Genomic DNA, 72,089 nt, shown 5'->3' on the forward strand with positions numbered 1-72,089 from the left:
CTGTGGGAACACAAGGCTTGCATTGCTTGCATTGCAAACAAAAGGTAGTGAGGGGAGGGGGAAAAGGGTGAAGGGGGAAACTTGTCCCACGTGCCCCACGCACCTGGCCTGGCCACCGGGCTGCTTCTTTCCGCTTCTTTCTTTCTTCTGCTTTTGGCTGCATGCAAGAAAAGCAACAAAAGTCTTTCTTTCTCTCCCCCAAACTCTGCCAGAAAGGAGTCTTTGGGACCCTGCAAGGCATCCTGCTCCAAGAGGCTGCACTGGTGTGACAAGTCTCACAAAGGCTCAATTCTGGCAGAGTTTGGGGGAGAGAAAGAAAGACTTCTGCTGCTTCTGCTGCTTTCCTTGCGTGAAGCCAAAAGTCTCTCTGTCTCTCCCCTGAGAACGGAACTGGAGACAGTATCCTGCAATCCCAAATAAAGAATGATCGATAGGTAGGAAAACGGGGTGGGGAATTTTCCTGCAGATTTTTTGGGGGGATTTTCCCAGGGTCTCTGGTCCACGGGATTTAAAATGTGTTTGGTGGTCCCTGAGGTCCAAAAGCTTCGCAACTCCTGGCATAGAGAACACACAGTACTGGTGGGGCCAACCAGGAGTGGGATTTGGGGGTTCTCCAAACTGCACAGAATCTTAGCTAGGGGCTCTCCCGAACCCCCACAAACCCCCAGCAGCCCATGCTTGGTTGCATCTCATTGCCCTGTCTCCCAAGTTCATTCCCACATGCTATTACCTCTGCTTTAACTGAGAATGCCCCAAACTGCAGGTTGGATCTTCTGCATTCAAAGCATGTTCTCAGTGCTCACTCATATTCCTCCATATATTACTACAAATCCCAGCATTCTTCAGGATTAGCCATGTTTGGATCTGTTGGGAATTGCAGTTCATCAATATCTAGAGAATCTGCATCCTACTTACCTGTTAATGTTATTACCTTCTACAAACTGTAAGGCTATAATTGGGGACTTTTTTTCTTTCTCAACATAGTGTTACCATAAAAGAGGACTTGACCTGGGGTGCTCACATTGCAGCAGTGGTCAAAAGGGTCCAGCAGAGATTATACTACCTGAGACTTCTCAGAAAACAGCAACAGAATGAAAAACTGCTGGTGGCTTTCTACTGCTGCACCATAGAGAGTATCTTAACTTACTGCACCTCTGTATGGTTTGCCAATTGCACAGTGGCAGATAGGAAAGCATTCCAGAAGGTTACTGTCATTGCCCAGAAGATCATTGGTTGCCCTCTCCCCTCTTTGGAAGAGCTTTATAGCAGGGATCCCCAACCTTTCGACGCCGCGGCCCGGTTCCGACATCAGCTGGGCGCCTGACCGGTACAGCGTCAACTGGGCGCCGCCATCTTTTATGAGCGAAAGGCGCTTCGGTGGCGTCACGGAAGCGCTGTTCGTCATAAAAAATGGCGCTCAGCGCTCTGGTGAGCTTTTTGGGTAGAAATGGCTTTCTACCGGAAAAGCTCACCAGCTGGCGCCGCTCATCTTTTTATGTGAAACAGCGCTCCGGTGAGCTCTACCGGAAAAGCTCACCAGAAGCGCTTTTACCAAAAAAGATGGCGGCGCCCAGCAACCAGCGGCCGGTAAGGTTGTTCAGCGTTCGTACCGGTCCGCGGACCGGCGGTTGGGGACCCCTGCTTTATAGCTCCCGCTGCCTTAAGAAAGTTCAAAACATTCTCAAAGATCCATCTCATCCTGGGAACCCTTTTTTTGAACTATTACCATCTGGCAGGTAAGGACAAATAGGCTGAAAAACAACTTCTATCCCAGGGCAGTAACTCTGTTGAATTCTACCATATAGTGCAATATTAATGCAATATCAGGGGTTTTCAATTCAATGTATAGAATGTGAAGGATGTATGTTTGTGTTTATTTTCAATCATAATGTACATTGAAGATGGTAATTTCATTGTACCAGGTGCAATGACATTAAAGTAAAGTAAAGTAAACTAAAATAGAATGTTGATTTAGGTTTGATTCTTCTTAAACTTGGCAGCTGAAAATGCAAAGGCAAATATAAAACGAAACTACTGGCAAATATTTAATTTCTTTTATCAGGCATGGGTTTCTAAAGAATGAAAAAGTCCCTCTCCATGGGATAATCTCTTAAGTAAACAGCGTGACTTACCGGAAATTGCAAATAGCAAGGGCTGTTTTCATCAAAATTTACAAGAAAGCAAAACTCTAGCTTTATCACGAAGTACTATTTTGCAGCTTTTATACAGCCTGCAATATAGAAAATAAAATTAGATGATCCAAAAAGCTTATTGAGCAGCTGCTCACTTTATAGGGGGAAAAATGTTCTTATTAAATCTTGAATTATGTAGAAGCTGTCTATTCATGATTTTTGTATCACATTGTTTCCATTAAATTTAATTAAATATTGAATTATGGATTGCTCCAGTTTGGAATCTAGGATAGGACAGTGAGAAACAAAATTTGCAAATATCCTCAGTTTAATAAAAGAGATCCTGAAGATAGACAAGCTTAAGGGCCTTGCATAAGTGCACCATCATGCCTACCGTCCTATTGTCCCCATTTATCCGTACCTATTTCCTGTATTCATACTCATGTTTATTCTTATACCTATCATATTGTAAGCGATTGACAAATAAAATAAAATAAACTTATTTAAAATGTGCGCGCACACACACACACACACATACCCATTTTGCTAAGTGTCAAAGCCATGATCAGATGCCTAGACAATTGGCTCTTTTGGATGCAGAGACAATATACGTACCAGTAAATAAAGGATTTAAATCTTTATTAAACCTTTATTATTAGCTCAAGCAAACAAGATTTTGAAGCACAATATAAAAAGCATATGTACCAAGCAAAATGATACCCCAATCTCTTTTAAGTTGCCAGGAGCTCCTTAAGAGCAGAAATAATTTAAGAGTGATCAGTTTCCACACTACCCAATGCCAGGTTCTGTGCAGAAGCTGCCCACAAACAACCCCAACATTTTTTATCGAAACCTCACATCATGACTTCATGACTCTGCTATGGTCATGAAATGGCAAGACCTGACCTTGATTGGGTAGAACATGGCTCTGGAATGGGAATTAGAAGTTTGAGGTTTTTCACAATAAAGAACGTTTTTTTAGATACATAAAGATGCCCACTTCACCTTTATGCTCCTTGAAACAAGAACTTTTTTTTAAAAGCAGGTTAGCCCAGAATATGATCTAAACCAGGGCTGTCCAACCTTGGCCCCTTGAAGCCTGGCGGACTTCAACTCCCAGAATTCCCCAGCCAGCAAAGCTGGGAGTTGAATTCTGGGAGTTCAAGTCCGCCAGGCTTCAGGGGCCAAGGTGGACAGCCCTGATCTAAACCTCTAAACCAGGGGTGTTAAACTCTGGTCCACTGGGTGCTTAGATCTGGCCCATGTGGCCACCCTGGAAACAGTAAAGGCAGAGGTCTCCAAACTTGCCAACTTTAAGACTTGTGGACTTCAATTCCCAGAAGGCTGGAGAAATCTTGGAGTTGAAGTCCACAAATCTTAAAGTTGCTACGTTTGGGGACCTCCTGAGCAAAAGAGTGGCCCGGGGTGCCTCTGCCAATGAAAATGGAGCTCATGAGGGCTGCGTGCAGCCCTACTGAGCTCCATTTTTGCTGGCAGAAGGTTTCAGGAGGCTATCCCATCTGAAAACAGAACTCTTGAGGGCCGCACGTTCATCCCCCCACCCCAAACTCCATTTTCGCTGGCAGAGCACTCAGGTCACCCAGGCACAAGTGATATCATGCTGTCCACACCCACCCTGGCCACACACACACACCCCCAAGATCAAACACAACCCTGATGCTGCCCTCAATGAAATCGAATTTGACACCCCTGCTCTAGACTGTTCTTAATATGACGGCTAAATCAAAACATGTCACTAAAACACTTGAAAGAACAATGATCTTTTACAATGCAGCTATAGAAATGTGGAAAATATTTTCAGTGAAAAAAAATATATTTCTCCCAGTTATGATCTGAAAGGAAAAGGCCCATTCGTGCATTACCTAGACAATAACCTAGATCAGTGGTCACCAACTGGTGGTCCACGAGAAAAATTATGGTGGTCCGCAGAGAAATGTCCCTCCCAAGCACTCCCCCCAAAGCAATTAATCCAGGCTGCGCGGGAACACAAGGCTGCGTCACCCACATGGTCCACCCACCCTCTAGCCCCCATCCTTTGGTCAAGCGCAAATCTTGCCTTGAGTAGAGCCATGCAAGCTGGAACTGGAAGGTAAGACCAATGGCAAATCTGCCCTGGGGTGGCTTGCTGACGTTGGTGGGAAAATCAGTCCCATATTCCAGAGCTGCAGTAGTCACAGGACTGGCCCTTTGGTCATCCCGGAGCAGCTCCTCCAGTCCATGGCAGGCTGGTGCACCCAGGTGAAGGAGCAGCTCCTCTGGGATGACCAAAGGGCCAGTCCTGTGACTACTGCAGCTCTGGAATATGGGACCAACTTTCCCACCAACGTCAGTAAGCCACTGTCAGTCAAAATTCATATTAGTGGTCCCTGGGATTTAACATTATGAGTTTAGTGGTCCCTGAGGTCCAAAAGGTTGGCGACCCCTGACCTAGATCACAGTTCCTGCCTATCACAAGTTCTTTTTTGGCCATAGAAACACAGAATATCCTTTACCTCCCTCATGGTTGCAGATTGCAGATGCCTGCAAAGAAAAACTTCCCATCTCCTGGCTGAAACTTTACTATTTCATCATTAGGAACTTTCTTTTAAAACAGTCGCTTCTTTGCAGTTTCTACCTACTTGAGTTTACAAATATCCTCTGGAGCAAGGGTCTTCAAACTTGGCAAGTTTAAGACTTGTGGACTTCAACTCCCAGAATTCCTGAGCTAACATGACTGGAGGAGGAATTCTGGGAGTTGAAGTCCACAAATCTTAAAGCTGTCAAGTTTGAAGACCCCTGCTCTGGAGTAACAGAAGACAAATCTACTATCTGGACAGTCACCCCAAAAGGGTGATCAATGAACAATCTTCCTAGTGACGGGACCCGTCCTCTTAGAAGATAAAGTCCCTTGAACATTATAACATTTAAGACTTTGAATGCCAGTAGAGAGCTGGCAATGAGTGAACTTAGAACCCATTTTGAGAGGAGGGTTTAGGAGATTTTGAGAGTTTAAGCGCATTGCCTTCCAAGCAGCTAATCCGTGTATTAAGTTCTTCTCGGTAATGAGCTGCTGCTTCCTTGTTTGAAGAAATTTGAAGACTTCGTTTCAGCCACTACCTTCCTTAGGAATTGGTAGCACTAAATGTGAGTTAACTTGCTTTTCCACTTTTTAACCAATAAGATCAGCCCTATTTGGGGGGGGGGAGGAGAGAGAGAGAGAAACTGTCTACTCAGACAGCAGGTGAGAAGCAATGATAGGCTGAAGAGTAGAATTTAATGGGCCATGAGCACTACACACTACCATCTAGGATAGTTTTGCTGTCTTTAATTGTATAACTTATTTCCATCAGTTCCTATATATTGAACAATACTGCTTCTGGCACAAAAATGTCATATACCAACCCCATTTCTACCATCCTTTATTCTGCAAAGGAAATAGTGAGGTATCAGTGCTCACCGCTTACTGAATGAGTTCAAAAGCTTGGTTTCCCCATCTGCCCTTCACCTCTATTTGTACAAATAGACTTGCCAAATTGAGTACAGGTATAATTAGGCCCAGGGCTCTTCTCGGTAGTCAGAATGATCATTGACCTTCATTTGCCATCGTTTTGTTTATTGTCCTTTTAATATTTAACAAAAATGAACAGGATAAAAGACTTGATTCTGGGTCTGATTTCTTTTTAGTAGACCTACCACCATGTCTACTTCTTTGCTTCTTATAGGAGTTCTCTGCATTTTAGGAGCAAATAGTTTTGCCTCAGTAGGGAAAGCAAGGTAAGTTCATTGTACAAGATAGAGATAACATTTGGTAGCATTTGTGCGTGATCATCTCCAAATTTCCTGGTACTCAATTTTTAGTTTCTGGAAGAGAGAAGGTAAGAGAATGACCTGCTTTCTGCCATTTTCCAGATGTGTCTGAACAATCCTATTGAATGCAATAGAAATTATTTCCATGCATAAAAGTATCAAACTGTTAAATCAGCATTATTTTATTAATAACAGATTGTTAAAATTTATGTATTTCTGAACTGGTTTGTGAAATGGGAATTTCAAACCAAAAATCAAATATTTTTTACATTAGAAATATTCATAGAAGTATAATTTAGTCAAATTCTGACACTACTTTATATAATCTATTTGTTCTTTTCCAACTTGCCCAAATTGCATCTCACAAATGTAACTTATATTTGTCCACACATTTTATTCTTACTAAAAGAATAAAATAAAATAAAATAAAAGGGAAGGGAAGGGAAGAGAAGGAAGGAAGGACTTTGAAGTTACATCTCTCTAATTTGAGTGAAAGGGATTTATACTTAGCAAATGTACAAACTGGAACACAATATCTGATACTCAATACTTGGTAGGATTTTGCTGTTAAGTGTTGACATTCTAAAACTTGGATGGATGAGGCCAACCTCAACCTCATCTAAGGTTAATTTCAAGGATAAATAGCCAATTTACTGCCTCTTTCCATGGTGTGCTGACAATAAACACAGGACAAAGGCAACTGTTTGCCTCTTACCTTGGGTCCTACTTATTTTTCCTACATCCGTAGTACAAAGAAAGTGTCTGAGAATTCTTTAGAAATATGAATGTACAAACCCATCAAATCATTTTTAAAAGCTTCTTCAGGTAATATCTTTCTTGTTTGAATTCTGTTTTTTAAAAAAGAATTGCGCTTAAAAACTGTAAATCATTTGCAGAAATCAAACCCCTTTTTCCCTATGATTATGGAGTTTTCAATATTCCAAAATGCAGCTTCTGTAGAATCTTGAAATCAAGTGTTCTCATGCAAAGTTATGTACCAAATGATCACAATGAGATGGCATGCAACTAAATGAGTAGGCAAACAAAGTCATATTGTTCCCTCTCAATATGTAGATACAAACATTGTACATATAAAGAGTGTTAAACCAGAAAGATTTCAATTTACTTTATTTTACTCTAAGGGTGACCCGAGAACCTAATGCTCCAGAGCCCATTGATTGCTCGCTGACTGCCTGGACTGATTGGGGGCCATGTAATCCATGCTCAGAAGAAAGTGTAAGTAGTTTTTCCATAATTTATCTTGCGTTAAAAGGGCCTCATAAAGAAAATTTATTTATGAAGTATAGGCTCCTTGGTGGAGTTTAGTTTCAAATAGTAAAAGAAAAAGGGCTTTCTTGTTTGGAATCACTGGTTGTCCACTAATTATAGTGTTAAATTTGAATGGATGGTAAGAGATCACCCTTTAAATCCTTTTCACAGTGTAAATGTGTACATTTTTGGTAGCTATGAAGATGCTCAGTCATCCAGGTCATGGTTGTCCCAAAGGTGCTTTTTCAAGAAGCAACTGGACTTTCTGGTTTTTCTTTGAGGATGTTTCACTTCTTATCCAAGAAGCGAAACCTGAAGAAGCTTCTTGGATGAGAAGCAAAACATCTCAAAGAAAAACCAAAAACACCTTTGGGACATTTTCAGTAGCTGTATATTGGCTTTCTCAACAGCAACAACTCTAAGATGTATGGACTTCCTTCCGAATTGGATATCCACACATCTTAAAATTTGCTAGGGTTGAGAAACATAGGTGTAGATGGTCATCCAATGATTGAGTGATAGTCTGTCCTCCTAATGGCAATAGCAACAGCACTTAGACTTATATACCACTTCACAGAGATTTTGCAGCCCTCTCTAAGTAGTTTACAGAGTCAGCCTATTGCCCCTAACAATCTGGGTCCTCATTTTACCCACCTCGGAAAGATGGAAGGCTGAGTCAACCTTGAGCCTGGTGAGATTTGAATTGCCAAATTGCAGTCAGCCAGTGTCAGCACTGCACCACAGTGTTGAACCTTGAATTTTCCAACCTTTCTATTTTGGGATAATAAAATATGTTTCCACTTCTTTCAGCTTGCATATTTTTTTTATTTATTTATCATCTTTTGAAACAGCCCATCTCCCTCACAGAGGGATGTTGGGTGGTGCACAAATAAAACATTAAAACATAAAAGTATATCAAATCTAAAATTTATACAGCGGCAAGGATGATTAAACTTCAATGTTAATCATTAATTAAAAGGCAGAGCGAATGAACATGCTAACAAGCCAGGGAGTTAGTTAGCCCATAAATTAAAAATAGAAAGGGAGAAAAAGCTGATACAGGAGTTGAAAGATGATAATGGAAATTTACAATATGAAATGGTAAAGAAGAAAAGAATAGTGCAGAATTATTTTGAAGGATTGTACAAAGAGGAAAAGGTAAATAAAGATAATATAGAACAATACCTGAAAGAGAATGGTCTACCGGAAATAAGAGAGGAACAGAGAGATATGTTAAATAAAGAAATAACAGCTATTGAATTGGGTATGGCAGTGAAAAAACAGAAAAATAACAAAACTCCGGGGCCTGATGGACTTCCTGCAGAAATTTACAAATGTTTATATGAGTGTTTCAAACCAGTGATGTTAGATCTGTATAATGATGTATTGGATCATGCTAAATTACCCTAATCATGGAACAAAGCATATATTTCATTCATCCCCAAAGAAGATATGGATCACAAACAAATTAAAAATTATAGGCCAATCTCATTATTGAACGTAGATTGTAAAATCTTTACTACAATAATGTCTGAAAGGTTGAAAATAGTATTGAATGAAATTATAGACCAGAATGGTTTTCTACCTTCCAGGCAGATAAAAAATAATACGAGAATAGTGTTAAATGTACTAGAATATTATGAGACCCACCCAGAAAAGCAGGCAGCACTGATCTTCTTGGGTGCTCAGAAAGCATTTGACAATCTTAATTGGCAGTTTTTAATTCAACAGGTAAAGGATATGGGTTTGAACAAAATTTAGAAAAATGATAGGTACAATATACTCAAACCAAAAAGCCAGATTGATCATAAATGGAGAGAGCACTGAAGAGTTTTAAAATAATGAAAGGAGTGTGGCAGAGATGTCCAATGTCACCTCTACTTTTTATCTTAATGCTAGAGGTGCTTTTAACCCAGATCAGACAAAATATGGAAATAGGAGGATTGGGGATTAAGAGAAAAGAATATAAGGTACAGACATTTGCGGATGACTTGGTGTTCTTTATTGAAGAACCAATTGAGACAGGAGATAATTTGTTACAAGAATTAGAGAGATATGGGGTGGTAGCAGGATTAAAAATTAACGAAGAAAAAACAAAAATACTAGCCAAAACTTTGACAGAAAAAAAAAAGAGCTAGAAGGAAAGATGGGATTGCAAATTGTAAAAAAGATCAAATATTAGGGGATCTGGCTAATGGGGAGGTGTTCTTCTATAAAAGAGGACAATTATAAGAAATTAATCCAACAGATAAAGATTTAACAAATTACAATTATATTTATTAGGAAGCATAGCAATGATAAAAATGAATGTCTTACCAAAACTATTGTATTACTTCCAGACAATTCCTATAAAATTATACAAGACATTTTTTTGAGGAACTGAATTTATATGGCTGGGTAAAAAGCACGAATAAGTTTAAAGATGCTACAGGATAGTATAAGTAGAGGTGGCCTTGGACTCCCAAAATGGGAATTGTATTATCAGGTGGCAGTTCTAATGTGAGTAAAGGAGCAGATAAATTTAAAAAGTAAAAGAATTTTAGCAATCGAGGGCCACGATCTACAAGCAGGATGGCATGCCTTTCTATGGGACAAAAAAAAAATAAGACTCATTCATACTTTCACAGACATTTGATAATGCAAACATGGGAAACAGTAAAAAGAAAACATATGAAATTACCGAGCTGGGTTTCACCTATGGAAGCAATATTATATCCAAACACAAGGGATAAAAAGAAAAATGATTAGATATGAAGAAGTATTAGATAACCAGGGAAACCTAAAAACAATTGAAGAATTAAAAGAACAGGATATAATTATAGATTGGTAGTCATATCTACAAATTCAGACAACATTCAGAAAGGATTTAGAAGAACATGGGATTGAAAAAGATCTACAACTAGACCAAATGTTAACAGGCAAGGAGGAAAAAAATCATAACAAGAATGTATAGTTATTTATTGGAAGTGGAACTAGAAGAAGAGATTGTGAAGGGACCAATGATTACCTGGGCAAGAAACGTAGGTCATAATATAAAATTAGAAGACTGGGAAAGAATGTGGATTAATAATTGTAAATTAACATTGTCAACAGCATTTAAAGAAAATCAGTACAAAATGTTTTACAGATGGCATTTAGCCCCAGCAAGACTGGCTAAAATATATCCAAATATAAAATCAGATTGTTGGAAATGCAAACAAAACGAGGGAATTTTTTCATATGTGGTGGCAATGCCCAGAAGTAAAAAAAAAAATTGGATGAGGATACAAAGATGGCTACTAGAAATGATAGAACACCAATTAGAACTTAAACCGGAAATATTTTTATTAGGAATAATTAAGGGAAAATTTAGCAAGTCTATCCAATACATCATTATACATATTATAACGGCGGCGAGGATAGCTTTTGCACAGGGCTGAAAAACAAAAAAGATACCATCCAAAGAGAATCTGATACAAAAAAGAATGGACTGTGCAGAAATGGGTAAATTCACAATGGAATTAAAAGGCAAGGATGAATCGTACTATTAGGCGGTTTGGGATAGGTGGTATAAATGAGTAGAATATAGAAATAAGAATTGATGTATAAGTATAAAAACAAATATATATAATATATATATATATATAAAAGGCAGAGCGAGGGCTTTCAAGACCAGCCTCATTTTCCCCAGCCGTTCATCCCCTCCACAGCTGACTGAGTCTGAGCCTGTTTTAATGTAGTTTTTAATATCTCCCACAAGCACCGCTCAAGGAGTATTGAGAAGTTTGGACAGTTTGGAGGAAAGCCATGCATTGTGTCTCTGAGTGATAGACAGCACTGTGAGCCAAAAAGTCCCTGTCCAGATGAGAGAGGTCAATGTAAGGATCAAGAGTTTGAATGTGAAAATGGTAAGTATGGAGAATCTGACATCATTTCTCTACTGCCATCACTGACTGTAGTGGTCTGATGATAAGATGAAGATTCAGAGCCACATCATGATGGTTTAAATCTCTAGGACAGGGGTGTCAAACTCTCAGCACGCAGGCTGGATGCGTCATGTGCTTGCCCCACCCCTGCCTAGTTTAGTGAAGGGGAAAAAAAGTCCCAATATGTCATGTGACGACACTGTGATGACGCGAGTTTGACACTCCTGCTCTAGGACAATGGGCCTCTTTGCAAGGAAAGACTCCAGAATCACCTTCCAGAAAATTACAGATACGTTCTTGCTTGCTTTTAAGCTGCAAAAAAGTAGCTTTCTCCCATTCTACATTTTTCCTCAGCTTGCATTGCACAGTATGACATTGAATATTCTGTTTGCTAATATTATTTTTGTAACCATATTTTCTTTATGCATGCTTTTTATAAGCCACGTTTTGATGGGAGAACCACACTGCAATGTTCAGAGAAATGTTAAATATCAAAGTGTTATGATGTTTCCTGTTTAAAAAGCTGAAGATCTTGCTCAGTTTCAGTATACTTTAATCAACAATATGTATTATTTTCACTGCATGATTATATTATGATGATTGTTGTTTTTCCCCAAATAAAACATTTGAAAAATATGTTACATTACATATAGGTGTAACTAGATTTGCACTGAAATGCACCATATCATTCAAACAAGCATTCTAGTATTTTTCCCCCCAAGGCAAATTAACACTAAATCAATCATTCTGATATAAATGGCACTTTGTTTTATTTGGGCTGCAAATTTGGGGAGTTGAAGTCCAATACACAACCGGGAAAGGCAGAGTTGATTTATGAAAGTATTCTACATACCCAATTACCTATAATTATAGATGATTCATTCTTTGTTCTACACTAAGGATATTGTCTAAAGAATAGGCTGGTATGTAACACAGAAAATGACTGTGGTGACTTCTCTGATGAAGATAATTGTGACGAAACCAAACGCCCACCTTGTGGGGATCGTGACATTGACGTATCAGAACTTGGAAGAACAGCTGGACAAGGGTAAGTTTTAGAAAATGTTCACGAGAAGAATACAAATTGCATGTTGTGCTACCTGATAAGGCTGGAATCCTCAAAATGGTTTTTAAGAATGCAAAAGTTCTGCACATTTTTTTTCGTTCCACTAAGATCACATTCCTATCTGATTTACACACACACACACACACACACACACACACACACACCCTTAGAAGTTAATTGATTTCCTTGATTTTGCTCTGGCCTGTCATGTACCTTCTGCTAAGCATCATAAGACATTTCTATGATGTGAACATTTTAAAAAAAATTGAACATATAATAGTGATCAGCTGGTGTGTAGTGCCACAGACCTTTTATGGTGTGTAGTGCCACAGACCTTTTTTTTTTTTAAACAAATTTTATTAATTTTAAAAACAAACAAATCATCATTAACCATTACATACTTAAACCTTTTTCCATTATAAACTTTACAAGTCAAATAAAACCTTATTTTATACAATATAATTCTATTTTAAACCATTTCCATATGAGCATACAAATACCTCTTATCCAATTTCTCTTTACTTCTCTTTACTCTTATTCAATTTCACTATTATTATTTCATCTATTTCTTTCTGACTTGGTTGCCATTATTCTCATTCTGTATTTCTGCAAGGTTTTATTAATTCTCCCAGAAACATAAACACACAACACACAAACATATAAAAAATCTTTTAGGAAAGTAACTTGGCCCCAGGTACCTCTCTCTTCATGGACTTCAATTATATTCATGCTCATCTTACATGTCATTACTTATTTTATTTACCATTCTGTCTTCTATATTAGCTTCTCCACACATTTCACTCTTCTTAATTCTATCTTATTTAATCCATCTTAATTTGAGTCATTATATTTGTATCTTTTGTCTATTCTTTATTATCCCTCTGTGTCATTCCTTATAATAATAAAAAAGAATTTCTCCTGAAATCACTAATCAGAGTATGATGCCTTTCTATCTTCCCCCTAAATTAATTAGATTAACATTTAAAATAACACCTAATACCCAATCTGATTCTGCTTGGTACATTCTATCTACTAATTTTTTTTTTTTAATAAAAGAAAAATAATAAATCCAAAATGATTAAATACATAGTTAAATAATAGATCTAAATATTGAATCTTATAACATTCCCATTGCCTTTTCCAAAAACAAATGCTACTATAATAATTTTATAATAACATCAATACCATAGTCATATTAAACTCTTTAATTAAAACTCAATATTCTAAACATTCCCTTTAATATTTTATTAAATTTTAAAATCAATCATTACTAAACATTTCAACATTTTAATCTCTTATTAACTCTTAAACCATTCTAATTTTCTATTTCTAATACAAATGCTACAATACCATCTTATGTACCTTGCAAAATCTTTTTTAAAGAAATTGTACTTTACCCCTTGTCCCTAAAAAAGATTCCTCTTTTCCCATCTAATTTCAAAACTTTGTGGCTTTTCTCCACCTTTTCCCTTTCTTTCTTCCCCACCAGACCTTCCTACCCCAACTTCTCCTAGCCTCTGCCTTGCTGGCTTCCCTTCTCTGTTGTGTTCCTTTTTCTTTTGTTTACTATCATTATATTGATTTTGCACCTTATTTTTCTCTTTCTTGAGTGTTTTTTTAAATCTTAAGTCCTTCATTTTCCTTCCTTTCTTCCTTCCTTCTTTCTTAGTTAAATTTTGAAATTCATTAAAGATGGCTTCTTCTTCTTCTTCTTCTTCTTCTTCTTCTTCTTCTTCTTCTTCTTCTTCTTCTTCTTCTTCTTCTTCTTCTTCTTCCTCCATCTGTTGTAGTGTTTGTTGATAGTTAGCAAGCGCCATTTCTAAAAAAAGGAAGGCTTCTTTCACACCATCTTTGCCATCTGTTTTTGTTTGCTCATATTCTTTTCTCAGTTCCTCAGCAAAAAAAGCCATTATAAATCTTTTCTTTTCTTTTTTTCCCCCTCTTTCTTCTTGCACCAACCAAGATATTTCAAAAAAAATAGAACAATCCCAAAGTCCTCAATCAATCCAAGCCAAGACAAAGTTCTCACTTTCTCTTCCTGGGGTAGTATCAATAAAAAAAAAAGAAAGTCCAAATCTGTATCTTAAAGCCTTATTGGAATTATATTTCAGTCTTCAAATCCTTAAGGCATCTCCTCCAACAAAATCTTAACATATGAATATATTTTTTGTCCTCTCCCTTCCCGCTTATCACATAAAGCTAGTTTTTACCTGAAAAAGACAGGTTTCTCAGTATCCACATTGATTCCGTAGGGAAGGAGAGTAAACTTTCCTTTCAGCACCTCAAAATTGCCGCTTATTTTCTCTTGTGGAAAGAATCATTCAAAAAGCCATAATTTCCAGGAATTGTGTTAAATGTGTCTTAGAGTCCTGGGTCAACCAAGAAAACTTTCACTCTCAGAAGGCTTTCTCCTCTTCCTCCTGCGCATTCTTACCCAGCTGCCGGCTTCTTTGTGGTGGCCATTACAGACCGCCGCTGCACCGTCTTGGGGAAAGGGGGTTCTGCCAGCCGGGGAGGGGGTCTGCAACACCCCCAAACCCCTCTCCGGATCCCCCCTATCTTCAGCTACCCCTGCAGGGCAGCCTTAGCTCCGAACCCGTCCGGATCGGAGCACCAAAAACGGCTAGCGCAGCAGGGATCGCGCAGTATCGCGAATCCCTGCCGCTCGCGAAGCCGACAAACCGGAAGTCCCATAGTGCCACAGACCTTTTATGGTGTGTAGTGCCACAGACCTTTTATGGTGTGTAGTGCCACAGACCTTTTATGGTGGGTATTGCCACAGACCTTTTATTGTGGGTAGTGCCACAGACCTCTTATCAATTATATTTGCTTTCTGATCCCATGTTTCAACTTCATGATGATGTGAGGTCTTCATTATTTTCAGCTGCTTCTACATTGGGAAGACCAGACTTGCCCGTCAATGATTAGAATTTTCTATCTGCTAACATTGGCATCTTATGCAAAGCCAATTTTATTTCTTCTGTTTTGTACTGCTGCCAGCATGCCAGATTAGAACAAATCAATCCAGCCTAGATCTTAACAGAAATGGATCGGATTCAGCCACTCTTTTCTAGCTAAATGAAAACCTGTTCCAAATTATCTTGATCTGCTTTAGAAAGGGGCTTCAGATTAATCCAATGTAGCCCATTAATGGATAAACATGCAGTGGTGGGATTCAAATTTTTTTTACTACTGGTTCTGTGGGTGTGGCTTGGTGGGTGTGGCTTGGTGGGCGTGGCAGGGGAAGGATACTGCAAAATCTCCATTCCCTCCCCGCTCCACTAACCTGCTTTCCAGCTCCATTCTCCTGTGAAGGGCAACAAAAGAAGACCCAGGAAATCAGCTGGGACTTGGGGGGCAGATAATAGATGGGGGTGGGGCCAGTCAGAGGTGGGATTTGCTGGTTCTCCGAACTACTCAAAATCTCTGCTACCGGTTCTCCAGAACTGGTCAGAACCTGCTAAATACCACCTCTGATGTAAACCCATATGATAATTTGGATTGTGATCCTTGAAACAATGTGATCTTATGGGTTCCAGGAACTATACTTTCCTTCTGGCACTTACCCTCTGGAATGATATCCCTACACACACACACACACACACACACACACACACACTTTTGAACAGGTCTCACCATAAGTACATTCTGAAAATCATTAGAAACTTGCCAGGCTATGGAAAAGGGTCACTGTATAATCCTCATAACTTTGACTTTTTACTGGTTTTCACTGGCCAGCTAAGGATTCTTTTGTAAGTCTTCTTCTCTATTCTATTATTTGTAAGCTACCTAGAAATATTAAGGAGTCAGAGAGGCTCAAAACTGAGTTAAATAATTGCTAAAGTCTACCAGGCAATGTATGCTAATATGTAAGTCAAGATAATACTCTTTGTTTGTGTGAATTTAGTGGTTACGTTACCTGGCTAGAAACCAGGAGTGAGTTCTAGTCCCACTTTAGGCATGTATGTTGCATGGATGACTTGGCACCAGTCACTTTTAAGCCCACAATATTATTATTTTTTGAAAATTTTATTTGGGTTTTCACAAAAACAAAATACAAATAAAACATCTTTTTTGAAAATAGCATGGTCCCAGGTTATCACTTCTTCATACAGACACAAAACTCAATTTCATGCTCATTTTTATATTCTATTCCATATCTTATTACCATTTTATATTTTCTACATAGTTTTTCCCCTCTTCTAATTTTCTCAACTTTGTTTTGATTATCTCAATTCAAATCATTATATTTATACTTTTGTCTGTCCTGTTACAATTTCACATTATCTTTTTTTATTAAACAAATTTTTCCCTGTAGTTATCAATTAGAGTATGACACCTTTATATCCTTTAATTTTATCCATTCAAGCTCTTATTTAAGCTTCAATGTATAGCTTTAAGATTATAGCATTCAATACATAACTTCCAATCGAATTCTGCTTGGTACATTCTTAAAATAGACACTATATTCTTAAAAAGAAAAATTATACATATATATACATATATATATATGTATGTAAATAAAACACATTCCATTCCAATTCAATTTTATCATTAATATGCATTAAAATCTTAACATCTTTAACATTTCTTTTCAATTGAATATCATACTTCCTTGGGAGCACTTATAAACTTTCCATAGTTAATTTTTTTCCATATTTCTCACTTATATTTTTATAAATCATTACTAATAATTTAAAATGTTCCCTTTTAATTCTCTCAATCATTTTAATTCATTTATTTATTAACAAACATCCCACTGCATTACAATAAATATTTTATCCATCATCATATTTTCTAAAGTTATTTCTATTTGTAATATAACAAAGCTATCTTATGTACCTTTGCAGAATCCCTTTTACAATTAAATTTTCACCCATTATCTCTAAACAAACTTATGGTTACAATCCTTATATCTTTTCCCTGTTTCTCCATTTCTTGTTTCTGTCTTTTACAACTTATTTTCCTTGCCTTCTTCCTCCTCTTCTTCTCCCTCCCCTTTTTACCCCCTCGTCTCTCTACTTCTAACTCTCTCATCTGTAATCCCCTCTTCTGTTGCTTTCTAATATTATACTTATCTTTCAAATTGTTCTTCTTCTTTTTGGTTGTTTTTTCTAATCTTAAACCTTTCACTCTCTTTCCCCACTTTTCTTTTTTTCCCCCACTTAAAATTATTTGATCATTAAAGATGGCTTCTTCTTTGTCCCAATCTTCTTGTTCTGCAAGTGTTTCTTGTTGCTTCTCATAGTTTCAGATCTCCATTTCTAAGAATTGAAACACAAAGCCAAAAGAATTTCTCCCTTCTTGTGCGTCTTCTTTCCATTTTTAAGTTCCGTTTTCAGTTCTTCTAAGAGTGATACCATTTTAAAAACTTTTAAACAACCACCCAGTTAATTTTAGTCATCTAGATGCAAAAACCAAAAATCACCAAGTAATCCAAATAATCCAAGGCTGTTTCTACTTGCTTCTTTTTTCCACTTTCTCTTCCTGGGGTTCTTTTATTTTGTTACCAAATTTCCATTAAAATGTATCTTTGAGGAATCTTGTTAAAATTTCACTGTAAGTTCCTTTTAATTACAGTTCCATTCCTTAATTCCAGGCAGTCTCCTCCATTTTTCCAGATCCTGCCCTTCTATTCTTTTTTTTTCTCCTTTCCAGTTTTTAAAAACTTTTAAATGTCCAGAAATCTTTATTTATCCCTTTGACTTTTATTTTCAGCTTAGATGCCTATTAATGTCAAAGTGGAATTTTTTTTTCAGTTTCTTGCTTAAGTCTCCTAGCTGTCAGTATAAGGAAGGGAAGAAAAAAACCCTAATCCTTTCCCTTCTCTCTCTCCTTCGCAGCTTCAAAATCTTCTTTGGGAACAATGTTGTTAAGTTTAAATTCCAGGGTACCTTATTTGTTGCTTTTGCTGTTTGACCCGGTCAACCAAAACTTTCTCTTCTTATCTTCCTCCTGCACATTCTTTTCCGGTCGAGTTCTTCTTTGTGGTGGCCATTTCTTACCACCGCTACAACCGCCTTCGGGAAAGGGAGTAATGGCCAGCTGGGGAGGAGAGATGCGGCTCTCCTCAACCCTGAAGGCAGTCTCCCCCCTCTTCACCACCTCTATGGGGTGGCTTAGCCCCAAAACCAGCCGGCTCGGGGCGCTCCAGTGGCGAGCACGGATTGAAGCCTCGGAGAGATGAGGTTTCGGTTTGTCACCGAAGAAGCTCAAACTGGAAGTCCCACTTTTAAGTCCACAATATTATGCGTGGGTAACAAACCAGTTCATCAGGGGTTTTTTGTTGTTGTTGTTTTTTGTTTTTGCAACCAATGGATCAACATGGATGTGATAAAAATGAATATTTGGGAAAATGCTAGGAGAAAAAAAGCAAATCTTTGTTATTTTTATATATATTGCTGATTTGTCTGTTATATATCTACCGATTTGTTGTATTGGCTTGATATTTCTGATAGTATATGACATTTAATAGTGCAATGGGGATGATTAATCTTCCTTCCTTCCTTCCTTCCTTCCTTCCTTCCTTCCTTCCTTCCTTCCTTCCTTCCAGTGTGAATGTGCTGGGAATGACACCAGCTCAAACTGCATTTCAAAATGAATTCTACAACGGCATTTGCGACAGAGTCCGTGATGGGAACTCAGCCACTTATTACCGCAAGCCATGGAATCTGGCTGTCCTCAATTATGATGTAAGCTTCATTGTGTAAAGCAGAGTTTTGTTTTTTTTATCAAAAGGCAAAATCCACTTTGCCTCAGCCTCAACTTCTAAAATTTCAAGGGTGTGTCCAAAGTTGTTTCTTGGCAACTTTACATAAATGTTTTGCCATTGCCTTAGGATCTTTTCTTTAAATTCCTTTGTCTATAGGAATTTCTAATGTTCCATCCAAATAGTCCTAAATTCTGATTCTACTTAGCCTTTTGAGATTATTCAAACTCAATCAGGTGCTTTTGTTGCAGCAAAACAAATCTGGCAAAACCAAAATGCAGTGCTGTCTAACTTTGGGTGGAAAATTAAAATAATAGTAAAGTTTCCCTATCCATGTTTACTAATTTAGACTTCCCATCACAGTGTTGGCCATAGGCATCATGATTACAATATTCAGAAATTCCCATCAGCTGTAACCCCTATATGGCTGAAAGGCATGAGTTATAAATATGCTGTTAAAACCAAAGCAATTATAAACCACTTTCTATGTTGGAAAGATATAGTTGGTATTCTGTGTATATATATATAACAATAAAAGCAAGCATTTTAGTTCTTTAACAAAAGAATGGAATTTTATCTTTCTTCAGACATTCACCTGCAGACATGAGGGATCACCACTTCTCTTCCAAATTTTATTTGTTATTGTTCAGTCAGAAGTCTGTAGAAGAAATAGCCTCACATTGGCCTTAACCTCCCTTCATGAATAGGTGTAGGTTAGACCAGTTCACCACATACTTTTCACTGCTCACAAGCTTATATGATTTTGTTGGTCACAGATTTACAGAACAATCTGAAGGACCCCTAATTTGGGAATGGAGATGGGAGCATAGGATGAATCTGAAAGTGATTATCCAAAAGAGTCCAGGGATAGGGAAGGAGATGTGTCCATCCTAACAGCTCCTGTTATTTCTGCTGAAAGTTCAGTGGTAAATAGATCCACCACTGGACATAACCTCCTTCCCTCCCCATGGTCTGTTATACAAAAAGCCTTCATTTCCCCAGAAGACATAGTTTTAGTTGATTACTTACACCAGTGTTTCTCAAACTTAGCCACTTTTAGATGTATGGATTTTAACTCCCTTGCTAGTTGGGAAATTCTGGGAGTTGAAGTCCATACATCTGAAAGTGGCTAAAGTTGAGACACACTGATTGACTTACACTAAGAAGGAAACTAAGAGGAGTGATTCAGGGGTGGGATTCTACCAGTTTGCACCTATTCGGGAGAACCGGTTGTTAACATTCTAAGCAGTTCAGAGAACCGGTTGTTAGAAGAAATTACTGGCCTAATCCTGTAAGGAAGGCAGGAAGGAAACATTCTGGTGTTGCTTACAGAAACTGCCTCTCCGTTAACCCTTATTACACTCTTGGCAGGACTAGACTTCCTGTCTCAGGAACGTCTCTGGAATTTTTTTCCCCTTCTTTGCTGGTACTTTGCTTGTGTGGAGTGACCATTCAAAGTTACAGTGGCACTGAAAAAAGTGACTTATTACCATTTTTCACACTTACGACTGATGCAGCATCCCCACAGTCATGAGAGGCCAGGCGAGGAGATGCGTGTCTCGATGTGAGTGATATTGAGTTGGCCATGCCCAGCCAAAAACATGACCACCAGGCCACGTCCACCCAGTCACATGACCACCAAACCACGCCCATCAACTAAGCCACACCTACAGAACCGGTTGTTAAAAATTTGAATCCCACCCCTGGAGTGATTCAAACAGAGAGAAACATTCTACACCCTGGATGGTTGCCAGTGGGGCTAATTCAAAATCCGGTTTGCTAATTAATACTTAGTGCAGTGTTGGAGAACCTTTTTGGCACCAAACGCTGAAACGAAAGTGCGTGTGGGGGAGTACCGGAAACTGGAAAAGCAGCTTCCTGGTGCATGTGTGTAGGAGCACTGGAAACCAGAAGAGTAGCTCCCTGGCACACATGCGCATGTTGGGAAGATGAGCTTCCAGTTTCTGGCACTCCCATGCACGCAAAGACCAGCTGGCATGTGCGGGCCGGAGCTGGAAGAGCAACGGGCGATGGCTGGCATATCTGGAGAGATGGCTTCATGTGCCACTTCCGAAAGGTTCGCCATCACAGGCTTAGTATATTGTCTGAACTAAGCATACTTTGGGGTATCAAAGGATGTCAACACAGCTTATGTTGTTTCTCATTACCTGTCTGTTAGTCAGCCATTTAATTGTACATTTTCTGTCTTTCAAGACAAGAGGAGACAAACACTTTACAAGTGAATTCTACAGTGACCAAACATCAACTGTGAAAGAAATATTCAGTACAAAATCACTGTCTTTTGGTGTGAACCTTTCTGTTAAACTGAAACCAACTGAGTCCAATGTATCAGCTACTATTGGGGGAGGCTTCAATTTTGGCAAATCATCCAACATGAGCGAATTCTTGAAAAAAGCCAAAGGAACGGTAAGTTTTTAAATATATATATATCATTGATAAATAGACATTATTCCAGAGGAATGATAATTTACGAGCCCTAAGGAATACTGAACCATTGGCTGCATTAATGCTGAATTGGGTTATTGAAATACCAAAAAGTATCAACCTTGTTTAGGTTTTCAGTGTCTTAGCATGAGGTGAGAATCCATTTATTAGTTTATGGGTTAATGTACTATGCAAAATCCTACAATGGATTATCTTGATAACCAAATAAAGATGCTGCATGAATACAGAGACATGAAACCTACAGTCCTCTGCCTACTTTCTTTGAGTAAGGTGCACAGGATGATACCAATGAACTACAAAACCCTAACTTAACCCAGATACTGATACGTTCGGGAACCCCACTTTTAGCCAACAATGTAATGATCAGAAGTTGGGTCTTTTCAGTGTCACAGTGGGATTGGGTATTTTAGGATGGAGGTGTAACATTGGAAGCTTTTGCGCTTCTTCTTTACCATATATGGTGGAAGTATTTACAATAGATATCTACAACAAGATCTTGGCTGCTACCCAGTGTCATGTTTCTTCTTAAGAAGAAATCTCCCTCCCAAAGACTATTTCCTTCTAACTCTCCTCATAAATGCTTAACTTCCTCCCCTTCCTTATCTCCCTCTTCCTCCTTCTAGGTCAGGGGTCTTCAAATTTGACAGCTTTAATTTGGACTTCAACTCCAGGAATTCCTCCTCCAGTCATGTTAGCTCAGGAATTCTGGGAGTTGAAGTCCACACCTCTTAAACTTGCCAAGTTTGAAGAGCCTTGTTCTAGGGTTATCAGGAGTGAGTTAATAAAAAGAATGTTCAGGATTTATTAATGAGTATGCTTGACACCATTCATGCCCTGTCCTTGAGTCTCCTCAGCCAAGGCTCATTTGCATCTCATCCAGTTTCTCTCCACAGACTGGGGCCTTACCCTCTGTCCATAGCCAGCTATCTGCCTCCTACCTATCTTGGGTGAAGATACCATTTCTCTGGGACTTGTCTTTCTCCAAGGAAGCTACCTGTTGACTTTTCTTCTCTGTTTTTGGCTAGGAAATGACACCTGGTGTGCATATTCACACCAACTTAACTCCCCAGGTTTTCTCTACAGTCATGCCCTTCTAATAATAGTTTTGTCATTTTCAATATTTCTCTTCATTCTTCCTCTCTTTTTCTCTTCTCTCGATCTTCATTGTTGGGTTAAACTGGCAGAAAGTCCCCCATCAACTGAGGAGGTTAATATCCCCCAGGGCTACAATCTCCAGCATGTATATACAAAGCTAGACTGATGGGAATACTGTTTATGAGCAGGGTTGGGCTTCAAAAATTTTAGCAAAGCGTTCTCTGGGTGGGTGTGGCGTACTCAGCCTCTTGTACCATGGTGAGGGGAGGGATTTTGCAGGGGTGTGATTCTACCAGTTCGTACCTATTCTCTAGAACCGGTTGTTACCATTCTAAGAAGTTCAGAGAACCGGTTGTTAGAAGAAATTACTGGCCTAATCCTGTAACGAAGGCAGGAAGGAAACATTCTGGTGTTGCTTACAGAAACTGCCTCTCCGATAACCCTTATTACATTCTTGGCAGGACTAGACTTCCTGTCTCAGGAACGTCTCTGGAGTTTTTTTTTTTCCTCCTTTGCTGGTTACTTTGCTTGTGTGGAGTGACCATTCAAAGTTACAGTGGCACTGAAAAAAGTGACTTATAACCATTTTTCACACTTACGACTGTTGCAGCATCCCCACAGCCTGGAGAGGCCAGGCGAGGAGATGCGTGCCTCGATGTGAGTGATATTGAGTTGGCCACACCCAGCCAGTAACATAACCACCAAGCCATGTCCACCCAGTCACATGACCACCAAGCCACGCCCACCACCTAAGCCATGCCTACAGAACCGGTTATTAAAATGTTTGAATCCCACCCCTGGATTTTTGCCCCCCTGGGTTCCGGAGGCTCTCTGGAAGCCAGAAACAGGCCTATTTCCGGCCTTTCTGAACTTCCAGGAGGCCCGTTTTTTGCCCTCCCTGAGCCTCTGCGTGTGCCCTGCCCTGCACTTCCTGCATCCAAAACAGACCACACGGGGATTCCTGGGAGGGGAGGGGAGGGGAGGGGAGTGAGTGAGCAGGGCCAGCCAGGAGTGAGATTTGGAGGTTCTCCGAACTGTGCAGAATCTTAGCTAGGGGATCTCCCGAACCCCTGCGAACCCCCAGGGGTCCCCCGAACTCCTGTCTATGAGAATTGGTTAGCCGCCAGTTCAGCTCATCCACCCACATGAAGTACACCTGCACTTCAAGGCTAGAACTGAGCTGCTTGGCTCCTTTTCTCTTTTCATTTGCTGACTCATACCAGCACAGCAGCAACCATACTAAGAACCATATGCCATCTCTGTGATGGTTTTCTCTCGTGGGGGAAGTAATCGTGATTTCCAAGTACTTTTTCACTTAGGCGTTTTCAGAATAACAGCTGTGTCTAATGACCAAACCACCTGAACATTAATTCTACATTAACAACATTCATTAACATTAGTTAATTCCAAGTTTTATTTTATAAAGTAGTATGGGCTTCTTCAAGAGGAACAAGAGTTCCTCTTATCTGTACTACGACAATTAAAAATAATAATACATCGTTTGGTAAACTTTCCCAGATCACTCCAGGGGTGGGCTGCTGGGGGCTTGCAGGAGTTCAGGAGAGCCCGTAGCTAAGATTCTGTGTAGTTCGGACAACCCCCAAATCCCACTCCTGGCTGGCCCTGCCCCTCCCATCCTGCCCCTCCCCATGCACGCAGAGGCTCGGGTAGGGTGAAAAATGGGCCTCCCTGAAGTTTAGAAAGGCTGGAAATGGGCCTCATTTCTGGCTTCCAGAGAGCCTCCAGAGCTCAGGGAAGCCGTTTTTGCCCTCCCGGAGTTCGATAAAAGCTTCCAGAACCCAGGGAGGGCAAAAATGCCCCCTCACCACCATCCTGGTGCAGGAGGCTGACTAGGCCATGCCCACCATGGCCACGCCCACCCAAGCAACCCGGCAGAGAACCTGTTGCTAAAATCTTTGAAGCCCACCTCTGGTAAAACTGGGTGTTTTGTCTGGAAAAAAGCCTGCTCTGTTCAGGGCCCAACTTATCCAATAAAAATGATTATGGGCATCAGAACTGGACAGCACTTAGACTATCACTGCCATGGATGGAGGAGAGCCATTAGAATGGTCACCTGAAATGAATGAAAGTTTAAAAAATTAAGGGTTGTGATTTCTTAAAATTTTTTCATATTTTCACATGTACATGCTTTTAATGACTCATTATGTATGATTTTCCTGAAAAATATAGCTGCCTTGAACACCAGGCACAGAGTCATGTAGAAAAGAGAGCATGCCCAGAACCCTTTGCTGAAAACACAGTCTAATACACTAAATTAAATTTGAAAAACAGGCAATCCCCCGTGTACCTAAATCTGACTTTACAAGAACTTCAACTCCCATGTTTGCACAAGCGTATCATGTTGTCTGTTAGGGGCAAGAACTGTCTATGAGCTGTGGTGGCGCAGCGGTTAGGATGCAATATTGCAGGCTAACTGCCCACATTCTGGAGTTCAATCTCGATGGGTTCAAGGTTGACTCAGTTTTCCATCCTTCCAAGGCTGGAAAGTGAGCACCCAGACTGTTTGGGGCAATATGCTGACCTTTGTAAATTGCTCAGAGAGTGCTGTAAAAAACACTGTGGAGTGATATATCAGTCTAAGTGCTATTGCTAAGTGCTTTTGTCTATGAATTGCAGCATGACCTAAGAATTGCCCATATAAATAAATGTACAATAATCAGAGGACAATGTAAAAAAGTACCACAATCTCATTCTCTACCTCTATAGCTGTAGATAGAATAACTTATATATTTTATATCTATTTATATCTATTTATATATATTATATTTATTCTCTCATTATAGAGTACCATCTATTTACATGTCAAATCTAATATACAACTAGGAACTTTCCAAATGCGAAAACGTGATTTGCGCTTGAGTGATACATTCCTGGAAGAAATAAAGGTTTTGCCAAGTACCTATGAGAAGGGAGAGTATTTTAAATTTCTTGAAACATATGGAACTCATTATTCACAGAGAGGGATCGTTGGAGGAAAATATGAGCTAATGTATGTATTGGACAACCAAACTCTTTCATCACAAGGTAAGGACAGAATGAAAGTGGTCTCTTATACACAAGAGTAAATTCTAAAATAATGGAATAGCTCAGTGGTGGTATTCAAATCTTTTTACTACTGGTTCTGTGGGCATAGCTTGGTGGGCATGACAGGAGAAGGTTAGTGCAAAATCCCATTCCCTCCCCACCCCAGTGACCTGCTTTCCAGCTCCGTTCTCCTGTGCAGGGCAACAAAAGAAGACCCAGCCAATCAGCTGGGACTCGGGAGGAAGAGAATAGATGGGGGTGGGGCCAGTCAGAGGTAGTATTTGCCGGTTCTCCAAACTATTCAAAATTTCCGCTACCGGTTTTCAAAAATTCCTCTGGAATAGCTGGAAATCAGAGCAACTGATTTCTGACCTTAACCCTGTTTTCTTTAAAGCTGGGTTCTTCAAAAACCTCAGCTTGGATTGGTTCAGGGTACCAATTACACCTTAGGGTGTTTATATTGAGTCGCTGTTAATTTTATTGTTGAATTCTTCACCTCAAAGACAAGGGTTGGATCCCCCTTAAAAGCTTGGTGCTTGCTTTAACCTTTTTGGATTCTTTTAGTTACAATAAATACATGTATTGGAATTGTTGTGAATCAATAAAAAGTAACTAAGACCAAATGCAAAGCGGGTTTTGGAAGCCTGCACACCTGATTGGACCTTAAACAACGAACAAGGATTGGTCCATAACAAGTCCCTGATTGGCCAATATTAGGACACTTCTTATTGGGTATTAGTTGAACTTGTTGCACATATTATTGGTTAATAGGGTAGCAGCCAACCCTATAAAAGGGTTACTGCTTCCCATAGCCTTGCTCTGTTCTGTTCTATCTACTGTTATTAAAGAGTTTGAAGTCACTGGTCAGATGTCGGGTCTCCATTATTCTCCAAACTTAATACTGGCGACGAGGATGGGATGCGGAGACCGAAGAGCTGACTGATCGACAGAGCAACCAACAGAGCACGTGGTCGAACACGCACTATCAACAGCAACATGGCCAGCGGTGCCGTACCACCCGCTCCACTCAACCCAGAAACCGAAGACTGGGAGTCGTAAATGGATAGGTTCCAGATGTTTCTGGAGACCAACAACTTGAAAGATGCAACAGCCAGCAAAAAAAGAGCTGTATTTCTAACCCACTGTGGGCCTACCGTGTTTAAAATGGCAAAATCACTTGCCAAGCCAGCCGAAGTAAACGCGATGGACTGGGACGTCCTCGAGCCTTTGCTACGGGCCCACTACGCGCCCACCGTGCCAACCTTAGTCAGAAGGCACGCATTTTACCAGAGGGTCCAGCGGAAAGGAGAAAGCCTTGCCAACTATGTCGCAGATCTCCGAAACCTTGGAGGCCTCTGCGGATTCTCTAACTTAGAAGAAGCCCTCCGAGACCGCCTAGTTCTGGGCCTAGAAGACTGCACGATCCAGAGCAAAATCATGGCTAAGGGGGACATCAGCCTCACCGATGCCCTAAAGAAGCCACTGCGGCAGAATCAACCAAGAAGTCGGCAGCCCGAATACGCCGCACCAGCGCACCGCCACGTCAACTCGCCAATGATACCTCGCCCGCTCAGAGAGACACCGGTATCGACTCACCACGAAGACCTAGAATCCCCGTCAGAAAGTGATGAGGAAGAGGTCAACCGACTCCGAACTGAACGAGACCAGTTCACACAACGCTCACTTCGACCTTGTGCAGGATGTGGAGCGAATCACCCATGATCCAGCTGCAAATTCCTCGACGCACTCTGCCGCTTTGCGGAAAAGAGGTCACATCGCAAAGGTTTGCAGAAGCAAACAAAACTCCAACTCCAAACCCCGACAGGCGAATGCCAGTCTTCAGGATTCATCGGCACACCCCGAGACAAACTGAATCACCAATGGGGAAGCCACTCCTACAGAAACAAACCGTCCACCACTTCCACCAGGCGGGAAGAAACCAGGCGGGAAGAGACCCACCAGACAATTACCATAGGCCACGCCACATCCCTAGATGCCGGGAAAATCAGAGTGAAGGTCGCTATCGAAAACAAACCTTGTGTGATGGAGGTGGACTCAGGATCATCCCTCTCGATGGTGTCCTGGAAGACGCTCCAACAGCTCGTTCTGACGATTCGCCGCCAAGACCTCAACCCTCAAAGGGTTATACTCAAAGATTACCAGGGTAACCGAATTCCCGTTGTCGGGTCCCGCCGATTCCAGGTCTCTTTCAAGGACCGCACCGTTGCACTGCCACTGACTGTCGTTGACCGTGACCGGCCTAGTCTTTTAGGCCTGCAATGGTTCAGACCGCTCGGAATCACTGTAGCCGGAGTCCACCGTGCCGAGAGCAACGATTGGGAGGAAGCCCTCGTGCAAGAATTCCAAGACGTTTTCGCGAACGGACTAGACAAGTACAAGGGGACCCCGATCTCATTTAACTTGAACCCTGAGGTAGCACCCATCCGCCTTAAGCCACGTCGGGTGCCGTTCGCCCTGAAACCTAAAATCGACAAACAACTCGATAAGCTAATAGCACAGGGCGTGCTGGAACCCACCGACCATGCCCGGTGGGAAACCCCAATAGTGACGCCTATCAAGCCTGATGGGTCACTGAGAATTTGCGGAGACTACCGGGCCACCCTAAACCACGCACTTCAGCAAAGTGCATATCCAGTGCCGGTAGTGCAACACCTGCTCCATTCCCTGGGCGGCGGGAAAGTTTTCGCTAAATTAGACCTAGCGCAGGCGTATCAACAATTGCCTGTAGACCCGGCCACCGCGGAGGCGCAAACTATCGTCACGCATAGGGGCGTATTTAAATGCAACCGGCTCCAGTTTGGGGTGAGCGTCGCTCCAGGAATCTTTCAGAGCTTAATGGAAAGGCTGTTACAAGGAATATGAGGGGTCGTACCATATTTCGACGATGTACTCATCGCCGCCCCTAATAGAGACATTTTAGAAAAATGACTCCGAATGGTCTTACAAAGGTTCCAAGACGCCGGCCTCAAAGTCAAAAAAAATAAATGCCAGTTATGTACCGAAAGGGTGGAGTTTTTGGGATACCTCCTGGACAGTCAAGGAATCCATCCCACTGAGGACAAATTAAAGGCAATTAAGAAGGCCCCCACTCCAAGGAACAAGGCAGATCTACAGGCGTTCCTTGGACTTATCAATTTTATAACGTCTTTTTACCCAATAAAGCAATGGTAGCTGAACCATTACATCGACTCTTAGACAAAAAAGCAACATGGGTTTGGGGACAACGTGAACAATACGCTTTCCAACAAGTAAAGAAATTGCTAACTTCTGATTCTGTACTTATGCAGTACAACGAGACTCTGCCGTTAACTATTACTTGTGACGCCTCACCTTTTTGGGGTTGGAGCAATCCTGGCCCACGTATTACCGAACGGAGCAGAAGCTCCCGTCGTGTTTTTTTCGCGAACTTTAGCTAAAGCTGAAAGAAATTATAGTCAGCTAGATAAAGAAGCTTTAGCTATTGTGGCTGCAGTTAAACGATTTCATGAATATGTGTATGGGCGTACGTTTACAATAATTACTGATCATAAACCACTACTGGGGATTATTGCGGGTAATAAACCAACCCCGTATATATTGTCCCCAGAATGACCCGCTGGTCTGAATTCTTGGCGGCGTACAACTACACCTTGCAACACCGCCCGGGGAAATCAATTCTCCACGCTGATGCATTGAGCAGAACACCACTCCCAGAATCGGTTGAAGATCCAGCCCCAACCATCACAACGCTGCAAATTGAGGCTCTACACGCGCCGCCATTGACGGCGAGAGACATTGCCCTCGAAACAAAACGAGATCCGGTCCTGAAACACATCCTACGCTGGGTTGAACGTGGTTGGCCAACAGAACAACTATCACCTGAATGGGCGCCTTTCAAAGCCCGCCAAACCGAACTGTTTTCCCAAAAGGGCTGCATCTTGTGGGGCGATAGAGTCGTAATTCCGGGCAAACTGCAACGAACTGTTTTAGCGGTATTGCACGACGGACATCCGGGCATCGTGCGGATGAAAGCACTCGCACGGAGCTATGCCTGGTGGCCGGGAATCGACAAAAGAATCGAGGCCTGGGTCGCTACTTGTCAACGTTGCCAGGACGTCAGCAATGCCCCACCTAAAGCAAGCCCAACCGAATGGGAAACTCCGAGGGGACCATGGTCCCGTATTCATATTGACTTTGCGGGGCCTACAAAAGGGCACACTTTCCTTATTACAGTCGACACCTATTCAAATTGGCTCAAGATCCATCGAATGAACACAACTACAACGGACTCAGTTATCAACAAATTAAACAGGCTATTTGCCACACATGGTTTTCCGGACGTTCTGGTCTCGGATAACGGCCCACAGTTCACAGCATTACCATTTGAACAATATCTTGCTGACCGGGGCATCCGCCATGCGCTAACCTCGGCCGTACACCCTGCGGCGAACGGACGTGCAGAACGCATGGTACAGTTTGTAAAAAAGACCCTCCACAAAATGGAATTCGGCGACATCGATGAAAAAATCAATCGAATTTTATTGTTGCAGCACATCACGCCCCACAGCATTACCAACAAAACGCCCGCCGAACTTCTCATGGGGCGGAAACTATGATCGCACCTTGACCGGCTCCACCCCACATACGCACCCGAAAAGCCTTTCGGCTCCAGCAGCAAATGCCGGGAATTTAAGGTAGGCGATTTAATCTTTGCCAAAAACTTCTCCGGCGACCCTTTATGGATACCCGCAACCGTCCCCCAACTCACAGGGCCTAGATCTTACCGCCTGCTAACAGACGATGGGAGGGTGTGGAAACGCCACATAGACCAACTCCGTTCGAGATTACCACCCAGCGCCCATGGCTCCCCGGGTTCACCAACTGAGGGGGGAGGAAATATCGAGGAAATTGACTTCGATATGACAGATAGCAGGCCAACGGAAACCCTACGGCCCAGCGAAGTACCGGGAATTGAAGCAGGGAGGGAGTTGACTTTCCCATGGGACGTGAACACAGGGGAAACCGAACTGCGAAACCCCGAAGAAACACTGATTGGCGGGGACAACCACAACGAAAGCAGCACGGAATTTCCGTGCAGCGAAACGGAGCTTAACAGAGATCATCCTAACGCTCCACCGGAACCGGACTTTAGGCCAAACCCAGTGGAACCACGGAAATCATCCAGACAGACCAAAAGGCCTGTCTACCTTGAGGATTTTGTTACAGCTCCCCTCAAACGGAGCCCAAGGGGGAGGGGTGTTGTGAATCAATAAAAAGTAACTAAGACCAAATGCAAAGCGGGTTTTGGAAGCCTGCACACCTGATTGGACCTTAAACAACGAACAAGGATTGGTCCATAACAAGTCCCTGATTGGCCAATATTAGGACACTTCTTATTGGCTATTAGTTGAACTTGTTGCACATATTATTGGTTAATAGGGTAGCAGCCAACCCTATAAAAGGGTTACTGCTGCCCATAGCCTTGCTCTGTTCTGTTCTATCTACTGTTATTAAAGAGTTTGAAGTCACTGGTCAGATGTCGGGTCTCCATTATTCTCCAAACTTAACAGTAATCAGACTGGCTAAAATGATAAGCGCCAGCATCCATCATTAAGATTTCCGCCAAATTATATTTATCAGTTTATTTCTTTATCAAGTTTATATACCACCCATCTTACTTAAGTGACTCTAGTATTAACAAGCAAAAGCAATAGAGACATTGCTAAAAATGACATTAAAAACAGAGTTTAAAAGTTAAAATGTTAAAAATTACAAAAAAATTTAAAGGGCTGAGAGCACACTCTCAGGTCATCCACCACTCCCTAGAGTTGCATGCTACTCTGAATTTCTCTCAGTTTCGTGTATCTTCCTAGAAAATATTCTAAGTGGATGAAGCTCAGTGCTTCGGTTGGAAATCCCCTCCCCCGCATCTGTCCTGGGAAAATAAATAATTGCATAGGCAATTGGTAGTGTAGAACCTGTAATGGAAAGCTGGAAAGAGTTGCAGGGGGCATTGTAGTAAGTCTTTTTTTCTACAAATGGATGCTGAATTAATTTCCATGTGCATCATGGCAGCCATTTTGTGACCTGGCAAACTGCTTGAGACAACCATTTTGTGAGAGCACCCATAGGCTGAGAAGTGGTACCTGGCCTGGCATTTGCTTCTGAATTTCACACCTCACCATAATGGTAAGGTGATTAGAACCAAGCCTCAGCACTGCCCCACATGGAGCATCTTTTGTTAAGCCTATGGTTTGTCTTTCTTTCTTTCTTTCTTTCTTTCTTTCTTTCTTTCTTTCTTTCTTTCTTTCTTTCTTTCTTTCTTTCTTTCTTTCTTTCTTTCTTTCTTTCTTTCTTTCTTTCTTTCTTTCCATTTTCTGAATTAAGCACTCACCAGCCTTTAAATAACACTTAGGAGCTTTATAATATAAGGAGGACTCAGTGATGGGCAGCTAGAGGTTCACCGGGGTTCGGGAGAGGCCCTCGCTAAGATTCTGTGCAGTTCAGACAACCCCCAAATCCCACTCCTGCTGGCCCCACCCACCCCGTCCCTCCCAGGAGTCCCCACACGGCCTGTTTTGGATGCAGGCAAGTGCAGGACATGTGTGGAGGCTCAGGGAAGGTGAAAAATGGGCCACCCAGAAGTTCAGGAAGGCCAGAAATGCACCCCACCCCCACCCCCATGGTGCAGGAGGCCGACTAGGCCATGCCCACCATGGCCACGGCTACCCAGCAACTAGGCAGAAAACCCTTTTCACAGCTTGTCATGGGGGAAGTTCCTTTACAGGTGAGTTCAAATCTGGCCAATTCTAGAGATGAGCCAGACTGAAGTTAGTCCATGATCTCCTCTTAAGCAATCTTTCTCTACATGCATTTTATTTTTATTGGTGCCCTGATGTCTCAGCCCTTAATCTGTGTCACATTAAATTACACACGTTCATCAGCCTTTCCCCAAATCGATGCCTTCCAAATGGCTATAATTCCCAGAGTTCAAAATTGTATTCTAACTTATATGGAGAGTTTCTGATTAGAATAAAAGGATGGAGCAAGCTACACACTAGAAACAGTCAGTCTGCATTTCTGATTTGAGAACTCTTATATTAGAGCAGGGGTTTCCGAACCTGGCAACTTTAAGACTTGTGGACTTCAACTCCCAGAATTCCTCAGGCAGCTTGTTGCCAAGTTTGGAGACCTCTGTATTAGAGCTACTATTGTTTCCCTGAAAGCAACCATTAGGAAAGCAATGACATCTGAAAAAAAAATAGCGATGAGAGGGAGGGGGAATAAAAAGAAAGGGGCACAAAGTAAAAAAAATTCCGATACTTCCCACCTTGCAACTTTTTCCAATGGTTATAAAATCAGGAGTTTCGTACCATATTTTCTGTGTACACCTCTAATCATTTTTATTGACTCTATTTTCAGGGCTCACTGCAGAGGATGTAAACTCATGCCTAGGCTTTAATTTAGGAGCTACCATCACCGTAAAAGACCTTGCAGAAGCTACAGCCGATTTTAAAGCTCAACAATGTAAAACCAGTGGATTTAAAAATGGTGAGTACATCAGTCCCTACCTTCTTCTGACATTTTGAGGCCGAAGTTTGCATATTGATTGGCACATTATTTATATCCCTGTGATGTGTTGTTGGAACACATCAATCACATGCTGTATAATCACTTTAAGTAATGAACAATACTGATGTATACATTAATGCCAATATAATATAATATATAATGAGTGGCGTGGTGGCCTAGTGGTGAAGATGGTTGCCTTGCCTGCCACTAGGAAGGTTCAAAGTTGAATCCCAGGTAGTGGCACAGCGAAGGAAATGTCTGCTGCAAACTCTCAGTGGCATCCGGAAGGGCCTCTGCCCAGTAAATGTTCTACTCCAAGCCTACAAACTTGAAATTTAGCACATATATTCCTCTTGGCTTCTAGGTGATCAACTAAAAAGATTTTTCAAAATGACCATCAGAGCATTGGCATTTTGTATATTATTATTAACATGCTCTGATGCTAAGGAGTTCTACTCCCCCTCACCACCTGAAAAGAAATATGTTCCAAATGCAAAACACAAGCAGAGGAAAGGAGTTTCAGTTTCACAGCAGCAAGCAGCTTTAGTACAGAACAGTTGAGCTAAGCCACGCCCAGGCTCCTTGCTGTCTCCTTCTTGCTCACACAGCAAATACTGCTTCAGTTTCCAAACAGCCCTCAACTCTCTCACACACTGACAGGATGCTACCCAGATGAATAGCGATGGATGTTGGTAGGCAGAATTTTTTTCCTTTATTTTTCTCCCCAAAAACTAAGCCCAATCACATAGTTTCATAGGTCGGCTGTATCCTTTCCTTTAGAATGAAAGGGATGGAGAAGATAGTTGTATGGTAGCTCCAGAGAACTCACCAAGTGAATCATCTAGACCAGGGATCCCCAACCTTTTCGACGCCGCTGCCCGGTTCCGACATCAGCTGGGCGCCGCGGCCCGGCACCGGCGTCAACTGGGCGCCGCCATCTTTTATGACAAAGGCGCTTCGGTGGCGTCACCGGAGCGCTGTTTCATAAAAAGATGGCGGCGCCAGGCTTCTGGTGAGCTTTTTCGGGTAGAAATGGCTTTCTACCCGGAAAAGCTCACGAGTGGCGCTGGCGCCGCCATCTTTTATGACGAAACAGCGCTTCCGTGAGCTCTACCCGGAAAAGCTCACCAGAAGCGCTTTTTACCAAAAAAGATGGCGCGCCCAGCAACCAGCGGCCCGGTAAGGGTTGTTCATGACCCGGTACGGTCCGCGGACCGGCGGTTGGGGACCCCTGATCTAGACCCTTCTCAGTCAGGATTCATACCTGGATAAGGGACTGAGATGTCATTGATCATGCTTCTAGTTTGTCTCCGGCAGGAGCGGGATCTCTAAATCACCGGCCCCCAATATTTTGGGCACCAGGGACCAGTTCTGTGGAGAGAATAGTTTCCATGGACCAAGGCAGCATAGTTTCATGTTTTGCCTGTGGATGGGGCTTTAGTTGTTTGTGAAGACTGATTTCTGGCATGCTGCGGACCAGTACCAACCCATGGGTTGGGTACCCTTGCTCTAAATCATGAAATAATTGAAGAGTGACCAAGCAAGATCCCTATTCTAAAAGATTGCCTGGTCATTTAGGCACCATGGATTTCTAGCAGAAATTCCTGAATAATACACTGGTTCTCTGGATCTCTGGTGTGAAGATGGAATAGGTAAGACCATGCCATCGGGAAGATGAACCCAGAAAATCACTTGATACCAATCAATATAGAAAGATTGAATTTCCTCAATCTGGGCAAATATAGTTGGCAGAAACTCTTAGGTAATCCATTTCCAACTATAATCCATCATCCAAGTGAATGTGAAAAAATCAAATCAAATGAATGTTCAGTTGCTCCAGCACCACCACCACCATCTTAAAGCCACTCTTTCTATTATTTCACCTCCATTTTTTTTCTCTTCCAGCTGTTGAAATGAGACAGAGTGGGGTTGTCCGAGATGTAGTCTCTATGGTTCAAGGTGGGACAACAGCTACCTTAACAAAGTTGAATGAATTGCTTTCATCAAATGTCAATCTAATTGATGCAGAACACTATTTCGAATGGGCTGCTACACTACCTCAAGCTCCTGGAGTGATAAGACAAGAGGTGAGAGGATTTTCTTCTATATCAATAAGTTGAAGTTTTCAATAAATGTGAACCCAAATATGAAAGAGTTTTCCTCTTTCCTGAAGAAATATTTTAAAGTTGCAGATATTTTCAGAGTCAAAGATTCTTATCAAGTAAAGCTAAAGCCGCACTCAAGTGAAGTTTGACATCTGTGGTTTCTATGATGTTTTCTAGGAATGATTCACCATAGCTTTCTTCCAAGATGTTTTTTCACTTTACATTCTGGTCAAAAATCCTGGGATTTCCTAATAATCCTCCCTCCCTTTTTTCCTTCCTTCCTTCTTACCTTGGCCTGGATAACAAAGCAATTCTTTCTTCTGGAGACCTTCTACTTCACAAGGATGTAACTTTTTAGGGCTAAGGACCATGATCAGCCTTTCTTTGGGTTGCATAATTCCAAAGCATTAGGCAGAACCTGAAGAAAGAAGTATGCGGAGTTAAGAGAAAAATATCATTAACTTTAATTTATGGTAAAGTTAATCACATAAAATTGGACAGAATGAATGAATAGAATGTCCTATTCTATTCCTTTTATAATTATATAAATTTATATAATTTATAATTATAATTAGGTGACAATCTTTCAATGGGGACTTCATGTAAGAGTTTTGAAACCTATAGACTCCTATTTTAGTTTTCCAAGCAAACTTTATTTCTACAACTAGCCTCAGCAAGAGTTTTGCATTCATATCATTTGCATTGGAATCCCTGGTTGAATAGTCTCAGCTATCCTAATTTCATGATCCAAACCGTATGCATCCTGTAGACAAGATTTCATCCCAACAAGTTATGTCTCAAAGTGCTTAAAGTTTTCAAACAATATTTTTCTGATTTTAAATGGTAATGTATAATAAAATAAAATTGTGCTAAGTGAAGATGCTAGATCTCTTTCCCTATCTTGATGGTGCTACTACTTTAAAAGGCCTACTTTTAAAGCCCCTCACAGACATCTCTAATATCATGAAAGAATAACTGGGAATTAGATAGAAAGATTAACACTTTACACCTATTAATGAGGGAGCTGTAGTAAAATGAATAACTAAAATCTGTATTTGAAAGAATCAATTACTGAGGAGAGGTAAGCATAACTGCAGGAGAACATGGATCTTCTCAGGATGAAGTGCTGTAGACAGTATTTTCTTTATGTACAGAACCTCATAATAATGATAAATTATTATTTAAACTGAAAAAGTGCACACATGCATGTGGTTAAATATTTCTGCAGCTAACCCCGATTTCGGAACTTGTACCACTGAAAATCCCAGACTCCCGAATAAAGAAAGTAAATCTGGACAGAGCTGTAGAGGATTATGTGGCTGAATACAGCGCATGCAAATGCAAACCTTGTCTACATGGTGGGACGGCGATGCTGATAGAAGGGAAGTGTGAATGTGCCTGCAATCCATTTTACAAGGGAGATGCCTGTGAAATACCCAAGTCACGTTTCATACCAGGTTAGAAGTTGTTCAGTGACTTACCATATGTTTTAATGGCTCTCTTGGTTCTACAGTGTTATTTAAAAATATACCAAACCTATACAACATGTACAAAGCTTAATTATGTCGAGTTAACCCATCCTGTTGTCTGAAATGAAAAGAGTTATGCAGTTCTCAACTTATGACCCCAACTGGGAGAAGAATTTATATTGTTAAGCAAGCTAGTTGCTTAAATCCCAACAGATTTTATGATGCAGTTGTTAAAGAAATTCACCTTCTTCCGTTGACTTTGTTCATCGAGTGCTGGCTGGGAAGGTTGCAAACAGTATCACAGGGAAGTTAGGATTGGAAGGCAGAGATAAAAATTAAGAATTAATGAATAAGATGAAGGGGACCAATAGGAATTTATGAGCACTCTGGAGGCCCAGACTCAAGGGGGAGATTCAAATAGATGCTTCACATATTGGCCTGACCCATAATGTTTGCTTATGGTTTCTTCAAGAGGGAGTATACCACCTCTTCCTCCAAGGTTGATGGAAATACCCTGTCCATTAGGGATGATTTCACCATAGCTCAGGTCCAAGCATATGTGACTTCTTGGGAGATCTTAACTAATCTAGAGGGACATGAATCTAATATACAGGTGCTTGGATTTATAGCCCTGAGAACCCTGTCTACGCTCAAAAGAATTACAGGATCAGATTCTTCCAAGAAATTAGGGCAAGACCATGTCTCAGTCAATTTAACTGCCACTGCCCGTTTTAAGTCAAACTTGGAGCAACTGACCGGTGCCTAGAAAATTCTTCACAATAGTTCTTACATGTTGTTGAGATTCTTTCTTTCTCAGCATGGGGCAAGTCATTTTGAAAAGGATTACTGGTTGACTAACTATAGACACAATAAGAGCAGAAAGATAATAGTAATTTTCCACTGCAAGTAACGGCCCCTAGAAAAGTATATTATTAACAAATAAAACATAATAGAGGCTATTACACTAAATAAAACCCATAACCCAATAAGTAAAAGTAAAACCAAAATCATCCATTCCAAATCAGAAAATATTACCAATTATTTTTAACTGAGTAGGATTTGCAACTGTGACTACAGGTCTATACAACAGTTCGAATGTAATTAGACAGTGCATTGTTAATGTTTATTTTAAAAAACAGGATTGGTTGATTTGGATTTTTGCAATATAGTTAGCCCAAATACCCAATAATGTACAATAAAGATATAGCCATAGCAATAGCACTTAGACTTATATATCACTTCACAGTGCTTTACAGCCCTCTCTAAGTGGTTTTACGGAATCAGCCTATTGCCCCCAACAATCTGGGTCCTCATTTTAACAACCTTGGAAGGATGAAAGGCTGAGTCAAACTTGAGCCTGATGAGATTCGAACTGCCAAATTGCAGATAGCCGGCAGTCAAGTAGCCCACAGTACTGCATTCTAACCATTGCGCCACCATGGCTCTTTTATGCTATATGATGATTGTGAGATTCTGAAGGAAGACAAAGTTATTTCTAAAATTCTGAATGTTCTGAAGTTAGACAAATTATTTCTTGTTCCTGATCCAGTTCAAACTGTCATTGATGGGAACTGGAACTGCTGGTCTAGCTGGTCCATGTGTCAGAATAGAGAACGTCAGCGGACAAGACAGTGTAATAACCCTGCACCTGGATCTGATGGCAAATCATGTCCTGGAACAAGTGTAGAACAGGGCCATTGTTGATTACAGAAGACTACCAACAGGTTTGTAACTTCTCAGTGTGTATAATGAATATGGTACTATTTTAATATAAGACTATGGGATATCCTGGATTTAATATTTCTGGAAGCAGAATATCCACATGGAGAGTTGAAACTGTGAAGATTTTGCTGGTTATGTCAGGAGGGAGGGAGGGAGGGAGGGAGGGAGGGAGGGAGGGAGGGAGGGAGGAAGGAAGGAAGGAAGGAAGGAAGGAAGGAAGGAAGGAAGGAAGGAAGGAAGGACTATTTGGTAATTTAGAATTTCCTGTAACAGGAGGGAATGGAGAATGTCTTCTCCGAATTCAGCTGACTGACTCAGAGAAAGGCAGAACTTGCTTGCTTTCAGTTGCTATTCCATCACTAGTTGTGTGAGCATATGGGTGGTGGTGGTCATAGATTGGATTTAAAATATGTTGGGAATGATTTCCAAATAGGACAGATGATGGCTTGATTTGAAAAGTATTTTAGTCAGTTCCAACTATTCTTACTATTACAAGCATGTATTGTTTATTTGTCAGAGCTGTATCCAAACTTTCCCTCAGAACTTCAAGATAACAAAGATAATGCTCCCCCCCTCCATTTATTCCCCCCAAGAGCAACCCTTTGAAGTAGATTGGGCTCAAGAACCCCAAAGTCATCCAGGGAATATCGGTAGCCCAGGGTCAACTAGAATCTGATTCCATTCAGCCCTAGCCCAACACCTGAACTATTAGACCAGTGTTTCTCAATCTGGGCAACTTTAAGATGTATGTTCAACTCCCAGAATTCCTCAGCCAGTACAGAAGTTGACATCCACACTACTTATAGCTCCTGAAGTTGAGAAAGACTGCATTAGATCATGCTGGTTCTTCCATAATAGGACTTGATACAAAATGTTGCAGGATATTGTCCTACTAAAATAGGGCAGTTCAGCCCTGAGCTATATGCTGTATATTCTCTTCTATAGGAGAAGTCTATATAAGAAAAGAAATCAAATAGTTAGGCCCCATGTCTTTCTGTCTTTAAAAGTCAGAACTTCTATCCAAGCTTTGAGCAGTATACAATCACTATTACTTTGTATAATAATTTTTGGAATCTAAAAATCCCAACTAAATTATGTAACAGAATCTTGCAAGTCTGAAAGCCCTCTCTTCTGCTTTAATTTTGCAGAGGACTAGGGAGGGGCAGGGGTGGGATTCAACCAGTGTAACAACTGGTTTGGTGAGTGTGTGTGTGTGTGTGTGCAGCATTTGAAAACCACCCATTTTCAGCTCTAATACTTACTTTCTACTGCCGCCCAGGTGAGTAAAACAGCTGAGGCGCGGCAATCCGCATGAATCTGCTGAGCTGCAAAGCACAGAAATAAAAGATAGACTAGGGCAGGGGTAAGTGGGAGGGGCCAAATGATCACTGGAAGTACCGATTCACCTGAACCGGTCTGAACTGGTAGAATCCCACCCCTGGGGAGCGGCCCTTCATACACTTTTATCCTTCCTTTAGGCTCAGATGTCTCTTCTCAGATCATAGCCTAGGTCCCAGTGATTCCTCCTGTCTCCCAAGATTATTCCCAGATCCCATTACAGAAGAGCCTAGTCTTCCAGTTAAGGGAAAAGAGGAGCAGAGAAAAAGAGTCCCTGGACTGACAGGAACTTGAAGCCATGCATTCAAAATGTTTTGTGATTAGATACAATGAAAGTAAAATTCAGCGTCCCATCACCTGTACACCATTCGTTGGAAAGATGGAGAGGTGGGATTCAAAAATTTTAGCAACTGGTTCTCTGCCTGGTTGTTGAGTGGGGCATGGACTAGTTGGCCTCCTGCACCATGGTGGGGGGGCTGTTTTCACCCTCCCCAGGCTCTGGAGGCTTTCCTTGAGCTCCAGGAGGGTGAAAACGGCCTCCCCTGCTCCAGAGGCCCTCTGGAGGCTGGAAATGGGCCTGTTTCTGGCTTCCAGAGCCACCAGGTGGCCTGTTTTTCACCCTCCCCGAGCCTCCGTGTGGGCCCTGCACCTACCTGGGATCCAGAACAGGCCACATGGAGACTCCTGGGAGGGGGGCTGGGCGGGGCCAGCCAGTGGTGGGATTTGTTGGTTCACTGAACCGGCCATAAAATTAGCTACTGGTTAGCTATGGGTTCATCCAAACTGGGGAGAACCGGTGGCAGCCCACCCCTGGAAAGAAGTGTTGAAAGCCTACCCCACTAGTCACCTTCTGAAAGGAAAAGTGATTGTAATGAGATTTAACTGCAATCATTTCTGCAGTGTTTTAGTTAAGGAATTTAACTAAAGTTTAGTAACAGTAAACTAAAGCTTTAAGCTTAATTTCCTCTCTCTCTTTTTTAGTACAGAAAACAAACACATTTATGGATATTAAGGGCGAGTCTGTTCCAAACAGTAGGAGCCAGGTTGGAAAAAGTTGTAGTCCAAGTCAGAAGATGCCAATTTTGCATAACATCATTTTCTATTGTGTCTTTCAGCAACCTGAACGTCCCTGTCAGATAGATCTACGGATCAAGAGTCTTGTCACCAGATTGAATTAAAAGCTATTGATCTCTGGATTTCAGAGCACCACTTTGTATTACCCAATAAATTTGATGGCTTGCAAAATGCACATCTGTGTTGTTTGTTCTATCAACTTCATATTTAATCCTTTAAAACTAGTGCCCTCAATATAATGGCACTTCATTTTATTTTATGTTACTGTACTGGATACTTTACTGTTCCCCCACAAAAAGAATGTAGAATAAGAAACATGGCCAACTGTTCTTACTTTTTGGAAAATCTTGAAGATTTCTGGTTTAATACATTGTAAGTTCCTGTTTGTATGTATATTGGTTGTATATTGCAAGGATGCAATATAGGAACAATACAACTTTGTTTCTCTGGCTATTTAGCAATAGCACTTAGACTTATATACCACTTCACAATGCTTTTACAGCCCTCTCTAAGCAGTTTACAGAGTCAGCATATGGCCCCCAACAATCTGGGTCCTCAATTTACTGACCTCGGAACAATGGAAGGCTGTGTCAACCTTGAGCCTGGTGAGATTTGAACTGCCAAATTGCAGGCAGCCAGCAGTCAGCAGAAGTAGCCTGCAGTACTGCACTCTAACCACTGTGCCATCATGGCTTTAGCAGGTGAAATTGATCCCTTTAAGTAGACATTGAACAACATATCTTGTTTCCCACCCATGGAGGTTTTCACATTTCCTGCAATAATGTATTTGAATTTACTTTGCATTTTTAGAGGTAAAAACAGATGTCTTGTTTATACATTCCCACTAATGGGTAAATAAGTCACATATGCCAATGTCTACAAGTATTTTTAAGTATGCAAATGTAAGAGTGGCTAGAACCTTCTTTTTCTGAGATAAATGGGTTTCTTCTCTGAAGCCACATAAGGAATGATTGTAGGGATAAAAACAGTGCAAGAAGTCTACAATGTACAGACATAAATTTATCAACCTTTCAAAGTTACAGTGGTATTGAAAAAAGTGAGTTACAACTTACACCTATGAATGTAGCAGCATCCCCATGGTCACATGATCAAAATTTGGATAGGTGTTACTGGCATGTATTTAATGATGGTTGCAGAATCCTGGAGTCATTTGATTGTCATTTGCAACATTCCAGACCAAGTTCTGACAAGCAACCTCAATGGGGGAAGTCGGAATCACTTAACAATGGTGTGATTCACATAACAACAATAGTGATTTGCTTAATAACTATGACAAAAGTAATAAAATCAGATATGATTCATTTAACAACTGTCTTATTTAGCACTGAAAAATCTGGTCCTATTTGTGATTGTATTGTGAAAGATGTTCCTATGAATTTGTTTTCATGGTGAATATAGGACAGTATTTTTCAAGCTTGGCAACGTTAAGATGAGTAGACTTCAATTCAACGTTGCTGATTTTGGAAAAAAATGACAAAGGACCAACTTTGGATCTTTCTGGGTTTTTATTCTTAGAAAGCATTCCTATGTACTCCCTTATTTACATTCTTCCTCCACAAATAATTCATCCCGAATAACGGCTGGCTACTTGATGTTCAAATGCAGGTGTACATGTTTAAGTGAATACTTCAGTTTCTTAAGAGCAATGCCAGGACCGAATTTTACATTATCAAGCAGCTTTTGAGACCCACAGATGTGCAATATATTCTACTTCTGACCCTTCCTTGCTGGTTTTGCCCAGAGGTGCTATTCACCAGGTTCTGACTGGTTCTCCAGAAATTTTGAGTAGTTCGGAGAACCAGCAAATACCACCTCTCACTGGCCCGCCCCCATCTATTCTCTGCCTCCCAAATCCCAGCTGATCAGCTGGGTCTTCTTTTGTTGCCCTGTACAGGAGAATGGAGCTGGAGAGCAGGTTAGTGGGATGGGGAGGGAATGGAAATTTTACAGTATCCTTCCCCTGGAGTGGGGTGGGAATCAGAGATGGTATCCAGCAGTTTCTGACCAGTTCTGGAGAACCGATAGTGGAAATTTTGAGTAGTTCGGAGAACCGGCAACTACCACCTCTGACTGGACATTTTACAGTATCCTTCCCCTGCCAGGCCCGCCAAGCCACACCCACAGAACCGGTAGTAAAAAAATTTGAATCCCACCACTGGTGGGAATGGAGATTTTACAGTATCCTTCCCACCAAGCCAGGCCCACCAAGTCAAGCCACGCCCACCAAGCCACTCCCATAGAACCAGCAGGTAAAAAAAAATTGAATCCCACCACTGGTTCTGCCCTTTGTTCATTAAGTCTCTCCAAGCATGAAAGTATGCTGAGCTGGAATAAGAATTCAGATTGAATCAATTACATAAATATGTGCTTGCTTATATAAATACAGTATTATATGTTTGCCTTTAGGCTGGATTGCACTGATGTTATCCTGAAGAATGGAATACTTGAGAGATTGCCAATTGGCACCTATTAGCGACTCACTGATTACATTCCTTGAGAGAGGGAGCAGATTCTAGGGTATCTATCCCAGTGCATTCTTATCTCTTCTTCCTTCCCAGTAAAAGTCTGAGGTCAGCTGGGTAGAAAAACACTTAGAGCCTTGACATTCATAACAAAGCTGATATATTGCATGGTAATGTTTTCACAGTGAAGGATGGTCACAGGTGTAGCAATCTCCAGTCCTTGAAAAGGAGTACGGGCAACTATTTTTGCTGTGGTTATCGACTAGCTTTTATGGCTGCATGCTGATAAGAACCAATTTCCATTTGCTGGCATTGTATGAAAAACACCTTAATTGCTTGAACTTCGGACAGGCTTCCTCTTTCACTTCAAGGCTGTCAGGTGCCAAGGAATGAGACTCTATGCAAAAGCTGGAAGGAACATGTATTGTTTGCAAGATAATAGTTACGCTGTTTTAACTGTAAAACAAAATGAGCTATGCAAAGTATTAAAATGGCAACAGCTAGCAAGATGCAATATATTTCGACACTGAAAGGTTCTGAATGTCTAAAAGCAGAATAAAGAGCACAGAAAGGGTGTTTGACAGTCTGTCCCCAATAAAAATATTCAAAGAGGCATATAAACTAGGTGCATCAAGACCATATTAAAAAGATACAATCCAACTTGGTGCTCAAAATGAAGCATCAGAATCAACATTGCTCTGTCTTGAAAAGTGTGGGGAGGGGGAATGGGGAGAGGCTAGTCTGATTCATTTCCAGGCAAATGACTTATGTACACATGCAAAGATGATCAAAGTGTCAGAGAAACAACTAAAGTTGTATGGCTTCTCTGTTAACTCAATGTATCCCACTGCTTTGCTTTGTAGATCTGCTTTTAGTGATTCAGATTTATCCACCCAGTGAAGATTCACATAGTCCTAACCTATTTTCTCTCTGTCTTCCCCAATTTTATCTTGCTCAGCCAGTTTAAGAGTGAAGGATTAGCCTAAAGTCCTTCAACACGTTATGTGGCTAAGGAAGGTTTTAAAGCTGTATCGAGCCTCACACAGTGACCATTCAAAGTTACGACAGGGCTGGAAAAGTAACTTTGTGACTCTATGACCTTCATAGAGTCCCTGAGTCACATGATCACTGTTACACTCAGCATACATTGTCTTGACCTGATCTATTTTTTCTTCTTGACCTGATCTATTTCTTCTTCTTCTGTAGAATGGAGAGAGTGGAGAAGAAGGGATTACAAAAGAGTTAGCAAGCAAATAATAGGAAACATACACATAAAGAAAAGGATTGGTGCAAGTATTCCTGAGTACAGGTAAACCACAACTTACAATGGTTTAGTGATCATTCAAGGGCACTGAAAAAAGTGACTTATGACCATTTTTCACACTTACAGCCATTGCAGCATCTCCATGATCACCTGATCAAAATTCAAATGCTTGACCACTGGCTCATACTTATGACAGTTGCAGTGTCCTGGGGTCATGTGATCCCCTTTTACAACCTTTTGCCAAGCAAAATCAATGGGGAAGTTGTATGTCATGCCCTTGTTAGAGTCGACTCTGAGGGAGAGGAGGAACAGGGAGTGGAGGTGTGGCTCCAGAGGTTGTGGAGGAGGCTGGGGAAGGGCAGAGGCCGGCTGGCCAGTCAGAGGAAGAACCAGGCCCATCCCCTCTGCATCCTAGAACACACAGGGGGGAATGGAGAAGGAAACAACTTGGCTTACAAGAGAAGAAGTGGCCATGATCCCCCTCATTGGTTGCAGCTGGGGAGAACAGTATATAAGAGAGATGGTTAAAACACAGCATTGCCAGAAGCAAAGCATGTTTTATTATGGGCTGAAGTTATCTTGATTGGCATCCTTGTTATCTCCTTGAAGTTGGTAATTACTTATCCTGGTCTGTTGTGGAATTTCCTTCATTGTAGTTTGTTTTGGTTTTTAATTTCACCTCTATCTGCTCATTAAGTTCAGACTGTATTACTTTCTTTTGAAGACTATTTTTGAGGAAGTTTTACCTCCAACTGAGAATTATTGAACAGTGAGGCCAAGTTGGAGGCATTAAAGGACATTTATTTACATTTTGGATTTTGTTATGTTTGTGTTACACTCCGGGTCATCACACTGTATTCACTTAACAACTGGGTGACTAACTTAACAACTGCAACTAACAAATATAGCAAGAAAAGTTGTAAAAATGGGGCAAAAGTCACTTAACAAATGTCTCACTTAGCAACATATATTTGGGGCTTAACTGTGATTGTAAGTCAAGGGCTAACTGTATGCTACACAAAAAAAAAGCCCAGTGTACTCCCCATTTTGTCTATTTAGTCTCTGGTAATATCTTCCTCCCCTATCTCTCTGGTCTTTGGAAGTGGGGACAAAAATGGGTCAAGTATAGATCGCTTGTGATGCTCCCACCCTCTCTTCTGAAAGTGGAGAGATTGCTAAAGTATTGGAGGGGAGAGAAAAAAGGGGGGAAATCCAAGAAATCTCTAGCAAAAAATAGAAGCAAAATATCAATTTAGGTTTGAGGAAAAATAACTAAGAAGCTGCTTAACATTTCACTTCTTGGCTCACCTTCCTAAGAGCCTTTGTGGTCTAGTTGGATAATAGCAATAGCACTTAGACTTATATACCACTTTATAGTCCTTTACAGCCCTCTCAAAGTGGTTTACAGAGTCAGCATATTGCCCCCAACAATTTGGGTCCTCATTTTACCCACCTTGGAAGGATGGAAGGCTGAGTCAGCCTTGAGCCTGGTGGGATTCGATCTGCCAAATTGCAACAGGAGTAGCTTGCAGTACTGCACTGTGCCACCAAGGCTCTTATATAATGACAGAAGGGAGAACTAAAAGGAAGTTTCTCATTTTTATTTTGATTGATTGATCTGATTTGATTTCTATAGAAATCTCCCATCTCAGCCAAGGACTCTGGGTGGCTCACAATTCATTTGTCATTATTACCAGAATTTGTTATCATTTTGTAAGTTGAACTGCTATAAATATGCAACTTTCTGAACAATGCAGTCTTTGGACATAGTCCTCAGCATGCAAAATGAACAAATGAAGAAATGTAGCTGCCGCTGAAAAATCTTGTAAGCTCAAATGTATTCCCAGCACTTCAAAGAATTTAATTCTTTATTCTGTTCCTTTTCTTGCCAATAACTGGCAAATACTGTAAGACACGGTAAGAGGGTGTTGCTTATCTTTGTGCCCTTAAAATTAACTGGAGCAAAGAAACATTTCTGCTTCAGAGAAAGGGGAATTTTCTGCTAAGGCCAAAGACAATTCTTCCGTATTACGATCATGCACAACCCATACATAGGAATTTAAAAAAATCAATGGCCTACGCCCTATTTCCTCAAGTACAAAGAAGATTTGGAACCAGTGCTATGTGTTTTATTTCTTAATAGCTATGAGAATTTACTTCCTTTAGTCACAAAGTGAACAAAAGCTAAGTAAACAAAAGTGAAGGAAAGCACCTTGCCCTGCCCTCCCGGCCCATTCCGCGGCCCCCCCCCCCTCCCCCCATTACTCCGGCCGCTTGACGCAGACTATAAAGGGCGCACGCCGCGGGGGGGCCCGGCCGCCGCCCGCGCCCAGGGGCGCCGTATCGTTCGCAAAGCGTCTCTCGCCCTGGCGCCGGCCGCCAGACCACCCGGCGACAGGGGGGAGCGGCACCCAGGCAGAGCGCCGAAGAGGCGAGGGGGAGCCGCAACGCCGCCTTAAATTTGAGGCCTCAGCGAGGAAGGCCTGAAAAAAAAACCATGAGGGCCCTGCGGCCTCCCCCCGGCGGAAAGCCCGCCGGCAGGAAAAAATCCCCCCCCCCTATTTTGGCGGGACCATCTTACGCCTATTGGTCCCGCTTGACGCGCATAAAAAATAAGTCACGGCACCGGGAGGCCCGCCCACCAGCCGGCGCACCCAGCGGGCACCACGCGTCGCTCAAACCCTCACCCTGTGCCACAATCAAAAGCCCTATGAGTTAGATTAATCCATCAACTGCATCCGTTCTTCTTTGGATTATATACTATAAGCCCAACATAGCTAAACAAGTTTATTTCTAGCTCCAGCATGATGTGCAACCCCAGAAAACGGGTCAGATTAGAGGAGAAGAACCCCTTTAACACCAAAGTAAAGCTCATTTATTATGAGCAATATGAGTAATCTCCACTGCAGTCTTTAATGCCATCAACTGTATAACAACTAAAACTAGAATTATTAAACATTTTACATTTTCACAAGGAAGCTGTCTTTTAATAATGCAGTGAAAGCTACACTGGTTAATATGCACTGCAGGGGAGGAGAGTTATTTTGGTGTGAGAAAGTTGCTTATCTATTCAGCCTTGAAATTCATCCTTGTTTCACTTTCAAGTAGGCTTTCAGCAAAATCAGTTCAGAAGGAATGAAGGAAGGAGGGAGGGAAAGAAAGAGAAAGGAAGGAAGGAAGGAAGGAAGGAAGGAAGGAAGGAAGGAAGGAAGGAAGGAAGGAAGAAAGAAAGAAAGAAAGAAAGAAAGAAAGAAAGAAAGAAAGAAAGAAAGAAAGAAAGAAAGAAAGAAAGAAAGAAAGAAAGAAAGAAAGAAAGAAAGAAAGAAAGAAAGAAAGAAACTAATTAATTAATTGATGGCTTATTATCAGGGCCAGTTCCAGCAAACTGCTGAATGTTTTCCATTGATGTAATTTCATTGACCCTGCTTCAGATTGTAAAAACAACTTCATTTGGGCTAAACCCAGCTGCTTAAACCAGAGTCTTCCAACCATGCTGTTTTTAGGGATAAAAGCAATTGGTTTAATTTTGGTGCTGAAGTTAAGTCCAAGCGATGGTACCAATCTGTCTAGATCATAAATGTTCATCTCTAAAACACCATAGTTTCTTTTTACCCTAACATTCTGGCCATGAGCCTATCCCCCAAACGTGCAGGTAATCCTCAATTTATAGCCATAATGGACCTTTGTGGTCGTACGTTGTGATGGACATAAAACAAGTCATCACATGATTGATCAGATTTTTATACTTTTTTTCTTGTCACCATAGTGTTTACATCCCAGTTCTTGAGCAAATCCATTGTTTACTATAGTGCACTTTTGTTAAAAACCAGAAGTAAGCTACTGAGAACCCCAAATGTGGCTATGTGACCAAGGCAGCAGTTGTTGGAACTTTGGAAACATGTTGTACGTAGCTTTGCGGGGTGTGTGTGTGTTGTCTATTATAAATTGAGGACTAGCTGCAATACGGAAATTTACATGGAAAATACACAAAGTTGTTGAAAACACATGTCAATCCTTTGTTACAAGTGACCAACACAAACAAGTGAAACTTTAAAAATGAATGAACTATTTATGAAGCTATAACCAATCACCCCAACTCAAAAATGAATCCACCCAAAAACTAATGATTTTATGATAAAATAAATTAAACAATACTTAAACTAGTTGGAGTAATTTCCCCCCCTTGATCTACTGTTTTGTAGTTTTATTATACAAGTGGAAAGAATAGTAGAGAACCAGTTTGGTGTTAGTGGTTGAGGCAACAGGCCAGAAACTGGGAGTTCTAGTCCAGTTTTGGGTACCTAGCCAGCTGGGTGAAACTTTTTCTCAGCCCTAAAAAAAGGTAATAATAAATAACCTCTAAAAATCCTTGAAAGACAATAGTTGTGTTGAATAGGCTAAAGAGCATCATTCAGTATTCCAAATGGCCAAACCTGGTTGAGAATGCAGTCTTCCATTCACTTTTGATTCTGACCAAGTCATAAGGTGCACCAAGATCCAGCTTGTCCTTGGGATCTGATTCAGTTGCAACTTAAGTTGCTCTAGGCCAGGGGTCTCCAAACTTGGAAACTTTAAGACTTGTGGACTTCAACTCCCAGAATTCCTCAGCTGAGGAATTCTGGGAGTTGAAATCCACAACTCTTAAGTTGCCAAGTCTGGATACCTCTACTCTAGGCACTTGGTTGATTCTTTCTGGGATTCTGCATCTCACTGAAGCGTGTAACTCATGAGCAAGCAGCAAGATGCTGAATTCACCAGCAACCAGCAAGGCTTGACTGTAGTTGGGCCTATTGAGCAGAGAAAGTATTTAATTTGCCATGGGAAGAATGATTCTCCTGCTAGAAACAACTCCAGCATCTTGCCTGTCTTGGCTCTCGGAATCGAGCTGTTTGAAACCCTGGTTTGTTGACTATCAACAACCTTGTCTCTTTCCTGATTTGGCATGTAAATCTTCCCCTTGACTTTGAACTGCTAGACTTTGAAATTTGCCTTGCCCAGTTGAGCCTTACCTATAATGAATTGCTGTGTGTTGTTTTCTTGCTGTTGGGGTTTGCAGAAGCAAGTATTTCCTTTAACACTGCATGTGCCAAGGAACCATGTCTGGGTCCTGAAAGGATCTGAAAAAAAACGAAGTTGGGATGCAAAAGGAATACTGCTATCAGCAGTGGAATCCTGTCTGATCCACTACTGATTCGGCGATCGTGCATGTGCACCTAACGTGCACGCACCGCTTTCCACGCACCAACTGAGACATGCAGAGCCAATCAGCTGAGAGGATAAAGAAGAGAAAAGTTCAGGGGCAGGTGGGAGGGCTGATCCTGCACTTTTCTCTTCTTTCTCCTTTCAGCTGATCGTCAGAAGCTTTTTTTACTATCAGTTCAAACCAGTCCGAACCGGTAGCATACCACCACTGACTGCTTTCATATCTCCCATCTGCCTTCTCTTTGTTAATTTAAACATACCTAATTTATTCAGCCATTCTTCATAGAATTTATCTTTCAGGCCCCTTGTCATATTTGTTGCTTTTCTCTGCATTCTTCTAGGGCCTTGTGTTCTTTTCTGTATTGTGGTGACCCGAATTGGATGCAATATTCCAAATGTGGCTTCACTAGTGTGGTAGGGAGCCATATTGTCACTTCTCTTGATCTTCTTTGGAGATTCTCAGTCATCCAGGTCACGGTTGTCCCAAAGGTGCTTTTTCAAAAGGCATCTGGACTTTGTTTTTCCTTGAAGTCGTTTCATCCAAGAAGCTTCTTCAGTTCTGACTGAATGATGGATTTATATTCCTTGCAGTCATCTGGTTATTAGCATTCTCTCTGAGAGTCGTTGAAGCTACTTGTAGGTTTTTTTGTGCCTTCGGGATCACCTGATAGTGCAACCCTTTTGGAACTGCTGAAAGGACAGTGTTGTAAACAGGAGATAGGTGGAACTGTTGTATTTCTCCCCATCTGTTGTGAGAGAGGGTTGTTCAATTTTTAACATAGATGGCCTCTTTGAACCCTTTTTCAAACCAACAGTCCTCTCTGTCCAGAATGTAGATTTTGTTGTCTTCAGAAGTGTGGCCTTAGTCTTTCAAAGGCATATGACTTCTGAATATTGACCTGATGGGTTTGTTCTCTTACATTATTCTCCTATGTTATGCAATATGTTTGTGAAGTGATTGTTTTGTTTCTCCAATGTATAGATCTGCACAGGTTTCACTGTATTCTCTTTATCTTGTTACTACCCCTCTGTTGATGCAGCTCAAGACTGTGTGGCCTTTCTTGGTTTTTCTGTATTAATGTTCTTCTTGTTTATTTTCTTTGAAAAGATTTTGTTTCTCATCCAAAAAAGTTAGAACTTAGAACTGAAGAAGCTGATGGCAGCTGATAAACCCAAGCTTTTGAACTGATGTGTGTGTATGTATATATGTGTATGTATGTATGTATGTATGTATGTATGTATGTATGTATGTATATATGTATATATATATATATATATATATATATATATATATATATATATATATATATATATATATATATATACACACACTCACCACACACACACACACACACACACACAAATATATAGTCTCTTTGTGTGTCTGTATATATATATATATAAATATATGTGTTTTCTTAAGTTTTCACGGGTATTTATATGTATGGATTCAGCTTGTTGGGTATTTTCCACGTCATTGTAGTTGTGCTTTTAAAGTTGTAGCAGCGTTTCAGCAGAATCTCATCTGCCATCATCAGGCTTCTGACGAACACTATACAGAAGCCTGATGATGGCAGATGAGATTCTGCCGAAACGTAGCTACAACTTTAAAAGCACAACTATAATGACGTGGGAAAATACCCGAACAAAGCTGAATACCATAAATATATGTGTGTATATACGTGTATATACACACAAAGAGACTTAACAAATTGCATATATGTACAAGGAAGTCTATAGCATTATTTAAAAATCAACATGAAATTTGACCTTCACCTAGCATCACCTTTTATTTATTTGGCTTATTAATATTTAACAAAGATTAACAGTATAAAAGACTTGAATCTGTGTCTTATTTTTTATTAGAACTATCACCATGTCTTCTGCTGTGCTTCTTGTAGGAGTTCTCTGCATTTTAGGAGCAAATGGTTTTGCCTCTGAAGGGAAAGCAAGGTGAGTTCATTTTATGGGATAGAAATTATGTTTGGTAGCATTTGTGGCCAATCTTCTCCAAAGTTCCTGGTGCCGCACTGTTTTTTTAATTTCTGGAAGATAGAAAGTAAGAGAATACCTGCAAGTGAGTATACCTGATTGCTGTCATTTTCTAAATTCTTTGATTAACTCTAAGTGATTTTAGAAATCCTGATGCTATGATTAATTTTGAACAATATGTCAGCCCTATTGAGGGCAATAGAATTCATATCCATGCATAAAATATAAAATCAAACTGTCAAATGTACATTATTTTATTAGTACCATGGTACTAAAATTTCCAGGATGTGCTGATAGTTAATACAAAAACCACATATACACACCTCTTATGTCATCATTGATTTTTCCTACATTTAAAGAATTCCTGAGAATTCTTTAAAATGTGAATATACAAACCCTTCAAGTTGTATATTAAAGCTTATTTGTATTAAATCATATCAGATATAATCTTTCTTGCTTGAATTCTGTTTTTAAAACAAGCAAAGAAGCTTGCACATAGAAACTGCAAATCAGTTGCAAGATTCAACCCTCTTTCCCATGGTCATGGAGTTTTCAGGTGCATATTCCAATAGAATGCTTCTTGAAATTGCATACTCCAGAGCAAGTATTGTCACGCAACGTTTCATTGTGAGAGGTACAACAAGATACACCAAGTAGCACAGTGGTTAGAGTGCAGTACTGCAGGCTATGTCTGCTGATTGCTGATTGCCAGCAGTTCAAGTCCCAACGGCTCAAGGTTGACTCAGCCTTCCATTCTTCCGAGGTTGGTAAAATGAGGACATAGATTGTTGGGGGCCATATGCTGACTCTGTAAGCCACTTAGAGAGGGCTGTAAAAGCACTGTGAAGTAGTATATAAGTCTAAGTGTTATTGCTAAATAGCCAGAGAAACAAAGTTGTATTGTTCCTATATTGCATCCTTGCAATATACAACCAATATACGTACAAACAGGAACTTACAATGTATTAAACCAGAAACATTTTAAATTACTTTAAAATGATTTTATTTTAAGGTTGAAAAGGGAACCTAATGCTCCAGCGCCCATTGATTGCTTGCTGACTACCTGGAGTGCTTGGGGACCATGTAGTCCGTGCTCAAAAGAAAGAGTAAGTGGCATTTCCATAATTTCACTTTCATTAAAAGAACTTCATAAAGAAGATTTATTTGTGAAGTATAGGCTCCTTGGTGGACATTAGTTTCAAGTAGAAAAAGAAAAAGGGGTTCTCGTTTGGAATCACGGTTTATCCACTAATCATAGAGTGTTGAATTTGAATGGATGTTAAGAAATCACTCATTTCAATCCTTTCAGAGTGTAAGTGTCCACACTATAATAGCCTATCTAGCTGTACATCAGTGTTTCTTTCTTAAAATTTGCTGAGGTTGAGGTTGAGTAGACGTCCATCTAGTGATGGAGTGATAGTCTCTCCTGAATAGCTGTGAACCCTTTCTATTCCATTTTGGGGCATGCAGCAAGTTTCCATTCTTTTCAACTTGCATATTTATTTTACTGCCCATTTGCGTCATAGAGGGACTAAAAACAGTATATCAAATTTAAGACTTAAAAAGAGGCAAGGATGATTAAACTTTAACTTTCATATTAAATATTAATTAAAAGGCAGGGCGGGGGCTTTCGGGGCCAGCCTCATTTCCCCCAGCCGTTCATCCCCTCCACAGCTGGCTGAGACTGAAGCCTATTGTAATTTTGTTTTTAATATCTCCCACAAAGTACCGCTCAAGGAGCATTCTGAAGTTTGGACAGTTTGGAGGAAAGCCTTGCATTGTAGCCCTGAGCGATAAACAGTCCTGTGAGACAAGAATTCCATGCCCGGACAAGAGAGGTCATTGTGGGAAGCAAGAGTTTGAATGTGAAAATGGTAGGTATGGAGACATCTGACATCATTTCTCACTGATTATAGTGGTCTGATGACAAGAGGAAGATTTAGAGCCAGATCCAGCGGTGGGCTGCTGGGGGTTCGGGAGAGTCCCTAGCTAAGATTCTGTGCAGTTTGGAGAACACCAAAATCCCGCTCTTGGCTGGCCACGCCCACCCTGCCCCTCCCCTCCCAGGAGTCCTCACGTGGCCTGTTTTTGGATATAGCTAAGTGCAGGGCATGCGCGGAGGCTTGGGGAAGGGGAAAAACGGGCCTCCCGGAAGTTCAGGAAGGCCGGAAATGGGCCTGTTTCCAGCTTCCAGAGAGTCTCCAGAGCCTCCAAAACCCAGGAAGGGCAAACCCCCACCCGCTGTGGTGCAGGAGGTCGACTAGGCCACGCCCACCCAGCAATCAGGCAGAGAACCCGTTGCTAAAATGTTTGAAGCCCACCCCCGCCCATATCCCACTGACTTAAAACTCTAGGACAGTGGGCTTCTTTGCAAGGAGAGCTCCAGGATCGCTTTCCAGATGGGGAAAATTGCACACTGGCTGATATGTTTTTGTTTGCTTTCTAAAACTGCAAGGAAAGCAGTATGGGTATGGAGACTTTGACATGTATTTCTCTGCTGCCATCGTTGTCCAGCGAGGAGAACCTCCAGGATCACCTTCTAGATGGTGGAAGTGACATACTAGTTGATGTGTTTTTGTTTTTTAAGCAGCTTTCTCCCATCACACATTTTTTTTCCCTCTAACCAAACGTCTATAGCAGGGTGTCAAACTCACGTCACCACAGCAGAGTCACATGATGTATGAGGACTTTCCCCCCCTTCGCTAAACCGGGCATGGGCATGGCCAGCACGTGACACATCCGGCCTGCAGGCCAGGAGTTTAGCAGCCCTGGACTACAGTATAGTGTGAGGATGAATATTTCGCTTTCTAATGTCATTTTTGCAAGGACATTTTCTTTCTACATGCATTTTTATAAGCCATGTTTTGATGGGACAACCACACTGCACCGTTCAGAGAAATGTTAAATGTCGAAGTATTATGTTTTCCGTTTAAAAAAAAATCTGACAATATTTTGATCACAACCATGTATTATTTGCATTGTGCTACTATATGATGATGATTGTTTTATTTCACCAAATGAAACCTATGCATATCGGTTCAGGAGGAACAGGTTAAGTTAAATTTGCACTGAAATGCAAACCAAAAAGCCTCAGTAAGTTTTTGAGAACAGTGTAGTGATATATAAAAGCATATTGTATCATTCAAACAAATATTACACTATTCCCCCCCCCTCCAGAGAAATTAACTGTAAATCAGTTGGTCATTCTGATATAAATGGTAGTTTATTTTATTTAGGCTGAAATTTTGGGGAGTTGAAGCCCAATTCACCCAAAAGGCACAATTGGGGAAAGCAATGTTGACTTAGGAAGGTATTCTAAATATCCAATTATCTATTGTTATAATGTTTCATTCTTTGTTCTATGCTAAGGATATTGTCTAAAGGGTAGGTTGGTGTGTAACACAGAAGATGACTGTGGTGACTTCTCTGATGAAGATAATTGTGATGAAACCAAACGCCCACCCTGTGGGGATCGTGACATTGATGTATCAGAACTTGGAAGAACAGCTGGACAAGGGTGAGTTTTAGGCAATGAGAAGAATACAATTTTTTTTATTTATTTATATATTGCATTTATATATGCTCCCATCTTATAATAAACTCTGGGCATCTCCCAATCAGAAATTAAACCATATTGAAACCATATTAAAACTAAATGCATAGAAACAAAAACCTGATACCAGGAAAAACTTCAGAAGCACAGAATTGCATGTTGTGCTATCTGCGAAGTCTAGATTCAACATGGATTTGAAGAATGCAAAGCTTCCGTAGACCTGCATTGATTCCACCAGGCTCCCACTTCTATCTGATTTTTTATTCACACATACACACACACACACACACACACACACACACACACACACTTAAACTAATTTGATTTTTAAAAAGCTACCTGAAACTTTCAAGATTGGATTATAATACTGGTAGCATTAAACAGAGGTGGTATTCAGCAGGTTCTGACCAGTTCTGGAGAACAGGTAGAGGAAATTTTGAGTAGTTCTGAGAACCGTCAAATACCACCTCTGACTAGCCCCGCCCCCATCTATTCTCTGCCTCCTGAGTCCCAGCTGATCGGTTGAGTCTTCTTTGGTTGCCCTGCACAGGAGAACAGAGCTGGAAAGCAGGTTAGGAGGTGCGGAGGAAAATGGGATTTTGCAGTATCCTTCCCCTGCCACTCCCACCAAGCCATGCCCACCAAGCTATGTCCACAGAACTGGCAGTAAAAAATTTTTGAATCCACTGGTATTAAAATAATGAAAAATGGGCTTCATGAAAAGCAAGGTGCCAGCTTTCAGTGTCATCTTAATTTTCCATAATGCCCCTGAACACCAAATAAGTCCTGACATTTAAAAAAAATTACTCAGAGCCTTTGTCTGGCACCCTAAGTGATATGGCAATGACTTCAGGTGGTATTCATAAATGATAAAACCAAAGGAAACCCAAATAAAAATTTTGAGCAGGTTTCACTATAACGATACTGAGATAATCATTAAATACTTGGTTGTTCTCCAAGGCTATGGAAAAGGGTCAGTATTTTGGCTTTTTACTGGTCTTTATTGGCCAACTATGTTTCTTTTATAAATTTTATTTTTTGTTACTTGTAAGCCATCCAGAGACATTGAAGAGTCCGATATCCTGACAGCCAAGTTAAATGATTACTAAATAAAATCTTCCAGACAATAAGTGTTTAACATTTAACGTGCAAAAAACCCCACCTTTTTGTTTGAGAGAGAGCCAGTCTCGTGTGTGGTTAACCAGAAGTCTGACTTCTAGTCCCACCAGAGGCATGAAAACTGGTTGAGTAACTTTGGACGGGTGCCCATACCAAGCTCAGACAATAAGCTGGTCTATCAATTCCTGTTGCAACCAATGGAACAACACTTGTGTTTTTTTTTCCTGAAAAAAGCAGACCTTGCACTTGAAGGAAAATTCTAGAAAGAAAAAAAAATTATTTGGTATTTTGTGTATATTATTGATTTGTATTTGCTGTTCCTGCTCGTTATTTCTGATAGTATATGACATTTAATAGTACAATGAAATTAATAACATAACTTTTCTTCCTTCCTTTTCTTGAAGTATGAATGTGCTGGGAATGAAACCGGCTCAAAAAGCCCTTTACAATGAGTTCTACAATGGCATCTGTGACAGAGTCCGTGATGGGAACACAGCCACTTATTACCGCAAGCCATGGAATGTGGCTTTCCTCAGTTATGAAGTAAGCTCCTTTGTGTAAAGCAGGGTTTTGTTTTGCATCAAAAGGCAACATCCACTTTGCCTCAGCCTCAACTTCTAAAATGTAAAGTGTGTGTCCATATAATTTTCTTGGCAACTTTACACAAATTCTTTGCCATTGCCTTAGGATTTTCTTTCAAATTGCCTTGCCTAGGTTACATCCCTGGAATCCATTCAGATAGTCTGCAGTTCTGGTCCTATTTTGCTTTTTGAGATTCACCAAGATCAACTGGGTGCTTTTGTTGCAAAAAAAAAACAAATAGGCAAAAACAAAATGCAGCTTTGTCTAGTCTTGGTGGGGGGGGAGATCAAAAGCAAGATGCATATTTCCTAATTCAGACTTCCCATCACAGCATTGACCATATGCATTGGGCCTGAAAAACTTGTAATTTTCCATCAGCTGTAACCATTATACAGCTGAAGGGCATGAGTTATGAATATTTTGTTAGATGCCATAGAGATTAAAAACAAACAAACCCTTCCTACAGTCGGTGTTCTGTGCATGGGTGTTTTAATTTATATATAATAATAAAAGCAAGCAGTTTAGTTCTTTATCAAAAATGTGGAATTTTAGACATTCAGACATTTACCTGAAGACACAAGGGATCCCCACATTGCCAAATTGTATTTGTTATTGTTCAGTCAGAAGTCTGAAGAAGAAACAGCCTCACGTTGGGCTTAGCACCCCATTATGAGTCTGTTTAGTATAGGAAAGACCAGTTGCTTTCCTAACATGTCTTAGGAAAGACATGTTACTTTCCACCCCCACAGGTTTTGATGATTTGATGGCCACACATATACAGTTCAGGCTATGCAGAGCAATCTTAAGGTCTCCTAACTTTGGAATTGGGGTGGCAGCATAGGATGATCTCAAAGTGATCATCCAAAGGATATTCCAGGGATGTGGATGGAGATCTGTCCATCCAGAGGTGGTATTCAACAGGCTCTGACCAGTTCTGGAAAGCCAGTAGCAGAAATTTTGAGTAGTTCAGAGAACCGGCAAATACCACCTCTGACTGGAGATTTTACAGTGTCCTTCCCGTGCCACACCCACCAAGTCACGCCCACAGAACCAGTAGTAAAAAATCTGAATCCCACCACTGCTGCCATCTCTGATGAAAGTTCATTGGCTCTTGATCCACCACCAGGCACAGCCTTCTTCCCACCCCATGGTCTCTTATAGAAGAACCCCTCATTTCTGCAGAAATTGGGGTTGATCACTTACACTAAGGAAACCAACGGGAATGATTTTAAAAGGGAGAAGCATCCCACACCATTCACCACTAGTGCTGGGGCAAAAATCTGGTGTACTAACGTCTCGTCTGAACTAAGCCCATCACGAGTTTTACCACAGGGTGTCATCGTAGCCTAAGTGTTGTCCATCATTATCTAACTGTTACTCATGCATTTAACTGTATATTTTCTGCCTTTCAAGACAAGAGGAGACAAAAAATTTACAAGTGAATTCTACAGCGACCAAGGAAAAACAATGGAAAAAATAGTCAGTACAAAATCACACTCCCTAGATGTGAGCTTCTCTCTTCAACTGAAACCGCCTTTGTTCCCTGTATCGGGTGGTTTTGAGACAGGCATAAATTTTGCCAAATCATCCAGCCTGAGTGACTTCTTAGAGAAAACCAAAGGAAAGGTAAGCTGTTAAAAACAAACCATAGGTAAATATGCATTATTTTAGGGGAAGCCAAAATTCAAACGTCAAAAGGAGCCCTGAACTGTTGGTTGCGTTCATATTGAATTGGGTTATTGAAATACCAAAAGTCTATTTTTGCACAAGCTAAGCTTGCTTAATGTTAAACTTGCTTAGGTTTTCTGTATCTTAGAGTAATGCTCAGCACAAATCTTCCCCTTTTTTTGGATCTGTTCAGCCAATACACACCTGCATCTCTTCTTGCCCAGAGACTTTCGCTTTGCCAAAGTTTCTGACACTCTGTCTGTAACCAGCTGTGTCCTTCCTGACATGGGTTTTGGGTGAAGATACCATCTCTCAGGGACCTTGTTTTTCTTCTTCCAGGCAAACCACCTGTTGATTTTTCTTGACCCACTTTGACCAAAATCTGACAACCAGTCTCCATACTCACATCAACTTTACTCCCCAAATATCTCTCTAGCCGTTTCCTTCTACATTTTTTGTTGTTTGCAATTTTTCTCTTCATTCTTCCTCTCTTTTTCTCTTCTCTCAACCTCCATCATTGGGTTAGACCAGGGGTCTTCAAACTTGACAGCTTTAAGACTTGTGGACTTCAACTCCCAGAATTCCTCCTCCAGTCATGTTAGCTCAGGAATTCTGGGAGTTGAAGTCCACAAGTCTTAAACTTGCCAAGTTTGAAGACCCTTGGGTTAGACTAATAGTATGTCTCCTATCACAGGGCTTTAACGCATAACCTATATCCAGGGGTGGGATTCTACCGGTTCTGTCCAGCTCTACAGAACCAGTAGCTCTGAAGAGCAGCAGACACAGAACCGGTTCTGTGTCTGCTGCTGTTTTGGCCCACCTGCCCGCCCAGGCTCTTACCTGTCCTTATTTCCTGTTTTTTCAACCTCAGCTGCTTTGTGTGGCACAGCTGCAGTTGAAAAAGCAGGAAAAAGGGCTTTTCCAACTGCTGCGCACCCACACGCAACGCTGCTCAGCTGTCCGGGCAGCTCAGCAGGTCATAAATTGCACTCACGCGACTCACGCATGTGTGCGCGATGCAGAGCAACAGAACCGGTAGTTATACTGGTCAGATCCCATCCCTGCCTATATCCATGGGAATACTGTCTACTCTACCAGTATTGTTTAACACCTACTTCAGCTCATCAGCCCACATGATGGAGCAACTGAACTTCAAGGCTAGACTGGAGCTTCTTCACCCCTTTTTCTCTTTCTAATATCTGTCTCACATCAGCATGACAACCACCATACAAAGCCACTAAAAAACACATGCTATCAACTCGTGAAGCTCCCCTGACCTGCTCCCGAGTTACCATAGGCTGGGGGATGGGAAATCATGCCTCACAGCTGCACCAGGGAATTTACTCCTCAGTCATAACATGACGCAGTCTGGCCGAGCAAGTCAAGTCCATCTCCACAGATACCAGCAATGGCTGGAGGGAGAGACTTCTACAACCCACAAAATTACTTCATTGGGGAATGTGATGGGTGACATACATTGGGGGGGAAACAGGATCAGAGGCAAGGCATGAAGGGGGTGAGGTCAGAGTTGGCTTCACCTAGGTAATGTTGACATGGTGCTCCGAAAAAAAGACTGGAATATTTATTGCCAGATGGCTTGGACCTCTTAATTGCATTAGGGCACTGGTTGGAATCCTGACACATGCCATTTCAGTGGTGGTTTTCTTTCCTTGGGGAAGTGATCACGATTTCCAAATGCTTGTTTACCTGGGGATTTTCAAAATAACAACTGTCTCTAGGTACCAAGGTTCTTGAATATTCATTCTAGTTAATTACGAGATTTATTGTATGGGCTTCTTCAAGGCTTCCTCAATGTATTACTACAATAAAGGATACCAGTACATAATTTGGTAATGTTTCCTAGACCAGCAGTCACCAACCGGTGGGCCACAGCCCACTGGTGGGCCATGGAAAATTTTTGGTGGGCCGCAGAAGAAATGCCCCCCAAAAGCAATTAATTTGGGCCGCACAGTTCTCGTGCCTCCCGGCTCTCCAAGGGACCCTGGAGCCAGGTCCCTAAGATGCACATGCCAACCAGCTCCCACACACGGCGGTGTTGGCAACAACAGTCCACACCCCCAGCGCCTGCTGTCAGCTCTTCCCCATTAGTTCTCTACCTTTGAATTTCTCCCACCTCTCTTTCCTTCCCCCTCCACCCCCCGCCCACGTGTAGGCAGGCAAGGAAAGTGAGATAGAGCCGTGTGCAGCTCTCAGCTCTTCCAGCCCTCATTGTCTCTCCCAACATCAAATCCTCAGAGATGCAAGCAAAGCCGCCACAGTGGTCACACCCTGAGTTGCCTTAACATGCTCGGTTAGTTAAGAATCACCCTGCCCATTATGGACTGTGCCCAAATGAGTAAATTGACATTCAAAATTAGAGAACAAGAGGATAAACAATTTTATATGATATGGGATTTATTTTATCAATGGTTAGATAAAAAGACATGGTAAAGAAATAGATTAGTAAGCCTTACAATAAAAGTTAATAGACTGATAAAGAATACAATATAAAATATATAACCATTGGATGAATGTATAAGATTAAATCATAATGAAATTTAGAATATCTCGTATAAAATGATGGAAAAATAGTCAAATGAATGTTTAATAATTGATATTATATAAGCACAAGCTAAACCAATAAGGTGAGAATTTATACAACTTGTGAGTAATGGTAAAAAAAAAAAAGGATAGCACAAAAGATTGTAACCAACCAAAATATATATACGGTATTCAGCTTTATTCGGGTATTTTCCCGTCATTATAGTTGTGCTTTTAAAGTTGTAGCAACGTTTGGCAGAATCTCATCTGCCATCATCAGGCTTCTGTATTGTGTTGCCTGAACGGACACAACCAGAAGCCTGATGATGGCAGATGAGATTCTGCCAAAACTGCTACAACTTTAAAAGCACAACTACAATGACGTGGGAAAATACCTGAACAAAGCTGAATGCCATACATGTAAGTACCGCGAAAACTTAAGAAAATATATATATATATATATATATATATATATATATATATATATATATATATATATATATGTATATGTATATGTATATGTATATGTATATGTATATGTATATGTATATGTATATGTATATGTATATGTATATGTATATGTATATGTATGTGTAGATATACATATACATATACATATACATATATACATATATACATATATACATATATACATATATACATATATACATATATACATATATACATATATACATATACATATACATATACATATACATATACATATACATATACATATGTATATGTATATGTATATGTATGTATATATATATATAATCAATACCAGTATATTTCACTAGCATGAAAAAATCATATTAGTGGTCATCAGGATTTAAAAGTATGAGTTAGGTTGTCCCTGAGATCCAAAAGGTTGGTGACCCCTGTCCTAGACCACTCCATGGTAAAACTGAGTTTTGTCTGGAAAAACACCTGCTCTTTTCAGGGCCAAGCATCTCCAATAAAAATGGCCATGGGCATCAGAACTGGACACCATGCTTAGACAATCACTGTCATGAGTGAGGGACAACCATTAGAATAGCCATTGGAAATGCCTAAAACTTAGAAGTACATCAGCAAGCAGGATTGTGATTTCCATAAATTTTTCATATTCTAATTTGCACATGCCTATAACTCCCAACTTCTTAATGATTTGTATACAAGATATGTGTTTTAAATAACCAGCTACTGTGTGGTATAGAAAAGAGAGGATGCCAAAAATCATTTGCTGAAAGTAAAAGTAATTAAACTGGATTATCTTTAGGACTTCCTGTTGTTCAAACGTATCTACATCTGCCTTTATGGAAGAGTTCTCCCTCCCATATTTGAGTACTTAATGTTGTCCATTATGGGCAAGAATTATCTACAGATTCTTCTATCACCTGAGAACTGCCCATATAAACAAGTTTGCAGTAATTAGAGGACAATGTAAAAGAATACCACAATCTCTCTCTCTACTTAGATACAATAACTTATATATTACTGTTTTCTGCTTATAGAGTTATATGTATTTACATGTCAAATCTAATATACAACTGGGAACTTTCCAATTGCGAAAACGTAATTTGCGCTTGAGTGAGACATTCCTTGAAGATCTAAATATGTTGCCCAGTACCTATGAGAAGGGAGAGTATTTTACATTTCTGGAAATATATGGAACTCATTATTCACAGAGAGGAACCATTGGAGGAAAATATGAATTAATATACGTGCTGGATAACCGAACTATGACATCACAACGTAAGGATATAATGAAAGTAATCTCTTATAACCAAGAGGAAATAATGGGAAAACTGTCAATCAGGGCATCTGATTTCTGACCATCAACATGTTTTCTTTCCAATTGAGTTAATTTAGATCGGTTCAGGACACCAGTTGTAACTAATGCTCATTAACCCATTGTGATACTAAACATCTTATGATGTTTATATTGACCTGCCATTAGTTTTGTTGATGATTTCTTGACTTCAGAGGCAAGCAATGGATTCCCTGTACAGGTAGTTCTCAACTTACAACCAGTTGCTTAGTAACCATTCAAAGTTATAACAGACTCCTGAAAAGTGACATACAACCTAGTTTTGAAATTTTGGGTGCTGTAGCACCCTTGCGGTTATGTTGGGGGAGAGAATGGATTTGCCCTTACAACCAATAGCAGGGACACTGCAGCATCTACTACTCTGGAGTTCCAGGGCTCCAGAGTCATGCTGAGAAAGGAGATTCCACCACTTGGTACTCTTGGCTCCATCCTGAAAGGGGATGCCATTTTCAGAGCGACTGCAATGAATTGTGGCAGCTCCTAAAATGGCACCTGCTTCCAGGACAGCCCCATGTGGTCTGCAGGGTTGCAAGGGATCAAATGCCATACTTTCCTTTCCCACTGCACGTTCCAAAGCTCTGGAGATCTACAGCAGATGAGTGATTGGTGAAAGGATGTGGGGTGGAGGGTATGGGGAGGAGGGCATAGGACTTGAAATTCTAAAACTAGAAAACCTTGAATTACGCCGTCTTCGGTCTGACTTAAGCATGGTATATAAAATCATACATTGCAATTGATGTACCTGTCAATGAATACTTCAGCTTCAACCATAACAACACAAGAGCACACAATAGATACAAACTCAAAGTAAACCGCACCAAACTTGATTGCAGGAAATACGACTTCAGCAATAGAGTGGTCAATGTCTGGAATACTCTACCCGACTCTATAGTCTCTTCCCCAAACCCCAAAAACTTTAACCTTAGACTGTCTACTATTGACCTCACCCTTTCCTAAGAGGTCTGTAGGGGCGTGCATAAGCGCACCATCGTGCCTACCGTCCCTGTCCTATTGTTTCTCTTATTCTTTTATTTTTCTTATATGTACCCATTTCATGTATTCACAACTATGTATACACTTATACTTATTATCTTGTAAACAATTGGCAAATCAAATAAATAAATAAAATAAATAAATAGATCTGGTGGGGTGGGAAATTCTAGTGTGGAAACCCCGAGGGGTGGGAATTGGAGTGTGGGGTGCCTCAGGATGGGGGAGGCTTTGGGAGGTCTGAGGTAGGGAGAAGTTAGAAAGGGTACCAGCCTTATTGTAACTCCTCATGTAAACCATTTTGTAAAGGTATGGATTTACCTACCACCTACCTTTTACAATTGTCTTTGCCTCAGAAGGCTTATTAACCCATTGTGATACTAAGCTTGAAAAGAATTTTATTTGCATTCAATAAATTCTTGATATTTTCTGGGCTAAGGCCTCACCAGCCTTTGAATAACTCAAACTTGGCAAGTTTAAGATTTGTGGACTTCAACTCCCAGAATTCCTGAGCTAACATGACTGGAGGAGGAATTCTGGGAGTTGAAGTCCACAAGTCTTAAAGCTGTCAAATTTGAAGACCCCTGCACTATAAGATAATGAGGAATGGTTCACTGCTTCTCAGGCGGAAATTCCTTTACAGATGAAATCACATCTGCCCAATTCCAGGGATGAATCAGCTTGAAGCTGGTCCATGACTTTTTAAGCACCTTTTCTACATGCATTGTTTTGAAGAAGAAGAAAAAAATTGGATGCCCTGATGTCTGAGTCCTTGATCTGTGCCACATCGATACATACATATATATCAGCCTTTCCCCAAAATGGTGCCTTAGAAATTTGATGGTTATAACTCTCAGTAAGATGTGATGGCTCAGCAATTAAAGATACTGAGCTTGTCATCTGGATGGGTTCAAGACCCAAGCACCGTATGCCAGAGTGAGCTCCTCTTACTTGCCCCAGCTCCTGCCAACCTGGCAATTCAAAAGCATGCAAATGTGAGTAGATAAATAGGTACAACTTTGATGGGAAGGTAACCTGGGCATATAGTCATGTTGGCCACATGACCATGGGAATGTCTTTGGGTAGCACTCAGCTAAGAAGCAGAGATGATCACTGCCCCCTAGAGTCAGATTTTATAACTTCAGAGTTTGTAATTCTCAGAATTCTTATCCTGTATGGAAATTGTATTCTAACATATGTGGACAACATCAGATAGGGGAAAAAGATTACCACTAGAGATAGTTAATCTGCACTTCTGATTTGATAACCCTTATATTAGAGGTTGGTTCAGATCTCAAGTATGAGCTATTTGTCTACCTGTTGCATGGGGCAGGGAAGAAAGAGAGAGAGGTGACAAAATTAAAAAAATAAAAGAAAGAGACACAAAGTAAAACATTTCTATTTCTACTATTGGCTATGGCTGCACCCATTGCTTGCTTCATCACTTCCCACTTGCCACCTCTTTCAATGGATATAAAATCAAGAGTTTCTAACTAACAATGCTTTAATTAAAAGATATAAAAACATTGCAAAGCATTGGACATATGCTGTTTACTTCCCACCTGTAATGATTTTTACTGTCTGTATTTTCAGGGATCACTACAAAAGATGTAAATGAATGCCTAGGCTTTAATTTAAATATTGAGGCCAACATATTTTTCGCAGAAGTCAAAACGAAGATTAAAAATGAAAAATGTAAAAGGTTACAGTCAGAAAACGGTAAGTATCTCAGCTCCTGCCTTTTTCTGACGTTTTGATCTCTAAGTTTGCATTTTAATTGGTACATAGTATCCCTCATACTGGAACTAAATTGTATTGTTGGAATATGTCCATCATGTACTCTACAATCACATAAAGTAATGAACAATACATATACATACATACACACACACACACACACACACACACACACATGGTCTTCAGCTTTGTTCAGGTATTTTCCACGTCATTATAGTTGTGCTTTTAAAGTTGTAGCACGTTTTGGCAGAATCTCATCTGCCATCATCAGGCTTCTGTATGGTGTTCGTTTGTGAGTCAGACTTTTCCCAGTCAATGGAATTTGTCTTTTCCCTGCGAAAGTCTGACTCACAAACGAACACTATAAACAAGCCTGATGATGGCAGATGATTCTGCAAACGTGCTACAACTTTAAAAGCACAACTATAACGACGTGGGAAAATACCCGAACAAAGCTGAATATCATACATATAAATACCTGCGAAAACTCAAGAAAACATATATACATATATAACACACACACACACACACACACACACACACACACACATATATATATATATATATATATATATATATATATATATATATATATAATATACACACACACACACACACACACACAAACACACACGCACATATCAATACCAGTATATTTCACTAGCATTGATATAGTAGTAATAGAATAGAATACTTTATTGGCCAAGTGTGGTTGGACACACAAGGAATTTGTTTTGGTGCAAATGCTCTCAGTGTACATAAAAGAAAAGATACATTCATCAAGAATCATCAGGTACAACACTTAATGATAGTCATAGGGTACAATAAGCAATCAAATCATATAGGAAATAGTCAATATAAATCATAAGTATACAAGCGACAAAGTTACAGTCCTACAATCACAAGTGGGAGGGGATGGGTGATAAGGAGTGATGAGAAAATTAACAGTAATAGTAGTGCAGACTTTGGAATAGTTGAACAGTGTTGAGGGAATTGTTTGTTCAGCAGAGGGATGGCTTTCAGGAAAAAACTGTTCTTGTGTCTATTTGTTCTGGTGTGCAGTGTTCTATAGCATCATTTTGAGGGAAGGAGTTGAAACAGTCTGTGTCCGGGATGTGAGGGGGTCTGTAAATATTTTCATAGCCCTCTTTTTGTCTCATGCAGTATAAGGGCCTTGATAGAAGGCAGGTTGGTAGTAATTGTTTTTTCTGCAGTACTAATTATCCTCTGAAGTCTGTGTTGTCCTGTTGCAGAACCGAACCAGTCAGTTATAGAGGTGCAGATGATAGATGCAATAATTCCTCTGTAGAACTGTATTAGCAGCTCCTTGGGCAGTTTGAGCTTTCTGAGTTGACACAGAAAGAACATTCTTTGTTGTGCATTTTTGATGACGTTTTTGATGTTAGGTGTCCATTTTAGGTCATGTGATATAATAGATCCTAGAAATTTGAAGGTCTCTACTGTTGATACTGTGTTGTCTAGTATTGTAAGAGGTGGTAGTATGGGAGGGTTTCTTCTAAAGTCTACCACCATTTCTACAGTTTTGAGTGTGTTCAGTTCCAGATTGTTCCAGTTACACCACGAGGCAAGTTGTATAACCTCCTGTCTGTATGCAGATTCGTCATTGTCTCGAATGAGACCAATCACTATTGTGTCATCAGCAAACTTCAGTATTTTAACAGATGGATCATTTGAGATGCAGTCATTGGTATATAGGGAGAAGAGAAGTGGAGAAAGCACACAGCCTTGGGGGGGGCCTGTGCTGATTGTACAGGTATCGGATGTGATTCTGCCTAGCTTCACCTGCTGCTTCCTGTCTGTTAGGTAATGCTTATGTCATATATTTGTGTGAATGGACTTTCATGAATGTTAAAGTATATTAGACTTGCAAAAAGCAAGCAAAGAAGGCAGACATTTTTGCTGAGAAAGATTTCAATTAATGCAGTGGAAATTTTCAATGAAAGACGAAGAATGAAGAATGCATCAAAGGGACAATAAGTTATATTTCGCTTGAAGTAATGAGGCAATCTCCCAGTTCAACTTCAAACTTTTATGTCAGAGTACAACATGTATACAATGAGATTGGCTGAGCCTCCCTTTGTGCACCCCTCCAAACACAATCCAACTCATAGTGAAGACAGAAAATCCCTAACCCAGTGAATCCTACTAACAAATTTACAATCCCATTGCACCAAGTGAATTTATTGCACGTCGTGCCGGCCCTGCAAGTCACTTGTACTATATTGTTGTCAGGTTATATACCATTCAGGAGTCTGACAGCCCGGGGATAAAAACTGTTCTTCAGCCTGTTGGTGTGGCTGCCTATGCTTCTATATCTCCTTCCCGATGGTAGGAAAGTAAAGAAGTGCTGACCAGGGTGTGAGTCGTCCCTGAGGATTTTCCTTACTCTTCTAAGGCAGCGAGTCCTACAGATATCATCTAGTGGTATCAGGGGACCTGTGAAAAGTGCTGAGGTGGGACTGGCCACGTCTCAGAAGATTGGTCAAGTCTCTTTAGAGGTATAATCACAGAAGAGTTAGTCTGTGGAAACCCTCATATAGAACAACATTTGATATGGGTGTCCTACCTTGAGAGGTATAAGCTAGCCTAACCCAACTAGATTTTGAATTGGGTAGGTGCCCATGGATACTATGTTACTGGGTAAGGGAGTTGTTCAGTTCAAAATGTAAACAAGAAAGGTGAGCATCAGAGGTGGTATTCAGCAGGTTCTGACCAGTTTTGGAGAAATGATAGTGGAAATGTTGAGTAGTTTAGAGAACCAGCAAATACCACCCCTGACTGGAGATTTTACAGAATCCTTCCTCTGCCATGCCCACCAAGCCACGCCCACAGAACTGGTGGTAAAAACAATTTGAATCCCACCACTGGTGAGCATGCAGTTGTTTTTAGGTAACTGAGTCACCGAAACAGAACTGTGATGACCCGCGAAGCAGCACACACATAATAAATTCCCAAACGTAAATAAATTTCCTTTAATGCCTCCAACTTGGCCCCACTGTTTAATTGTTCGCAGTTGGAGATTAAACTCTTTCCAAAATAGTCTCCAAAAGAAAGAATTACAGTCCAAACTCAAAGAACAGATAACGGAAAAATAAAAAAACCAAAACAAAGCGAACTGAAGGAATTTTTATGACAGACCATGATAATTAATTACAAACTTCAAGAAGATAACAAGGCACAGTCAGTTGGAAGAACACCAACCAAGATAACCTCAGCCAGAAATAAAACACGCTTTGCTTCTAGCAACGTGGTGTTTTAAACGCACCTCCTATATACTATTCCCCCAGCTGCAGCCAATGAGGGGGATCATGGCAGCTTCCTCTCCCATAAGCCACGTTGTTCCCTTCTCCGTTCCTCCCTGTGTGCCCTAGGATGAAGAGGGGATGGGCCTGGGTCTTCCTCTGACTGCCCAGTCGGCCTCTGCCTTTCCCCAGCCTCCTCCACAACCTCTGGAGCCACACTTTTCACTCCCTGTTGGCTGTTCCTCCTCTCCCTCAGAGTCAGTCTCCAACAGGGGCATGACAAGAACAGTATTTGGAGATACATTCCGATATCTTCCATTTACATTTAAAAAGTGGGGCTTCAGTCACACAGTTGAAGCTGCCATCTTGAATTTTCTCTCACACACACAAACATGCCATCTTTCTGTATGCATGTGTTATTCAACAAAGGCAAATTTATATCTGTATATCTCTAGGTCATGAAATAATTGAAGAGTGATCAAGTAAGATGCCTATTCTAATAAATTGCCTGGTCATTCAGGCACCATGAAATTCAAGCAGGAAGCCCTGAATTATTCACTGCGTCTCTGGGTCACTAGTGTATAAATTGGAATAGGGAGTACCATACCACCTGAAAGACGACTTCAGGAAATTAGTTGCTACCAATGAATATACAAGATTGAAGGTCCTGTATCTGAGCAAATATAGTTGGTAGAAACTCACAGTTACTCTATTTTCAACCATGGTAAACATCATCATTTTCCTTTCTTCGAAATTATAGTGAAAATAATTATAATTTTCACTTATATCATCTTCTTTATGATAATCTTCTTCGTTACTCAGGGAAGTTGTTCTGGAAAGCCACTCTTCCTCTTTTTTCACCTCCTGTTTTTTTCTATTCCAGGTTCTGAGAATGAAAAAAAAGGCATTATCCAAGATATAGTCTCTCTGATTCAAGGTGGAACAACAGCTACTTTAACAAAGCTGAATGAAATGCTTTCTTCAAATGTCAATTCAGTTGATGTTGAACAGTATGTTGAATGGGCTGCTACATTACCTCAAGCTCCTGCTTTGATCAAACAAGAGGTGGGAGGATTTTCTTCTATCAATAAGTTGGAGATTTCTTTTTTCTTTTTTTTTAATAGAATACTTTATTGGCCAAGTGTGATTGTACACACAGGGAATTTGTCTTGGTGTAAATACTCTCAGTATACATAAAAGAAAAGATACATTCATCAGGAGTCGAGAATCATAAGGTACAACACTTAATGATAGTCATAGGGTACAATAAGCAATCAAATCATACTAGGAAACAGTCAATATACATCGTAAGGATACAAGCGACAAAGTTACAGTCATACATACATATGAACCTATAAATGAACAGGTTTCTTCTTTCTTGAAGAAATATTTAAAAGTTAAAAGCTTTTCAGAATCAAAGATTCTAGTCAAACATAAGTAGTTCTCAAGTTACAGCAGTTCATTTACTGACTGTTCAAAGCTACAATTGCACTGAAAAAAGCGAGTTGTGACTGTTTTTCACACTTAGAATGATGGCAGCATCCCCATGGCCACATGATCAAAATTTGAACACTAGGTAATTAGCTTATATTTGTAATGGTTGCAGTGTCCCAGGGTTATGTGGCTTTCTGAGACCTTCTGACAGACAAACTCAATGGGGAAGCCAAATACACTTACCAATTGGGTTACTAACCTAACAACTGCAGTGATCTCCTTAATAGCTTTGGAAAGAAAGGCTGTAAAATGGGGCAAAACTCACTTAACAAATGTCTCACTTAGCAACAGGGATTTTGGAGCTCAATTGTAGTCATAAGTCGAGGACCAGCTGTAAATCTAAAAAACCCCTTCTGGTGATAATGGGAATGTTTTGCATGAGGTTTTCTGGAAATGGTTTGCTACAGCTTTCTTTCAATACTTTACTCTTTTTAAAAAAGTCCTGGGAGTTCCTAATGAACCTTCCTTCCTTCCTTCTTCATTTCATTGCTCAGGCAAGACTTTTAAAACCTCTGGACCTTTACTTTATTTTTCTCAGCAACCTTTATATTTATATGCTGCAGCAGTAGCAACAAATCTGTAATAAACAAATATTATAATGTCTGCATCCTTAAGAATCAGAGTATTTATTTAGGAAAGGGGAATATTACTACAGCAGAGTATGGATGTTCTCAGGATGAAGTGCTGTATCCTGCACAGAACTGTGTAATAATGGTAAGCAATGGTTTAAACTGAAAAATAAATGCACACATACATGTGGTTAAATATTTTTGCAGATGGCCCCGATTTCTGAACTTATCCCACTGAATATCCCAGACTCCCGACTAAAGAAAGTAAATCTGGACAGAGCTGTAGAGGATTACGTGGCTGAATACAGCGTATGCAAATGCAAACCTTGTCTACATGGTGGAACGGTGATCCTGATAGAAGGGAAGTGTGAATGTGCTTGCACTCCATTTTACAAAGGAGAAGCCTGTGAAATACCCACTTCAGATTTGAGACCAGGTTAGAAATCATTCAGTGACTTACCATATATTTTAATGGTTCTTTTAGCTCTACTGTGTTATTTAAAAATATTAAAAAACTTAAATTGTAAGCAAATAAAATAATAGAGACTGTTTCATTAAATAATATCCATCACCCAATCAGCAGCAGTCAAATCAAAGCCATCTATGACAAATCAGAAAATGCTACCAATTATTCTTAACTTAGTAGAGTTGCAACTATGAATACATGTTTATAGAAGAGTTTGGATGGAATTAGAACAAAGCTAATGTCTGTATAGAATAAGGAACGCGGTGGCTCAGTAGCTAAGATGCTGGGCTTGTCGATCAGAATGTCTGCAGTTCGGCGGTTCGAACCCCTAGCACCATGTAATGGAGTGACCTCCTGTTACTTGCCCCAGCTTCTGCCAACCTAGCAGTTCAAAAGCATGTAAAAATGCAAGTAGAAAAATAGGGACCACTTTGCTGGGAAGGTAACAATGTTCCGTGCGCCTTTGGCATTTAGTTATGCCGGCCACATGACCACAGAGACATCTTTGGATAGCGCTGGCTCTTCAGCTTTGTAACGGAGATGAGTACCACCCCCTAGAGCCGGAAATGACTAGCGCGT

General features: G+C 40.7%; 2 protein-coding genes and 1 long non-coding RNA gene across 4 annotated transcripts in view; 2 read left to right on the plus strand and 1 right to left on the minus strand.

Annotated features, from left to right (window-relative positions):
• The first annotated feature begins 5,808 nt into the window (after positions 1–5,808).
• LOC113411394 (complement component C9-like) lies at positions 5,809–40,949 on the plus strand. 2 transcript variants are annotated; one of them, XM_087958488.1, is made up of 12 exons: positions 5,809–5,906; positions 7,082–7,175; positions 10,948–11,095; positions 12,014–12,161; positions 18,733–18,871; positions 21,103–21,315; positions 25,254–25,494; positions 32,917–33,045; positions 34,972–35,153; positions 36,400–36,628; positions 38,190–38,364; positions 40,682–40,949. In XM_087958488.1, exons 1-11 carry the CDS (start codon positions 5,830–5,832, stop codon positions 38,342–38,344), a joined length of 1,755 nt encoding a protein of 584 aa, XP_087814614.1. In that variant the 5' UTR covers positions 5,809–5,829; the 3' UTR covers positions 38,345–38,364; positions 40,682–40,949. The 2 variants fall into 2 exon arrangements, with proteins under 2 accessions (XP_087814614.1, XP_026522216.1); XM_026666431.2 differs by having other exon boundaries at positions 40,816–40,949.
• A 10,650-nt stretch (positions 40,950–51,599) lies between these two features.
• LOC113429181 (complement component C9-like) overlaps positions 51,600–72,089 on the plus strand; it is a 25,689-nt gene continuing 5,199 nt past the window's right edge. Inside the window, exons 1-10 of the mRNA XM_087958492.1 lie at positions 51,600–51,676; positions 52,728–52,821; positions 53,442–53,589; positions 55,085–55,232; positions 56,792–56,930; positions 58,383–58,595; positions 62,675–62,915; positions 65,575–65,700; positions 69,865–70,046; positions 71,252–71,480. Coding sequence (XP_087814618.1) covers positions 51,600–51,676; positions 52,728–52,821; positions 53,442–53,589; positions 55,085–55,232; positions 56,792–56,930; positions 58,383–58,595; positions 62,675–62,915; positions 65,575–65,700; positions 69,865–70,046; positions 71,252–71,480 — 1,597 coding nt within the window. The remainder of the gene's footprint in view (positions 51,677–52,727; positions 52,822–53,441; positions 53,590–55,084; positions 55,233–56,791; positions 56,931–58,382; positions 58,596–62,674; positions 62,916–65,574; positions 65,701–69,864; positions 70,047–71,251; positions 71,481–72,089) is intronic.
• Positions 69,661–72,089, minus strand: part of LOC148132587 (uncharacterized) — a 27,407-nt gene continuing 24,978 nt past the window's right edge. The window contains exon 4 of the long non-coding RNA XR_015748257.1: positions 69,661–69,867. This is a non-coding gene — a long non-coding RNA (uncharacterized LOC148132587). The remainder of the gene's footprint in view (positions 69,868–72,089) is intronic.

This window comes from Notechis scutatus, chromosome 2 (assembly GCF_049901735.1).
Source record: "Notechis scutatus isolate UNSWTSFEM ecotype Mainland chromosome 2, rNotScu1.2, whole genome shotgun sequence".
Lineage (NCBI taxonomy): Eukaryota > Metazoa > Chordata > Lepidosauria > Squamata > Elapidae > Notechis > Notechis scutatus.

Excerpts from the sequence above, each read along its gene's own strand:
- LOC113411394 (XM_087958488.1), top strand. The coding sequence starts at position 5,830 with ATGTCTACTTCTTTGCTTCTTATAGGAGTTCTCTGCATTTTAGGAGCA. Across the intron at positions 11,096-12,013 it reads AGAGTTTGAATGTGAAAATG|GATATTGTCTAAAGAATAGG; the intron begins GTAAGTATGGAG and ends TTCTACACTAAG. Across the intron at positions 33,046-34,971 it reads AACCAGTGGATTTAAAAATG|CTGTTGAAATGAGACAGAGT; the intron begins GTGAGTACATCA and ends TTTCTCTTCCAG.